A 72,089-nucleotide genomic window follows, 5' to 3' on the forward strand; every position below is an offset into this window, starting at 1 on the left:
ATCATGTAGTAGTTGAAGAGTCATTAGGGTAGGTGAAGAGTCATAAAGGGGAATGTCAAGGGTCACCCCACCATTTTCTATTTATGGAACCTCATAAATCATCCTACAAGATTTTGGGAGCCAAGCTTCCCATTGGTGTAACTTAGAGAAATCTTGGAGTGTATTGTAATGAGCCTTGGTTTCTCCACATTGCAGACCTAGTACATCTCTTTGTAGGAGTAAGCCATAATGACTTTAATGTTCTACTATTGGGGCTAGTGGAAATCATGGTTGTATGTACGATTGGATCTTTCACTCTTTTAATATAATAGAGCTAGCATGTTTCATAGATATGTTGTTATTGTAGTTCAGCTATCCTGGTTACTCTAGTGATATATGTAGTTGATATTTAGGCATGTATGTATGGATTATTCCATTTCTGTTTGTATAAATCTTATCAAAGTGTGTTATTGATATAATCCATCGCTTTAGATCGTCGGCTATCCTATATTCCATCTCATGATGTATTTCTTCTCATGTGTTCCCTTTTAAGATGTGTGCTATCACAAGTTTCTAAGGGGCACACTCTTCCCCCCTTCCGTGTGTTAGAGCCTTTCATGCGCCTTCCTTGACTTACTTCAAGGTCACACCTTTGCTACAAACAAAGAAATCTTACTTACCTCTGCGCGCAACCACAATTAAGGCAATATTGCATTACCCACTACTGGGACTCCTACTCCAAATGGTATGAGGTCTAGTTTGGACTTCTTACCCAGGAGATCCCCTCACATGTTGGTAGGTACAAAATCGTTAACAAGATTGTAGACCTCAGTGGCAGGATTCCTTGTGATCAATAGTGGGTCTACCTTATTGACTCTTGATCAATTGTGTCTGCTTGTGTTCGACATCGACTCATTTATTCACACTTATTGGATTGTGTTAGGTAAATTTTGGTCCATTTTCATTATTTGTGAGTCCCTTCATGTCAGTTAATGGTATACCTTAATGATCAGTAATCAAGAAGCTTTTAGAATGGTTGACATAAACACATCTATTTTCATACCATAGATTCAGAGCAACGAGTTGTATAAAATACCTTGGGTGAGGGACATTTCATTCTTATCTAGCACCTTTCCCAATTTGTGTTGGAGTTATGTACCATTCTATGTACTTTGAGGACTATGCTAGGGAACCTCTCTTTCATGTATCCATAGTCCTATTAATATATGTTGTAACATAGGTCCACATTCTACTTTTTTGTGTCTATGATCTTTTGATTTTTCACTTGGATCCACTATGTATTACTCATGTTCATGTCCTATCATTTCGTGTCACGAATCTACACCGTATAGTTAAAGTCCATGTTCAATTTCTCTTTATGACTCAACATGGGTATGCTCATGTTACAAGAAAAAGTGTCTATAGAGAACTGCCAATCCCACTGAGGCGGGTAGCTACCTTAGAAAAAAACAAAGTAAAACGACTTTCGTTTTCCTTTATGAAAGATAGATGAGAGAAGAATAAAGGAGACCAACCTCTGTCTTGCGCTTGGCTCCTTGCTCGATTCCTCTCTCTTCTGATAGCCCTTTGCTACTTGCTTTCTTGTATACCCAGCTTCACAGAGTACCTGTAGAATCAAAGCACCATAACACTATACAAGAACATGGATCTACTATCATAAACAATCTACGATCAGATGTAAGTTGACCATACAAATTCATAAAACATAAATGACAAAAGAGTATGGAGGAAAAATTGAATAGCTTTATTGATAATCAAGAAAGAGCCAAGAGAGTTACAACCCGTTGTTCTGACCCAGCATCATCCTCTCAGCAAGTAAGTCCTTCTTCACCTCATGCAAAGCTTAGATCACCCAACACTATGATGTTGCCTCAAGAAACCAACAGCAATTCCTTACAAGATGCAAAATTCTAGCCCCCAACCTCTTGGCTCTCTGGGATGAGAGATCTATAAATAGATGTTTGCAGAGGTGTGCTGACTACAGGCAGCAAAATTCTTGAATAGATCTGAAAATAATGAAAAAAAACCAAAATTCAGGAACAATGCCTAGTCTGATTAGCGCACCTGTAACACATTGAACTTGAAATGCAGTGCACCTACTACAATCGGGAAGTGCGCTGAATTTGAGATTCACAGAACAGACAGTGCGCTGGACCAGAAACGAGACTTTGCTTGGGTTCCGGGTCACAATTTGCAGTTTAGTTCAGGGATTTTGGCTGAGCAAGTGTTAATCAGTAAATCAACAACAGGGGTAGATCTAAGGAAGTTACTAGAGCCACCACAAGGGAAATTAGAGAGTTTGTACAAATCAGTTGTTTAATTCATAAAAAAAACCCGGAGATTGACTGAAGCGGCATTTATCTACTTTGCATTTGCATAGAAAATGCAGTTCGAAAGCTACCTGGCTCAACTTCAGGCTCCGTCTCTAAGTTTATAAAGTAAACAAACATAGATAGACAAACAACCTAGTCGTCCCCAGTGGAGTCGCCATTTTGTTATAGGGAAAAGTGTCTATACAGAACTGCTAATCCCCCTAAGGCGGGTAGCTACCTTAGAAACAAACAAAGTAAATCTAATTTCGTTTTCCTTTATGAAAGATAGATGAGAGAAGAATAAAGGAGACCAACCTCTGTCTTGCGCTTGGCTCCTTGTTCGATTCCTCTCTCTTTTGATAGTCCTTTGCTACTTGCTTTCTTGTATACCCAGCTTCACAAAGTACCTGTAGAATCAAAGCAGCATAACACTATACAAGAACATGGATCTACTATCATAAACAATCTAGGATTAGATGTAAATTGACCATACAAATGCATAAAACATAAATGACACAAGAGTATGGAGGAAAACTTGAATAGCTTTATTGATAATCAAGAAAGAGCCAAGAGAGTTACAACTAGTTGTCTAACCCAGCATCATCCTCTTAGCAAGTAAGCCCTTCTTCACCTCATGCAAAGCTTAGATCACCCAACACTATGATGTTGCCTCAAGAAACCAACACCAATTCCTTACAAGATGCAAAATTCGAGCCTCTGGATCTTTTGGATGAGGGATCCCATATAGATGTTTGTAAGGGAGATGAGTGAGCTTGTGATTTGATTAGTGTCTTCCCTCTGATAGTTCTTGCTTCCGCTTGGAGATTGATGATCTCTTACTCATCCTTGGTCGAATTCAGAGAGGCAAGTGTCACAGGAGAAGTTTCTGGAAGATTCCATGCTTCTCCACCTCGCAGATTGACACTGCCATTTGTCTCTTCTCGCCCATCGCACCCCATAGAAGGGCTTTTTGAAATGAAACGCACCCACTGAGTCTACTTAGGTGAGATGCAATGCACTTTGCCTATGGAGCAGGTGAAATGATCCTGTTTTGACCAGTTCTGAGTAGTTTTTCATGGAGAACTTCTGGGAGAAGCTGTAATCAGTTGACCTTGTTCCTTTAGGGGTTGGAAAAACAATTTTAGGGACTTAGGAGCCCTTGGTTTATGAAAATTTTATGATTGGGGTTGTAGTGCCCAAAAATGTCTATAACAGCTCAACTCAAGGATGATATCAATATGGTCGAGACTTCAACATTTGGGATACTCTGATTCAATCTTGCAGTCCTGGCTCCTTCCTCCCATTTTGAATTTTGTGTTTTTGTAATACTTTTCACCCATTAATTTCTCTTGTAACCTCATGCATTAGGGGGCCCCTATGTGTCCATATAAATTCACTCGAAGAGGAAAAAATGCATATATAAAATTATCATGTCAAGGGGATAAGAGAGCATAAAAAATAGTGTGAGAGCTCTGTTACATTGTTTCCTTAAGACTACCCTTGCTAGAGGAGAAGACCAAGATAATAGGTTAGAAAAGAGATATCTCATTTGGATGGTATATCATTGTATCATTTTTTCATTCTAATTAAATTCAATTCCCTTCCCATTATATTGATTTCCTTTTGTTATCATATTTTATTCATTAGTTTTAAATTATTATCAAGTTAATAGACCTTGCAAGAGATATGTCTGGTAGTATTTTCGGTTATTTATGTGTAGTTCTTTGGCATTTGGGAGCTATGAGTGAAGATATTTTTAGTTTATTCCCTCAATCATTTTCTACCAACTAATGGCCTCTTTAGTTAAGAGTTACAACCCATCCTCTTACCTTCGCAGGTTCTATTGTTGTTTTCATGTGATATGGATCTATCTAATTACAATTATTTACACACCTATTTGTTGAGTCATGGAAAAGACTCATGGAGAAATAACTTCTCGTGACTAAGTAATTTTGGTTGCAACAAACATTAAGGGTAAAGAAAATAAGGCAACTGATGCACTTAGCAAAAGATCAACCTAGATATTCGACCTTGTAGTAGTAGCACTTCGACCTAACAAATCCAAAGTTTTGACCTTCCAGTAGCAGAATCTTCAACCCAATAATTTCTAAACTTCCACCCTTCCAATAGTATAACTTTGATCCAACAACTAGCCCATTAACTTCACATAAGAGAAAGAAAGAGACAACCCAAAACTTCGACTTGTATTTTGTCCTTCTTCACCTTAAACTTCACACTTTTTTGCACTTCCATGAGATAGATTGAACTACTTGAGATGATGTCTCCAAATGAAATCACGCTTAATGTATATATAGTGTTTAGGTGAGGTCAAATTTCCTAGATTGAGGACAACTTGATCTTCTTGAGTCCGACTTGGTGTGGAGGTGTCAACTACCTAATTTGACTCAATAATAAACCTTTTTACATGATTCAAAAGCCCAAGAGGGGTCTCCTTAAATAGAAAATGACTCTAATGACTTAGAATAAATCCTAGAAGTCCTAAATGGGGACTTTCAATTAAAATGTGATGACCCAAGCATGAAACCCATGCTTTACTATATATATATATATACATACATATCATTCTTTGACTTGAATATAAATATGAAGACCAAACTTAGTTACATTATTCAACAAGATAAAGACAAGATAATGCAGAAAAAAATGGTAGTAGGTAGGGTCCTACCTAAAAGAGTATCATGATCATTGAAGTACAAGTTTTTCAACTACCAGTTTCAAATAAAGTTGTCATTACAAGTTACTCTACATTTTGTTAGAAATTATCAATGGGAAGGAATGGAAGTTATCAACTCAATTGATTCATGTGAAGAGGTAATATGCATATGTCTTGATCTCAAATAATGATTAATATGAAGTATAACTTGTTTCCAAAATAGTGCAAGTAGATATTTCGAATGGGGTGTTAAGGTAATTTTATTCAATGTATATCATGTTGGTTTTCTTTATTCCCTTTGATGATGTAGAAAAATACACTTCAACGATATTTTGTATGTGATGCCAACATAATATTTAAAAGTAGACATATAGTAGTCAAAATAATTGTAAATACAATATGGTTGCTTGACAACTCATTCCCACCATAACAAGTAAGAACAATGGGCTAAAAGTATGGTAAAAGGGAAGGTTTCCTCTGATAGAAAGCATTGCTCTTCATTTTGGTCTTTTTTTATTTTTAGATGTAATGTTTATGTGGATTGAATTCAGTTTTCATAAGTACATTTTTAATATCCATCATGTATAGTCAGTACTCATCCTTCAATTTTGATACAATACTACATTTACATATTTTGAAGACAACATATATTTTGGGACAACATCTTGTTTCAAATTTTAAGATATGTGGCATCCATTTTTTGAGGATATTAATACATGCTCGCTGCTAATATTTTTTTATATTTTATTTTACCTTTTGTGAAAGCGAGACCTAAGTAGTTTATCACAATTTTAGGAGGTACAAGTAGTAAGGTTTTTAGTGATTTGACTTCATTCATTTCATGGCATGTATTTTAGTTTAACGCGTTTTTGTCATATGCACATGTATATGGTTTACGACTACCTTCATGTTATTTATTTATTTAAAAAAATATTGATCGAGAAGTAAAGTAAAGAAATAAAGTGTTTCGGATTAAGGGGGACCCACTACAAAAATAAAAATATAAAACATAACAATGAAAAATTAAATTTATATTAACTTATTCCATCAAAAAGCTCCTTCCCGCATTTTAATCAACATTTCTTTGGAAATAGATCCTAATAAATTTCTTAAGTAGTTTAAATACCCAAACTAATTTGAAGATATTTAAAAGAAGATGGAGCCTATGAAGGAGAGAGAGAAGATTGTGAGGAGACGTATGCATTAAATAATTTCCATTTGTAATTTATTCCTTCTGATTTATTTTTTATATGAGTTTTAAGAAGCTGACCCAAAGGTGGTGGTGGACTATATTTGAAGGGTATATAGAGTTTGAAGGAAACTCCACTCAACCTTTGAGTACTTTTTATAGGTAACCTTAATTTCCTGCAATTTATTTCTTGGTGGTAGACTATATTCGAAGGGGATATAGAGTTTGAAGAAAACTCTAGTCAACCTTTGAGTACTTTTTTTAGGTCCTGCAATTTATTTGTTGATATAAGGTCTAGTTTGTCATTAACCAATGATAATAGTCATCAATATTGCAGAGAAACTAGAATGGATGAAGTTATATTAGATTGCTTTAGGGTGTTTGAAAGTTGTCTTATAATTTATGAATTTCCAAAATATTTGTATATGATATCTATTACATTGCAGATACTCCAAAATTTTGTTTTCCCAAAGATTCTTCGTAGTAGCTTGCCATGGTGATCTATTGTACTCATAGACATATTTATTAATAAAATTAGGAATTTTTCTACCCATTTTTCATGCATTTATCTCACAGAGTTTTTCATATTTATCCGCATTTTATTATCTTGATTTATATAAAATAAAATTATGGCTAAGGCTCTACAATTTTTTGGGTTGTAAGACATCAAAATACTGATCAATTTTCTACTAATTTTAAGTATAATTTTTAAATTTACTTAATGATATCGTTGTGTAGAATGTTTATTTCTATATATTTTACAAAGCTTTTATCATATTTATTTAGATGTTTTCTTTAGTTTTAATTTATGTTTCATATTCAGTGTAAATAAATATTCTTGTGTTATAAACACTTGTAAATTCTATTTCAATCCATTACCAATCCTTAGGGTGTAAAATGATGGGAAACTTGTCCCATTATCTTACCTTCCCTGTGAGATTCAAGGCGTTAGTTGACATAAGTATAATAACTTCTCTTCCATCAATAATTGGTGCCTCCAAGTGATGTGAAGCACATGTATTTAATGCATATCTTGAAGTTTAATTACCATACATGGATGATTCAACAATTTCATTATATGACATATAGAGAGAATTATCGCGTGTTGCATTTTATCTTCCTATGTGGAAAAGGTCAATGAGAACCTTGGCCATAAAGGTTACATTGTAAATTCAATTCATTATGCTGGATTAGCAAGAATAATATCCATGTGTATAACAAAAAGTTTAGGATAAAAATTGTCATTTCTATATAGTACGTCGATGAGGTGGAGGTCAATATTGATGTTGATGCTTGTAAATGATATGTGTGTGGGGTAATTTTCACCAACCATTATTATGGGATACAAAAGCAATTTATAAGTATTGCAAGTTTTAATACTAATTCAATCATAAAGGTTAATAAAGCTTACTAAAATTTTACCTTGTGACATGGTAAAAAGACACAACATCATTATTATTAGTTTTTATTTTAGAAATTAGAAGGTTGATTAGTATTATGAAATTAATTATTCTTGTTTTTTTCATAATGGAGTAAGAAAAGACTACCCTTACCTCAATTACTACTCATTATCTAATTTGAAATGAATTAAGTGACAGGTTTGGTTCCAAAATGGATAGGAAGAAGAAATTGGATGAGTATGTGAAGGGGTTAAAGCGTCAATAACACCTTCTACAACCTGTAGTGGTACAAGGGGGTAGGAGGGTGTGCTACAACTTGCTATCAAGGGTCATTTGTATTTGACTATTTTTTGGTTCTAAGCCATTGATTCTTGAATTCATCCTAAAAAATTTAATGACCACCTATTATTGTAACCACTCCTTGAGAAAATTGGTAGATTCTATAAAGAAAATTTCATGAAGGCCAACTATTATAGAAATTTTTGTGCCCTACAGCATTGAGCATGAAATGTCCATAATCTAAGGGATCCAAAGTCCCTAAACATGTTGTTCCTACCCCTAGAGGAACAAGGCTAACAAACCACAGCAATTCACAGAAGTTCTCCACCAGAAACTGCTCAAAAACAAGTCAATTCAGGATCATTTCAGTGGCTCCACTAGCTGTTTGCGCTGAATGTGAAAGCCAACACTGGCTACCTGCGCTGAATGTCAAAGGCAACACTGGCTACCTGCGCTGAGCGAGAGTGGACATGTGGCAAGTTCATTTCTCAAGGTGTCAGAACCCAGGAAGCTTCCAGAATGACACTTGCCTTAGGGAATTCGACTGGTGATGAGTAAGAGGTTCCAAATCTCCAAGTGGAAGCAAGAACCTCCAAGTGGAATCAAGAACTGACAGAGGGAGAGGACACTTGTCAGATCTCAAGCTGACTCATCCTCTCTCCAAACATCTATATATGGATCTCTCCTCCATGAGATCTAGGGGGCTGCAATTTTGTTATTACAAAGAATTGTTATTGGTTTGAGATTGGAATCATTGGGTGCTTAATGCTTCGAAGGGGGTGAAGTAGGAATTCCATTTGCTGGGAAGGAGATGCTGGATTGGAGCCCTCTGGGTTGTATCTCTTCCTGAACCTTGTTATTCATCAATAAAGCTATCTTGGTTTCTCCTATATACTGATGTATCTTTGATGTATGATTGCATTAGTATGTTTGGTTTATTTCTAATCCTGAACTAGTTATGAATATGAATCCATGTCTTGTGTAGTGTTCTCTTCTTGTGATCTTGCAGAAACCTCTTGAAGCTGGGCGAGCGAGAAGGCAAGTAGCTGGGAACTCTTCAAGAGAAGAGAAGCTGGATCGAGGGACAAACGGAAGACACCGGTTAGTCCATCCATCTCTCTCTTCATTCTTAATTCATAAAGGAAGAATACTAGAATAGTTGTCTCTATTTGTTGCGAAGGCACTGTCACACATTAGGTGGATAGGATCGTCCTGCATAGGCATTTTTCCCCACAACAAATTGGCGACTCCACTGGGGAGATTTGTTTAGTCATTTTATTTGTGTTTCTATCATTGTTTGTTTCATAGACTCGACAGCAACAATCGAACTGCATCTGCTATTCTCAGATGCAAAGTAGACAGTTGCTGCTTTGATCCAATCATTGGACTTGTCTATGATCTAAACAATGGACTCACAAATGATTTGATGATCCTTTGTGATAGTTCTTAGTACCCCCTCAAAGCATCCCTTTGATTGCACCTTGCTTGTTGCTTTTATTTGGCCTGAAACAGTAGATTAAATAGAAATCTGTGACCCAGAACCCAGTGAGAAACGAGAGTTTCTCCTTCAGCGCAGACCCAGTGAAGGGATTCTGCATTTCAATGCAGGTCCCGTGAAGGCTACCTGCGCTGAATGTCAAAACCCCTATGTTGAGGTTGCGCTGAACCAATTTGGCCTTGTGCAGCTGGGGTTCTCTGCTCTATTTTTCCTTGTTTTGATCTCTGATTATTGCAGCCTGTAACCAGCATAGGTACCAGTCTGATAACTCCTTTTCTCTGCTTAAATTCCACCTCCTTTTGTACAAAAAGACTGTGAGTGTTTTTATGTATTTGTGGCACCATTTACATTTTTCCTTTGCATGAGTGAAATAGTCATCCTGTAGCCCTTGATTCATATCTGTTGATTGTGATCTTAGGAGAGAGTTCATTGGCTGTTTGCAGTTGATTATACATTTACTTTTGCATTTGGTTTGAGTTTGTCTCTTTTAAGTGTCGAAACAAGTATTCATTTAGAAAATCGTTAAGTGTTGTAATCTCTTCTACCCTCTCTGATTTCGAAAAAGTAAACTTGTTTGTATTTGTCATTTAAAAGCAAATTCAAAGTTGTACAAAAAGCTTTCTTTGTAGGCATCAATACTAAGAAAGAGGAAAACAAACACCTGCATTGTGCATTTGCATCTTGATATTTTGCATGATTGATTTAGGAAAAGTGCATTAGAGTGTGCTGATTGCTCTTTGAGAAAAGATGGTGTCTTTCTTTTCCCTTAGTAGCTAGGATTTTCAAAGTTGAAAAGATATAAAGCTTGCTTATCATCTTTAGACTGCATTTAGGAATTGTATCATACATCTCGTGGTGAACCTTGAAAGGCAAACTTCTAAAAACGATCAACCTAAAATAAATTGAATGAACTTAACAACACTTTGCAACATAACGCACAACATAGAGTTCTAGGCTAGAGACGTGTTCCAGCGTCGTAAAGCCTGGTGACTGTCGATCTCGTGGATGGTGGGTGATTCCTCCTGAGGGACGATAGCGCCAGTACGGATTGTGCTCCCACATACCGTCGAGTATATATTGGGAGACCCCTATAGGCATAAAACCTTTATCCTTAGGAAGCCGTGTCGGCCGCCCTACTGATCGCAATGCACTGAACACAGCATTCAGGAAGATCGACTGCCCGTACCCTAAAACGTATTCTGCGGTTTTGCGAAAAGTTTTTCACACCCTCTGGCTAGAACTCCAGAGTAGTTCCTTTTGGCCTTTTTCAGACTCTATAACGGAAAAAGTCCATCCGAGAATTTGTCACTTCGGGCTCGTTAAAACATCGAAGGAGACTACAGTCATCTTTAGCTTTTTCTCGACTCTTTAAAACTAAAAAAGCAAGTTGTGTCTAAGCGTCGTTAAAAATTTATTTTAAACGGAACAATCACCCTTATTCCTGCGTTGATCTTTAGGTTGAAAAAATGGAGCACACCAACCAAGGAATTCCCCTTGGTGGAAATCCTAGTCCTTTCTCCTCTTGGGGAGATGTTGGTGCGCCCCATATGGCCACATTGTCGCTTCCAGGACTAACAATTGGCCTGCTGGTCTGGCTCTTTTCAACCAATGTCGTTCAGAACACCATTATTCCTGAACAGTCAAGTCAACAGTTAGACCAGACCAGAGTTGCCCACCAGCCTTCTAATTCATCTAATTCTTCCTCTCCTCCTTCCTCTTCGTTTGACGGAACTGGTAAAACAAAAAACCAAGTTCCTAAGGAGAAGAAGGAAAAGAAGAAGAAAGAGAAGAAGAAGAAGGAGCCAAAAGCGACTGGGGACAAACAAGTGTCGTCTGACAAGAATCCACACACAGCACTGACTAGGCCTAAATCGCCATGTGTCATATGCAAGGGAGACCACTTCCATAGAGATTGTCCCTGCATCCCTCGGATACTAAGGGACTGGTCTCCCCGTTTGCACAAATCGGTAGCATCAACCTCTGATAGCCATGTTGACTGCTCACCGTCAACTAGTGAAAGTGAAGCCACAGGATAGAGAGGGAAAGCTAGATTTCCCTGCAAACTGTGTGAAGGCGACCACGCCATCCACCGTTGTCCCTTCTTAGACGAGGCTAAAAGAGTTTTGGAAGATCGCCCGGTTTTCCAGTGTGACTTCCTCCTGGATATCAAAAACTCCTGCCAAGTCCTTCACTAGTTGAGAACCCGGCTGGCCCACCCAGGTGGTCAGCCGAAGCATCTATCATTGAAGATGAACTGTCTGGATCCATGCCTGACAAAAATCAAAAGGTTGAGGCGGCAGTTGACCCGGTTTTGCCTTTAGAGGCTCTATCTTCGAATGATACCATCACAGAGGAGAATAAAGACGACACCGTCCAAATTCTCTTCATCAACACAGACTCCGACGAACAAGGGGGCAATTTTCCCATTCCTTTATCGCAAGAAGGAACTTCGTCAGAGTCATACCCGACCGTCTATTCGGTTCCACCACCAAGCAACCTAGTTGTCTCGTTCGACTGGAACTCACTAGGCAGACCCCGGTTGCCAGCAAGCATACCATTCAGAATTATCGTTCAAATATACAGAATGGTAATGGTTGGCACTATCATTGATGAGGGGGCATCTGTGAGTATCCTTTCCTCTATTGCTTGGAAAGCGCTTGGTTCGCCAGCGCTTTTGCCTGAAATGAGAAATCTATTAGGCTTTGATAAAGGAACCAGTCGACCTTTAGGGATCCTCCCCAATGTGCCCATAACATTGAAAGGGAAGACCGTTCAAATGAACGCGATGGTCGTTCAAGGACCCTTGGATTATAACCTACTCCTTGGACGAGACTATATATATTGCATGGGGGCCCTCGTCTCCTCACTCTTTAGAGTAATGTGTTTTCTGCATGAAGGAAGAGTGGTCAAGCTCGTGGACCAACTTTCATTTCCCCGATCACGCATCGCAAATAGTCATGTACCATCCCTAAATGGTTTATTCACGCAAGAAGTGTCTCAACCCACGGTCCGTCCTCCTGATGAGCGCGAGTAATCCAGGAGGATATGACTGGAACCCAGGGGGCATGCGTCCTGGTCTGCTTCGGCAGGAAAACTTTGTGTATAGGGTAGGTTTCCGCAGGAGAATATGACTAGTCTGTACCCCGCCCATGCTGGAAGAGGGTTATTCTAGAATAAGATTCTTTTGTCAAAGTTATGTAAGTTGGCGGGCATCGTCGCTCACCTTTGTCTATTTCGGTAGACATTGCCGAAGAAGTGTTTTGTTTGAAAGATTAACGAGACAATCTTTGGGTAACCTGAAAGAGGTAAGCCTCTCTCGTTAAAACAATTGTTTTGACGGAAAAGAAGTAGAGGTAACCTTGAAATCGTACTTTATACCTGGGGGCATGCAAACCTTTTAGAGTGTAAGCAAAGAGCGGTTTTTTATCTGTGTTTTGGGTTAGCCGTTTCCTAACTTGCATAAAGAAAGGATGCAGGGCATAGCTTTGTGAGATGAAGCTCCATAAAAAATAGAATCTCAATGAGACACTCTTATCATATGAATGGGTAATCGAGCAGTTTTAGCACACAATTCATGCTCGTTAAAAAATAAACGCAAGATCCGAGCAGTTTTAACGCGGACTTCATGCTCGTTAAAAAATAAACATAAGCAATGAGCAAGTGTTTCCACCAGCGTTTAAGCTCATTTTAAAATAAAAAATGAACCAAATTCCCGGTAAATAACCACTGTGAATGTAATATCATCAGCCATTAAAGCCTTGGTCGTGTTTGCACTGTCACCTCCACTTTTCATTTGGCCGATCGTTCACCTCCATATGATTGTTTACCCATTTTGAGGAACAACTGCGAAGAGTGATCTCACCTAGCTATCCTTGTGACACATCCGTGATTGGAAAATTCCAACCTGTACCTGGAATCAGCTGCTAACCCTGTTTATCACTCGTTCCTCAAAAGACGAGTCTTCTTTAAGCTCTTTTCAACTGACTCGTAAAATATGAAAAGATTGCCGAGTCCTTGGCCTTCCAGCTCGTTAAAGGGATAGGAAGAGCTATCCCTCCTCTAGATTTTAATCTTTTTGGACCTGAGGGATTATTGCACAAAACGATCGAGTGCTTGTTTTATTCGGCTCGTTAAAACTATCGAAAACTCATCCCTTCTGTATTGTTTTATACTTTTTCGGACCTAAGGGATTAGATGACGAAAAAGGACTTTTGGAGTTAACTTTATGTACCTTTTCAGACTCTCTAAAAATGAAAAGGACCGAGTTATCCTTGTCGTTAGACTCGTTAAAATCATTAAATAGCGACAAACTTGTCTTTAGACGAGAACGAGTTTCACTATCGCTAGGCTCGTTAAAACATAGCGATGGGCTTGCCTGAAGGGCAGGTTATAGAACAAGCATATGTTATCCTCCTCAAGCTTGACAAAAATAAAGAGGTACTGGTCAGCAATGACTGGGGAAAAATTGGGAGAAACTCAAGAAAACTTTGATGGTAGCAAGTCGCTCTTGAACATGACACTTTTCCTTCGTACCACAATCGGGTTGGGTTGTTTCATTCACCGGTCACATCCATGGTCTCGCCATACCATCCATATTTGGGGTAATGCTACCAATCCATCGCATCAGTGTCGCCATATGTTCAAGAGAAGTCGTTCAGAAGAGTCAACCGTGTCCCATCCACTACCATACATTATCCTTCATCATTTCATGACCGCCACCCTGAATCATATGTCACAGATCGTCTTCACCTCCATCAAAATCATTAGCTCCGTTCCGTGTCACTGATGTGGGATTCATTAAGGCCCTCCTTTGACGGATCGCTTCTTGTCGACATCAGCTCATTATCCAAGAAGTTGATCTAGGAACAACCCCTTCAGTACTTTGAAGCTTGCATGCCTCAATGGCAAGTTTCTCACTTCCGGCGACAGGTACATCAATGACCTTCGACCGAAAGATTTTGCGTGGTGTTCGACGCCAAGTCCTTTATTCACATCACGTAAATTGTACTACAGTACCTTGAGGGTCATTATCATTATCGGTGATTCCTCTCACGCTTGTTAACGGTTTACATCATTGACCGGTAATCAAGCGATGTCTTTCCATGTTCGACTTCAGAACATTTCTCACATGGATCGACTTGTACTTAGAGTGAAGATTGAACGAGTTTGAAGACCCTAGATCTAGTTTCATCCATCCGGGCTGCGATATATATTCAGGAAAGATAAAGACATTGACATGTACATCATTGCAACAGATAATCATCCTAATCAAAGGATGATAATTTCATCAAAATTATCAGTCTACCATGAGACGATTGTCTGTTCTATGTACAGAAAAATGAATTTATAAAGCTGAGCATGGGAATGCCTGCCTCAGCTAGATCATGAAAGCAGTATGAAAAATAATGTATTGTATTGTATCTTATTACAGGTCTCCTCCCAGCATTGGATGAACTTCGGATCCCCCTGATAAAGCATTTCACCCGATAAACGGCCTCATACTTTAGGGGGCAACTTTTATAGATATTTTTTTGCCTTACAACATTGAGCATGAAATGTCCATAATCTAAGGGATCCAAAGTCCCTAAACATTTTGTTCCTACCCCTAGAGGAACAAGGCTAACAAACCACAACAATTCACAGAAGTTCTCCACCAGAAACTGCTCAAAAACAAGTCAATTTAGGATCATTTCAGTGGCTCCACTAGCTGTTTGCGCTGAATGTCAAAGCCAACACTGGCTACCTGTGCTGAATGTCAAAGGCAACACTGGCTACCTGCGCTGAGCGAGAGTGGACATGTGGCAAGTTCATTTCTCAAGGTGTCAGAACCCAGGAAGCTACCAAAATGACACTTGCCTCAGGGAATTCGACTGGTGATGAGTAAGAGGTTCCAAATCTCCAAGTGGAAGCAAGAACCTCCAAGTGGAATCAAGAACTGACAGAGGGAGAGGACACTAGTTAGATCTCAAGCTGACTCATCCTCTCTCCAAACATCTATATATGGATCTCTCCTCCATGAGATCTAGGGGGCTGGAATTTTGTTATTGCAAAGAATTGTTGTTGGTTGGAGATTGGAATCATTGGGTGCTTAATGCTTTGAAGGGGGTGAAGATAGGAATTCCATTTTCTGGGAAGGAGATGCTGGATTGGAGCCCTCTGGGTTGTATCTCTTCCTGAACCTTGTTATTCATCAATAAAGCTATCTTGGTTTCTCCTATATACTGATGTATCTTTGATGTATGATTGCATTAGTATGTTTGGTTTATTTCTAATCCTGAACTAGTTATGAATATGAATCCATGTCTTGTGTAGTGTTCTCTTATTGTGATCTTGCAGAAACCTCTTGAAGCTGGGCAAGCGAGCAGGCAAGTAGCTGGGAACTCTCCAAGAGAAGAGAAGTTGGATCGAGGGACAAACGGAAGACACCGGTTAGTCCATCCATCTCTCTCTTCATTCTTAATTCATAAAGGAAGAATACTAGAATAGCTATCTCTGTTTGTTGCTAAGGCACTGTCACACCTTAGGTGGATAGGGTCGTCCTGCATAGGCATTTTTCCCCACAACACCAACATACATATATATATATTTTTCCATCTTTTATTATGCACTGTTAAATTTATAGTTTCTTATCATGTGAATGAATCTTCCTTCTTTAAAACCTTGTCTTGTATCTCCTCATGCCCAATAGTTTCCACCTCATCACCTCATCCTTGATGAATATGAAAAATGTTAAGGCCTTGATAATGGAACTAGTTTCTAGCCTGGGGTTTAGACCCATGGTTCAAGCTCCTTGGCCAACACATGCCTTCTAGGCATCAACCTTTTTGAATATCCAAAGGATGGAGAATGTCTCATCTGAGATTCTTACGGGAATTATAGAACCGTTAGCTTGAGATATTATTAAAATATGAATAAATTGAAGATAATAGTAGGACCATAACATGTCTAGCATTCACATGAAAATTAATTAAAAATCCATTAAAATTATACTAAACACTTAAGAAACAAATTCATTATAATGCAAAAAACCATAAAAATCTACAACTTGATAGATCCTTCATTCATTCATCACATAAATAAGATATTTACATGAAAAAACCCTAGATACATCCTCCATTACAACACTTGTGAGCATTGTAGAGATAACTCAAAGATACTAGACTCTTCTCTCGGTTAGAGAATGTCTTAGATGCTCTCCCTCTCCCAAAGATATCTCTTTACACACTTTTATATGTTTCTCCCCATGGGAACCACGCTAACCCAACCATATATTGGTTGCAAAATTGTACATATTCATTATAAAATCTGAGCACCAACATTTATCATTGGGGAGTGCTTTGTGTAACAATATGCAAGAAATATCCCATGACAACTCAATTTTTTGGTTACTTATGTTACGATATTCCGTCACATAGGAAATAATTAAGTAAAATTTGATCTAGTGTATAGTTAGGTCAAGTGTGTTTCTTTACTATGTACATTTTGTAACTTACAATCTGACGATTCATTCTCTCCTTAGTATTATCGACACTTGATATGTGTCCTAACACCCAATTGGTCCATGATCTCTATTTAAATAGCACAGAGGGTAATATTTTAGGGGATCGGGGATGAGTGAAGCTTATGTAAATTTTCTTTCTTTTACATTAATAAATTTCCTAAAGTGGCCATGTTGCCTGAGGTCATGGACTGTTTTCGTATTTGAGGGTTTTAACCACATCAAGAATATTAGTGCATTGATCTATGTTTTTTTTGTGAGAGGTTTCCTTTGGTGTTCCATCTAAGGAACTTACCCTATAAATTCCTACATGGTATGAGAGCTATTCGAGGACCACATTCGTTGGTGATCTAGATCTAAAATCATTACAATTGCATCCAACTATTGTTTCGTAGATCTACTGTTTCTGACCAAGAAGAATTCTCTATTATGTTAGGAGTATTTTCTCTAGGGAGGAACCCATTTCATTTCATGCGAAAAGGATTTTGGTATCCCCAGCTACGTCATTTGTAAGATTTGGAGGTATACAATCTTTATTTGGAGTTATACTTATTTATCTCTCTGTTTATTTTCGGTTTATAGTCGTCTATATTTTTTTTATTACCAGATCTATACCTTTCATTTATGCTTATGTTCTTTGCCCCACGAATCTATGTGATCTAGGCAAATCAAAAACAAAAAGAAAGAATTTTTCTCATGCATATGTTAGTTGGAGGCCTTAGTGTGATCTCGGAAAACAAGAAACATGGAGGAAAATATATGGTTTCCGGCCAAATCTATGTTTAAGCCACAAGACTTGGATTTTAAGTTGTTTAAGTAAGCATGCACTCTAAAGCTTCAATGAGCAAAAAAAAATAAAACTTCCTCCCTTCCAAAAATGACCAACCTTTTTAATTAGCTCACTTGGTCCAAAGATACTTTATGAGAATAGAGGTTTTGGGTTCAAATATTTATTTTTGTTGAATTACTTTTTCAAAAAGCACATGTAACTTATGTTTTAAAACTACTTTATGTAAAAGTGTTCTCACGCATTATAAAAAGTGAGTCACTTGTAATTCTAAATTCACTTTATCTTTTATTTAAGTTACAATTTAGTGGATTGTTCATAAAGTACCATTGTAAAAGTGACTTTCACTTATTTATAAAAGTGGGTCACATAAAGTAATATTTTTTTTAAAGTGAGATAATTAGATTAAGTTTGGAAAAGGGTTTTTATATGTATATATATATATATATATATATATATATATATATATATATATATATATATATATATATATATATACAATATTATCATTCACTTCCCAACATTCACGTAGTTCGTCGAAATCTTCAACAACTTTTTGCAAAAAGCCTTAACTTCTTCATCTGGAAGTTTTTTTTTTAATTGACATAAATTTTTGAGATATTTTCATTAGAACTCTTAGTTTCGACATCTACAGCTTTAGTTTCTTTTAAAATGGAATGTCCATGTCTAGTTATTCTTGACAGCACCAACTACTTCCAATGGCTATCCTACACTGTGAATTTACTTAGAAGTAAAAGTATTTACAGAATAGCCTTAGTCCAAGAGTCTAAACCTAAACATGAACATAAGCAAGCCAAATGGGAAAATAAGCAAGATCAAGCACGTGGGTTGATAGGGATGTATATTTCTCTAGACTTTAGATTCGATATCGCAGAAATTGATACCCTTGATGAAGCAATGAAACGAATCAATACAGTTTTTGGAATTAAAAATGAAATTAGAGCCCATCAACTTGAAGATGAGTTGGTTACGTTGGAGCCCAATAATTTGTCTTCCATAGAAGATTTTTTGTCCAAGTTCAAGACTCTTAGACTTATCTTGGAAGGTGTTAAGGTTAAGAAAGAAGATGGTAGCCTTATCTATTCCATTCTTACTAAGTTAGGAACAACCTACTATATGTTTGTTTCCACCTTCCATTTTACTAGAGAAGCCTTTATTTCTCAAGGAAAAGACTACAAGCCCCCCTCTTTTGATGCCTTTTGTGATTATTTAATAAGAGAAAAAGAAAAACTCTTACATATTGCTCTTCTTAATACTGGAAACTCTTCTAAGAAAGCCTTAGCATCAAAATAGCAACCAAGTTCAAAGAATCCTAAGAAGCAACATCCTAAAAAGAATGGCCCTAAATCAAACAAGGGTCCTAAGCAATTTCAATCTTAGAATGAAAAATCAACTCAACAAAATGATAAGACAACTAAAAACAAAGGGAAGAAGACTGATAGACATTGAAAGTTTTGTAATCGTAATGGCCACTGAGAATCCAAATGCTTTAGGAAGATGGAAGCCTTGGAAGCAACAATGGAGAAGCACAACATCCGTTTGGAGCACTCTTCAACTTCAAGTTCATCTTCAGGAATAACACTTTCTGCATGTGGTTGTCAAGCATCTCGGTCTGGTTGTTCACTAAATTTATCTTCTTCTTCTCATTCTCATGAGTGGCTCATTGATTCTGGAGCTTCTTATCATACGACCAAAAACAAAGCCATGTCTTCTTCTTTAAATGATTGTAACACCAAAAATATATATGTTGGTGATGATAGATCTATTAGCATTGTAAGGACTAGAACTATTCATCTAGACAATGGCCAATTTAATGATGTATTATGTGTTCCTACTTTATCCTACAACCTTCTATCTGTATATCAGATAACTCATTTATGAGAAGGTAAAACCGTTGAATTTTCACCTCATGATGTTGTAATTAAGGACCTAAGAAATCCTAGATAGATTTTAGCTACCAGCATTGTTCATGATTCTACAAGGTTGTATAAGTTTAGCAATAGTAATTCTTCCATTTGAGAGGAGGATTAGCATCAATATTTTATGTTTTAGGTTTTCATGAAGATGAAGATTTACATGATTCTTCAAGAATTAGTGTTTTATGTTTTGGAGATGAACAGTTATAGGACTATTTTTGTGATTATGTCTTCATGTATTTGTGACTCTTCTTAAGATACAGATATTTACTAGTTTATCTAATTGGATTCAAAATTTAATTATCAGTTTGTACAAATTTCTTGTCTCGGACCATAGTTTTCTTTCAATTAAATTAATAATTTTTTCTTATTAAATCTGCCAAATATATACTATACTGTAACTACCATATTTCATAGATTCAACATCTAGAATTATGTTCTGATTTGTATTGTCTACTCAAGTCATTTATTTTAAGATGACTCTTATAATCAGTTTTATTATTTGTCATTCACTTGAAAGGTCAGGCTGCCCATCTTTTCAGATGTGTAAAGTTATTCCATGACAAATTATTAATAATGTCAAATCTAAATCATATGGGTTGTTTAAGTATTTTATCTATGTTTTCATTAAAACTGATATATAAATATGTATAAAAGGCTAATCGTGGTAATATGTTTATTATTGAGGAATAGTTATATACATAAATATTTAAAATAATTCAAAATAAAGTGGAAATTTGGAAAATAAGATTATATAATAATAATAAAACAAAAAATTATTATTTTAATCAAATAGGTCTCTAGACATATAAATCTAAGAGATGATTCAAAATAAAGTAGAAATTTAAAGAATAAAATTATATTATAACCATATTGATAATAATAAATATTTGATATTATATATTTTTTATTTCTTAATAAATTTTTTATTCTAAGGGATTTGATAAATGAGTTAGTTTTATTTTAGTTTAAGATGAGTTTGATTTAATTATTATCACAATAACTTTTTTTTTTCTACAATAATTATTATCATCATCAAGGGAGTCATGTGGAACAAGCAAAGTGGTGGCCCGTGTGGGCAAAGGAACCTGGTCATATTCCATATTGTGATGGAGTTTCTAACTAGCGTCAGGAGGTACTGATGGGACTCTTGAAGAGGCAATATGTTCCACAACAAGTGGTGAAGGGTGCTCACTAGCTTGATCAACTTCCATAGGAGCAGGAGGCACGACCCAAGGATTAGGAGGTTTATGGGGTCCACGGTTGCCAGAAAAGATCATATGGAAACAAGAAATGGTAGGAGTAGAAGGAGTGGTGGGCGGCGATAATTGAGGAACTACCCTGATAAGATATGAGCTTTTAAATAAGCCCACACAAACACTCTCATGCTGACTAGGGTGATTTTTGACAAGTGGGACTGATTTCCCTATAGCGGTAAGTTGGTTCGATGTCACACAATAGTCCAGTTGGTAAATGGTCATAAAATTTCCTTGGTAAATTACATGTAACATGGATGAGACACTTGGATTCATGGCATAAAACTAGCTACGACCAAGGAACAGGTTATAGTCTAAAGGGGCATTGAAGACTTCAACATCGACATAGACAATTTTCCCCCTAACTCAATGGAAAAATTTGGAAGAACCCCTTTAGGTACAAAGTTGTGACCTTCAAAGGCTTCAAGAGTGGTGTTGGGCATGGTGAGCGTCAAAAAACCAAGATCGTTCTAGCAAGATACTGACATAACACATGTGGAAGACCCTTCCTCCACCAAAGTGTGATGAATATTCTTGTGGAAAATCTGCAAAATGATTTGAAACGAAATTTGATGGGAAAGGATAGGAGCATATTTATTGACATTAAAGGTGCTTAGACTAGAGTCAGATAGATCGACTCGACCAATGGTAGACAACAAGGCCTTGCGCTACTGAGGACAACTTTGAGGGACCTCCAAGGTAGACATGGACCAAGGAGCGTGGAAAAGATCTTCAACAACATTGTAATGTTGAGTAGCCCTAGTAGAAGGATTATTTGTCATCTGAAAAGGGACACCCTTGGGGGGCCGATAGATAGGTTCCACAGGATTACCTAAAGTGAGATTTTCATTGGAGGTATGTGGAGCCGGTGAGTCCTTAGACAGAGAACTCCATTCAGGAACCTCATAGGATTTAGCTTGCGTAGTCACATTTACATATTCCTTTCACATAAATATAGAAGGGCTATGGGGGAGATGAGAAGATGAACCCTCATTACCCCCTTACGAAGGAAGAGGAGGTTGAGCAACCATCTATTACTGAGGTTGTGCAGGGAACAAATGAGTTAAAACAATAGGTTGTTGAGTAGATGTTGGTGAAACAAGCCTATGGACTCCATCCATTCAGGGAAACTCATGAGTGAGGTGGTCACCTTGAAAAATTTTACAAGGGAAGTTGACTTTAGGACGACGTTCACTAGTGCGACCCCAGCTTGATTTTGAGGGTTGGTTTGGGATTCTTAAGCATTTTGACTTTTTTTTTTATTCTTCTTATTTTGCTTTTTAGCACCAGATTGTTGGTTGTTCTTCAGTTTAGTGGAATTCACCATTAGAAAATCAATGAGATGCTCAGGAGTGGGTGCTTTAGCAGACCTAAACACACTTGTTGGAGCTTGAGATGTTACAATCAATTTCCCAAGATGGGCAGTAAGTTGGCTCATGGAATTGAAAACAGACTTGATCATGCCATCAGCATGTGCGCTAGGAACAGGATTGGGAGAGTCAATAAAAGGCTCAGGGGTATTAGGCAACACTTCGTAGAGCATATACGATTGTGAATAGATAGGATCCAACTGTTGGGTAGATCAAATGGATTGTTCCTCAGTAACACCCTGAAACATGGACACATCTTTGGAAATTTGGGGTCGGAGTGAACGAATGAACTATTTACGTAATATTTCATCAGGTAACTTGGTTCTCACTAAACTCTTGCAAGGACACCACTAATGAATGTAATTAGAAATTAACATGGCATCATCTTATTTGAAGTTGGACAAGAGGTCAGAGTCAATATCATATCAAGTAAACAACTAGAAGTGTGTCAAGAATGTTTGAGCTAGGGAGGAAAAGTCATCGTAGGATGTAATATCTAACTTGATATACCACTTTGCGATATCCCCAGTTAACGTATGCTAGAATAAGAGAATTTTAATGGGAACTTGCACCAAAGAACTAGATGAGCACCATAAGTGATATGTGGTAATGTGAGTGGATGGATTCTCCTAAGGCTTCCCTTCAAACTTGGGAATATCCGACGGAAAATTGGTGGGCATGGGTGGCCACTAGGGATCATGATGGATTAGGTCATTAGTCAATTTTTCCAAGTCCAATAAATCAAGAGAGGATAGGAATGGATTATGGAGTTGACTAAATGGATCATAGCCAAGAGAATCCCCTGACAAACCTTGCATCCCCCCCATATAAGGAGTAGAATGATGCATTTGTTGGTTAAAGAAAGGGTTCGCCCCAGAATAAGACTGTTGCGGGCTAGAATGACTAGTAAATGGATGTCGCCCCTCTGGTTATGTACCTCCAGAGAGAAAAGGTCCCCCAAGAGCATGATTACTTATGGGGTTGTACCCAGGAGTAAGAGAAGGACCACTATATGCAGTAGGACCGACATAAGGAGAATAACCTGTGTGAGAGACAACACTCACAACGGGGTTGTCCCAAGGTAAAATAGCCCCTCCAGAGAAAGTACTAGTAGGTGGTGGCCCTCCCAAGAGTGAACTATACCAATCTTGTGACATACTAGAAGTAACGTTTCCCCTAGGCTGACCAAGAACAACTGATGATCCCCCCCACATATTTCCAGAAGTAACCATGGCTAAGTGAGGAACAGGAACCATTGGTTGAGAAACGTTGGGTGAAAAGACTCCTAATCCTACCGACTGACTAAGATGAGGCACCATGGTCAGCATAGAAGATGGTGTAGGCATGGAAACATTTGAGAAATTTGCAGGAGTTATAGATGAGACTTGTGGAATGCCCCAAGAATAAGCGAGAGGTGTGGAGAGGAGTAGGTATATCCATGCTAAGAGGTGAAAATGATGACAAGGCAACTAACACTACCGATGCAGAAGGTAAAGAGGTATCGAACTCCGCCATAGGATAGATAACTGACAAAGGTATGAAATTGTAGGTTGTTGTAGAATCATCAGGGTTCAGCCGCAACAACTCAGGTCCTAATGTATCATTCAGTGGTGGGTTGGTAGGAGAAGTAGAATCATCTGCGAAATTCTCAATAGAAATCAGATCAGTGCTAGAAGTTCCATGTATAGACTCCAATATTATGTGTTGGCCTAAGTCTTTAGCACCGATAGGTAGTCTCCGTGCAGGAGTAATAATTCCACCTCATTCAAGAGGCAAACTATGAAGCCAACGTGATTTTCACTGAACAAATTCATCGAGGGTGATAAATTATAAATGAAACATGATTATGTTAGTGAAAATACCCTAAGACAAAAGTTACTGACTCTGACGAAACACCACAAAAAAGCACACACAAACTAGAATACAAAGAAGTTGGTGAAGGAACAATTATACTAGTGACTGGCTTCCTAGCCCTTTTAACTGTGAACTCGATACAAGTGCCCTCACAATATGTGGAACACCCCCTTAGAGGATTGAGAGAGTATGACTAATATCAGTCCCAGGAATAGAGAAGATGACCCCAACCCTGCACTTGTGTATGATCCCTAATACAATAGGCCACAATGGTCACCATCGACAATAACACAACCTGGGGGGACAGTCCCAGGAAAAATCCACATGCAAAGGTGGGACACTTAACTCCAAAAAGGAGCTAATACTGAAACCCCTTTGGGAGTTCCCTCCCAAGTAGTCCCCAAGTGCTACCACAAATGCTAATAACATTGTTTGTATGCATGAAAATTATTCTATATCATGCCACCCGAAACTAAGTGAAATGGGTCATGTCACCCCACCTAACCTATGTGTGACCTTGTGTTTGACCCTTTTGTGAGGAGGGATTCCCAGACCGCACTACTACAAATGGATTTAACTCCCTACCAAAAACTGCTAACTTGATTTTGTAGTCTTGCAGAAGTTAACTCACACTCTTATCTTAAAGACCCTAGCCTAAGCTAGTGTTCGTGTATTACGAGTAAAAATAAAAGATGAATTTGGTTAATTTTATTATCGTGTTGATTTTAAGTGGTTTTTATTTACACAATTGGGTTGCAACATGAACTGAAATGGTGTGAATGACTCTTTATCAGTAACCCTAATGCAGCTATATGAAAATTCTCCTTTTTGCTTCGATGAATGATAAATATAAGAGGGTAAGAGTTTTCATAACACGCCAATGCCTATTATGATGCACCTCTCACTAAATCTTCTTAAATGGAAGGTATCCCAAATTTTGTGAATTAATGACCCAAAAAAATCATAAGGAAAATCAAAGTAACCGAGAAAAGACCAAAGAAAATTTCCCAAGCAAGAACATAAAGCACTCCAAAAGCATCACATCTAGGAAAACAAAGCCCAGTAAAACAAACACATTCAAATAAATCAAACCAAAAGCCAAAAGTGAAAGAAGCAGGACAATGTCAACAAGCTAGGGTTGTAGCACAATGGCTCAACTAAGGCCAATTTTCTACAAAGGACAAAACCAGACCCTAGATGTAGGAAGGCCTAACCAAGAACAAATGAGGGTGATACAAAGCAGTGAAAACACACTTGAAAGAAATTTTCTAGATGACAACTACACAACCAATCACAACAGCACAAATTATGACAGAAATGACTAAAAGAGGAAAGAGATCACTTAGAAACAAGTGAAAAAATCCAAACAAAGGAAAAAATGAAATAAAAATTACATCTTAGTTGTTACTTAATCAACTAAACATATCTAAAATTTTGGATCCAAAGATTAGGGAAATAGCCCCAACCAAAGCACACCAAACCTGCAAGGAAAACTTTAGAGTAACACCAAAGGAAGGATCAAAAAAAAAATAAAAAACTAATTCAGTATGTTCAGATCTAATATGTTTCAAAATTGAAAGAAATAGTAAGAAATGAATTCAACAAATAGTAGAAAGTTATGAAGAAAAACACCTGAAAAATCAAGCAAATAAAATGAAAGAAAACCCTAAATTGGGAAAAACGGATAGAAAATAGGTTGATTTTTCAATCATCTATATCTTCCTCATACGGACTTCATTTCAAGTGGTTTTTTTAAGGTAAAATTGAAACAGGATAACATATCTATAGTTATTTTAACTCAGTTATATATAGAAATAACAAAAATGAATAGAAAAATCGCTGCCTATGAGGGGAGAAGCAAAGCAAACTGGTCGATCTTCAATTGGCCATAATTGTGTCATACGAAGTCTGTTTTTAGTGATTTTTTTTTTGGGGGTATAAATCTAGTAGGAATCGATATATGTGGTTATTGTTATCAAATTTTGTTCAAAAAAGAGTAGAATTTGATCAAATACTTGTGGCCTATAATTCTCTCATTGAAAAAAAATAAAAATAAAAATCTTCAGATCTAAGATTTTCTCAGATCTAAAGCAAGTAATACCAATGGAGATAAAAAATAATCCAGAAAGCCATAAATAACTGAATGAGATACCAAAAAATAACCAGATCCAAAGAAAAAGAGAAGAGATATAGATATAAAGAGGGACAAAGAAAATGTTGTCATTGAGTGCACCAATTTTGTTGCATTTAATTATGCAAGGCTTTATTTCTCTGCGATCTCATGCCTGATTGGGATCACCATACCGCAAAAAGAAATCCCAATAGAGACATAATATTTTACTAACCCAAAGGACCAAACATGCATCGAGAAGTCAGTTCTATATACTACAAGGAAATATGTGTGCACCTGGCCTCCTCGTAAGTTGGGGAATGATTTTGTGTCTGATGCAGATTCATGTGCTTCACTCACGCAATCTACCTCATCCACACTTGATCTTGATCCCTACACACAACCACAAACAAACAAAGACAATAAGTGACCTCCTTGGAAGATCGTTAGATCAAAATATCATAGAAACAACTATAAAGAATGCTAAATAAAAATAGATACACGGAAGGAACATATGTTTCTATTAATCATATAAGTGAAATTACATCAATATACCTTCAACAAATAAGATCCTCTCCTCCATCTTGCTGTATGGTCTCCTCTACCAATAAAGCAGATCTCTTGCACTATATTTTGGATACTTTCCTCCTACCCCTTTCCTCTTGCTGAGATTATATAGGCTCATTTATCCTCCAAGAGAATGTATATAGACACGTAGGGGCTTGAGAAGTTAGGAAAATTCTATAATAATGGACGCCTAGACAATTCATACATAATTAGGTTAGTTGATCCCATTGGGAATGGAAAACTCTAGAAATATTTTCACAATTATGATTTTTTTCTCAATTATCTCAAATATGAAATAATTATTATCTCATAATTATAATATTTTGGAAAATTAATTTTGAGAAATAACTCAATTATTTAATTCCACCCTTTTATCATGGGATAAATGTCACATAAGTCAAAGAAAAGGTGAAAAGGGATGCATTTTATCCAAACAACTAATGTAAGTTGATATTGGGTTTCTCTCACTATAATGGAGTGGAAAATAGGGTTATAACATCGAACATAGGGTTTACGCTATAGATGTGGGTCATTTGAAGTGATTAGCGTCCTCCACAAGCACTTATTTGTATTTTCCTCCCTAATAAGTTAAACATATATGAAATATGTTCAAGAAACAATTTTCATAATTGGATCTAGGTGAGAATGCCTCTTGAAATAGTTATCACAACCACACACAACCTTGTGAATTATGGTTTCAACATTAGGGAAAAGAGACCAAAGAAATTCCTTTAGGTTTTCAACATGTGTAAACAAACATAGGAAACCTCGTCATGACATCAAAGATTTGTAGGGAGCATGCATAGAACTAGGCATTTCATGCAACATAGAGGGAAATTGTAATGCTAGTTCAATAAAAATAAAATATAATGTAATAAGAAATTTGATAAATGATGCAATGTTGCAGCAAAACCAAATGCAAAGAAATTCAATATAGGGTCATGCAAGAAAAATCATCTAACTGCAAACGAGCCATCCAATGCTTATGTAGATATCAAATATGAAGATGCAATGCAATGAAGAGAAATGCAGGAAGACAAATGCATTATGTCATGCATCATACTAAACTACCTACAATAAGGAAAATATGACAAAAATATATCTAAACCATAACTGGACTAAACATCAAACCTTAAAAATAAAATCTTGATGAGTAAACCCTAATTAGAAAACCCTAAACTAGTCTAAAATTAAAACGTTAACATAGCTAGAGAGGAGATCACGTAAAGTAAAATCAAACTTCCAACGTAGAAACCGCGATAGATCTTGACATGAAAAAACAAAGAGATCAAGGATTAGAACTAGGTAACATATTGTGCAAAAACAAATATACTTACGTAGAAAATATGCACAAGATTAACAAGGTCACATTTATTGATGACAAAGCATGCTAGAAAATATTTTCTAACTACGCTACAATTCTACCCTAGTATATAGAATGATAAACTTAAAATTTTTTAGCATTTATCTGTAGAAAAAATTCATTTATTCTTAACCCTAAATCAAGTGCAAGAGAAATGATATGTTCTCTACTTGTAGAGAAATTTTCCAGATAAGATTCTTCAAGGCAGTTAGGGACCTTGTCATGATATTCAACATAATCAGCTTGGAAACCATAAGAATTTCTCAAAAGTGAGCATTCATCAGAAAACCTAATTTTGGAAACCCTAATTTGAGTCGATTCATGGATTTTGTCAAGGACGTGAGGACTTGAAATAACCGTCAACTGGAACAGAAGTACCTCACCAGACTGACAAATATCTGAAACCTAGAAAGGTAAATCAACAAATTCTATTGGTTTCGTGAGATAAATAGATGAATGCACATGGTCATCATCAACTGCGATGAAAAAGTTATCACTAAAGATACCACTAGTTTGATTAGATGCTTTAGTATGGATGGCCTAGTTGTTCAATAGGTAAGATTGTTCTGATTTCCAAGATGGGGTTGAATCATCCCAATGAGTCACATTAAAGAGATGTGTTATGTGATTTATTTCCTCACATTCAATCGATTGTAAGACAACACCAACTTGTACCTAATCACAATATGCGCTAACTAGGAAAGAATCTAAAATATTTGAAACAATGGACGATGCACTCTCTTCAGCAAACAAAAAAATAGTACGAGTGAGGCATCTTAGAATATTTCAAAAATGAGCTTTCATCTCACGAGATCATGTTGAAAAGAGAATGTGAGGAAAACCTAAACTAACATAGTTCAAGGGTCTCATTAGGATCATGAGAACCTGATATCACCATCAACAGAAGATTTAGTGCCTCCACTTCGTGACAAGAACCTAAACTTCCAAAATGTGAATCATCAGATTTCGGTGGCTTAGTAAGATTAGCAAGTGAACATGGAAAACTATCCTTAGCCACATCAGTGAAGATATTATTAATAGGGTGACAAGCATCAAAGCTAGTAATTTAATCAAATTATGCATTTGACATATGAGACTCTCCAAGGATTGAGGATGAGGATGAACCAATTGGAGGACCATCTTGAATTTTCTGAAATGTAGGATCCTCCTCTTCACATGTTGAAGACTTTAGATTGAAAGAATCATGAAAATGGGATTCAATATTTTCATCTTCTGATTGTGTGACAACACTATTATGCATTTGATCAAAATTAGCATGAAGATCTGATGAATTTGGAGAAATTGTTGGTGTAGAAAATATATTAAACAAATTTGGGCAGATGAAGTGGCATCAAGTCCAACCAAATTTGGTTCAGGACTAATATTATGCATGTTAGAGTCATCTGGAGGAAGCAATGAATCAACATGCATGTTAATAACTATGGAATTGATAGGAATTTCAATTTTATCTAAGACAACACCTAAGTCATTGCAAACAATGGATTTATGCATATTCTTAACAGTTTCAAGTTGGGTCCTATCATCAAGAGGGGGTGTTTAATAAGCTCCATCTTCAGGTTGTCCAATAAGGATGTATGAGAGCTTTGGAATTCAAACAACTTGGTTCTTTACCTCATGAATAGTCTTCCTCACCTAAATTATTAATGATAAAAGATTCATCAAGTAATGAGGCTAAAGGAGGATGTGGAATTTCACAAGTGGTAATTTCCTCCATAGAGGTTTGAGGCTTTTCCCGAATCACAAAAATGGGCAAGAAAAAATCAAGGATAAGATTTGGTTGATTTAAAAATTGTAGATTGCTAAAATTGTCACCAAAATCAAGATTCATATCAAATTGAAAATGTTGTAGAGAATGGAAAAGCAATCAATGGAATTTCTTACTCAAATACATCAAATCCACATATATTTCAGGAAATTCATAACAAAGATGAAAAGTCCTATCACCAAAATCTTCTAATGATTATTTGGGTTTCATTCTAAGTTGATTTATCCTTTGTTAGATGATTGAAAATAAAATATTATCATAGGTTATAAAGTTAGAATAAAATAATTATTGACTTGAGATATTAAATTAATAATTATTAATCTACAATATTTAACTATTAAATGTAGACATTTAGAATTAGAATATTGTTGTAAAATATATGACTCTACAAATGTGTTGTATCTTAGGATTTAATTTAGGAGAATTGTTAGAAACTTGTTTGAATAGCTTTTATTGTAAATGGACACTTGTTATTCTATAAGTGATCCATAATTAGAGGTAATTAGGACATTGAGCTTATAAATAGTTCATTGCAAGAGTGTTTGTTTGTTCGAGTGTAAGCTCTTGCAAAATTATTATGTAATTTCTTTTCTGATTAATAAAATTGTGTCTGAGGACACTTCTACCATTATTGTGGTATCGGAGCTCCTGTAATGCAATTGATGTGAGGAGGAGATTCCATATCTATAAGTTTTTGGAAAACTTCATTGAATTGAGTAGCAAATAATTGGTATGATAATTGTCCAGTTTTTGTTCAAAAGGAAAAAAAATATTATTTTATTGATTTTAGATTTGAAAATCTTTTTTTTATTATTATCCAAATTTTCTCTCGTGTCTTGAATTTATGTTATCTTCTCTGCTTTAACATGCTTTTTGGCCATGATAAGAATATCCTCACCCAACAGAACTGAGCCCGCAATTGTTGTTGCTACAAAAGTAATCGCATTGGTGACCGACATTGCAAGGGAGATTGGGGTGTCCCCCGACATGAAAAAAAACCCAACTAAAGCCGACAAATTAATGATGAAGGGAATAGAGTGTTGCCATACACATAGGAGACCGATCCAATGTTCTATATAATCAATTAACCATCCAAATCCAAACCTTTGTTTGATTATCACAAATTTATTTTCCATCCCCGCAAGCCCCTTCCTGGTAGACTAGTGAATATCTCTCTCACCTTAACCATTCTTCGTGCATCCCGGCCTCGACAATGCCTCTACGAATCTGCTAGATCTCCCTCGCCAGAGTTCTTCATTTCGATTCTCATCATCCCTTTCCCTCAGAGGTCCACAGAACCAGCAAGCTCCACTACTTTACGACCTTCTGTATGCTAAAATATCTAGGAAACATGTCGTAGAAGCGTGGATTTGACAGTGAATTTGGCATAGAAGATCTGAGAAGGATGGCCATGAAGCAACATGAGCTAGCTAGCATGTACCCAGCAAAGCACGCAAACTGAAGCGTCTCTATTGAGTTCTGAAAATCTTTCACATCGCATAATCCTCCAACAATTGCCATGGTCGTTGCCCCTTGCTCCTACGGATACCAATTGCAATCAAACACAACAAAAATACCGAAAATAATTTGGGGATTTGGAGTTCGAATCTTCCAAAACTGGTGGCTTCATCTCGGGAGAGAGTGCATGAAGAATAAGGACCAAAGGCCCTGTACAGAGTAGAAGAGGTCTAGGATTTGAACCGCTACCTCGCCATGAATGGCCTTCTTGCATACAACCTCATGTTTAAAATGTTGGGAAACTAAAATGTTTTTACTTGAAAAGTTGGTAAAGTAAAGTTTCTTTTGTAATGGAGAAATAAGGTGAGTTGGGATTTTTTATTTAAAATCTATAAATCTAGGTTCATCACATTGTAACTCAAAGTAATTTTACTTTGAGGGGGGGCTGACATTTTTTTTACCAGAATTTGCAAGAGCATTGTAAAAGTCAAGTTTCGAAAGTTACTTTGTAAATATTTAAGAAATTGACTAGAGCCAATTGAAAATCTCAGTCATCTCTCTCTTGTTTCAACGACTATACGAGGGTCAAGGCCAAGCCCTGATAGATCGTTTTTGCGTAGCGTGTTGCATGTTGTGTTGGCCATCTGGATATTTTTTTTTTTTTTTTTTTTGAGCCTAATTCTTGGTGTGAAGCTTCAACACTACAATGTCAAAGTTGATTAATTTGTTTTCTGATTCTCACAAACTTGAAGGCACAAAATCTTACAAAACATGGCAACACCTCATCGAAAGCACTCTCATTTCTAATGAACTTTGGCATGATATATGTGATGGTGATATTAATCCAAATAAACCCACAAATGCAGCTGCACTAGCAAAATTTTAAGTTAAGAATGCCAAATCATTAACCCTCATTAAATCTTCTATTAATGATGAAATGTATGTCCATATAGAAAATGATACGGATGCATGGTCTACTTTGCGAAATGTTAAATACTTCTTTGATACTCAGCGTGAATCAAAGAAAGTTGATCTACAATTAAAATTGTTGCGACAAAAATTGACCGAGGGAGGTGATGTCCTTGAATACATCTCCAAACTTAAGAATATTAAGCAGGAAATCATTAACGCTGGTTTTCAAGTAGTAGATGATAGTTTTGTGGTCACAATTTTAATTGGTGGACTTCCTTCTTCCTACACACATTTTCTGGAAACTCTATAATTAACTTGAAAGTTAGAGAAGCTAAAGTTCGATGAGCTCTGTTAAATGTTGACCCAACATGATAAAACCTTTGGGAAGAAGAAGAAAGTTGGTGAAGATATTTTTTTACAGAGGCTAGCACTAGTAAGTCATCAACTGATAGTTATAGAAGCAGAGACAGAGGGAATTTCAATCAAAATCAAGCAGCACATGATGTACAAAGTCATGGTCGAAGCCAAAGCTGAGGAAACAACTTTAATAGTGGCAATAGTTCAGGCAGGAGTAATTTTCAAGGCAGAGGAAACAATCAAGGAAGAGGTTTTTTTCAAGGAAGAGGCTACTTTCAAGGAAGAGGAAATAATAATCAAGGTAGAGTACAACATCAAAACAGAAGTCAAAGCAAAGGCAAAGGACAGTATCCAGGAAGAGGAAGAGACTTAAGTCAAATTCCGTGTTGAATATGTAACAAAGTTGGATATTATGCTAAAGATTGTCGAACTTCTATTGATAAAATCCCCAAGTTTCATCAGCACTCAGTACAATTTGCAAATGATCAAGAGGATGATAGTTCAGAATATGTCTTTACTTCTTCACTGACATTACAACTTTCCTCCCATCTTAAAAGTTATTATGAAGATGATTCGATCTTGGATTCAAGGGCAACTCAGCATATGACTTGTCGACGTGACTTCTTTTGGAATTTTCAAGATTGCCAACTTAATTCCATCTTTCTTACAAATGATAGAAAACATACTCCTTATGGAAAAGGTGTTGTTAAAGTTTCTCTCCCTAGCATTGGAGAAAAAATGATTTCAAATGTATGGTATATACCAACCTTTAAGAAACAATTGTTATCTTTAGTCACGATCGACAAGCAGGACATCAGGTAATTATAGAATATGGCTTAGTTAAGATTAATTCAGTCAAACATAGCTTGCAAACTGTGATGATAGGTTATGAATATGGAAAATTGTTAAGGATGAAAGGGACAGTTATTCCAAGGCATTCTGACTTTACAGGGGCAATGACTATGGGAATTTCACCTATAAGACTCTGGCATGTAAGATATGGACATTTAAATTTTGATAGTCTTTCTCAATTGCAAAAACAATGGATGGTTAAGGGACTTCCAACTTTCAGAAAGGAAAATGAAAAATGTGAAGCTTGGATTTATGGAAAAAAAAGTCGAGAAAATTTTCCAACAAGTTCATGTCGTGAAAACAGGCTGCTACAACTAGTTCACAGTGATGTTTGTGGACCACTACAAACTTCATTCGATGATCACAAATATTTCTTACTATTCATTGATGATTTCAGTAGAATGACTTGGGTTTATTTCTTGAAGCAAAAGTCAGAAGCATTTGAAAGGTTTAAAATTTTTCACCAACTTGTTGAAAATGAAGTCAAAGAAAAGATAGGAACTCTCATGATAGAAAATGGGTGTGAATTCACATCAAATGAATTCAAAACTTATTGTAGTGATAATGGCATAAGAAGAAATCTTACAAATGTTTACACTCCACAGCAAAATGGAGTATTAGAAAGAATGAATCGCACCTTGTTAGGAATGGTGAGATCTATGTTAACTTTCAAAAAGTTAAGTCCAACATATTGGGAAGAAGCAATTCACAGTTGTCTACTTAAGAAATAGATATCCAACTACTTTAGATGGAATCACACCTTATGAATCTTGATTTGGTTTCAAACCTCTTGTTAAACATATTAGGGTTTTTCGATTAGTATGTTATGCCTTAGTTTTGAAAGAAAAAAGAACTAAGTTTGACTCAAGAAGTTTGAAATGCACCATGATTGGATATTTTGATGAGAAGTAAGGGTATTGTCTTTTGACCAATGGAAAATTTATTGTGAGCAGGGATGTAATTTTTGATGAAGCAGAGAGTAAGAGTGCTGAAGAAATAGAAAATCTTCTTGAAAAGTTAGAAACTAAAGGTAGTCAAAGAGAAGGAAATATGCAAAGTCAACCAAATTCACCAAATTGGTATGAACTTGATTTTCCTTCATCTAAAGATGATTCATCCAGTCCATTTACTTCAACAACACCATCTAGATCTTCTAGCCGTTCATCCGCATCGCCCAGCAGCAACAGTTCTTCAGATAGTGATTCTCTACCTCCAGAACCTTCAACTGATTGATGCACATTAGTTTACATTAATCCTCTTTACAATGATGGTGAATTTTCAGAATCTCAAAGAAGTGAGCATCAACTACCAAAATGGGCAGTTCAGCTTTTGAAAGACGTAAGGCCTGATGAGCAACATAAAATAAGAAAAAGGAAGTCACACAGAAGTGAAGGAAATTTTTCCTTGATTGCCAATGATTTTACTGAACCTTCCACATACAACGAAGCAGTAAAACATAAAGAATGGCAACATGCTATGATTGAAGAATATCAAGCAATAATTGATAACAATACTTGGAAACTTGTTGATTTTCCTCAAAATGTTAAACCCATGGGATGCAAATGGATTTACAGAATTAAGTACAACCGAAAGGGAGAACTTGAAAAGTATAAAGCAAGACTTGTGGCTAAAGGTTTTGCATAGCAGGAAGGCATTGATTATGAGGAAACTTTTGCTCCTACAACTAAATGGAACACCATCCAATTAACACTTTCATTGGCCGCCCAAAAAGGATGGAAAGTTAATCAAGTGGATGTAAAAAGTGCTTTTCTCAATGGGGATTTAGAGGAAGAAGTATATATGACAAAACCACCAGGTTTTGAAATTGAAGGGTAGAAACATAAAGGATGTAAATTGATCAAGGCTTTATGTGGGTTAAAACAAGCTCCCCAAGCTTGGTATGAAAACATGGATGAATACCTTAGGAAAGTTGGTTTTCAATGAAGTGAATATGATGATACTTTGTATGTGGGACAACAGGGTAAATATATGGTGATTATTGTTATGTATGTAGATGATTTGATCATTACTGGAAACAATGATGATCATACTGTAAAGGTGAAAATGAAGTTACATGTGGGTTTTAAGATGACAAATTTGAGATTACTTCACTAATATCTTGGAGTTGAAGTCTTCCAACGTCCACATGATATTTTAATATCTCAGAGTAAGTATGCAGTAGAGGTTCTTCAGCGATTTGGAATGCAGGATTGCAAGCCCGTTTTTACCCCCATGGAGAAAAAGTTGAAACTTTCAAAATTTGAAGGGGGAGAAATAGTGGACAACACTACTTATAGACAGTTGATTGGTAGCTTGATTTATTTGAAAAACACTCGCCCTGATCTATCTTATGCAGTCAGTATTCCTTCACGTTTTATGCAGGATCCATGAGACAGCCACTGGAATGCAGCCAAAAGAGTTCTGCGATATAGCCAAGGAACATAATATTTTGGTCTTCTTTACACAAAGACTAAAAACTTTGTACTTGATGGATTTTTAGATGCTGACTTTTCCAGAATTATTGGTGATCGAGCATCAACATCAGGTTATTTAATGAGCATGGGGTCAGCAGCAGTGTCTTGGAGTTGTAATAAATAAGCTGCAATGGCCACTTCTTCAGCAAAAGCAGAGTACATTTCAACATGGGAAGAAACATGTGAAATTGTTTGCTTGTGCAGAATTTTGCAAGACTTGGGCATTTCTCAGGTAGAAGCTACGTCATTATTCATTGACAGCCAGCCAGCCATTAAGCTTTCCAAGAACCCAATTTTTCATTCAAATAAAAAGCATGTGGACACCAAGTATCATCATATGAGATCTCTCATTGCCAAGGATGTCCTCAAGCCAATTTATTGTCCTCTAGAAGATCAAATCTCTAACATTTTCACAAAACGTCTTGGCAAAATAAAATTTACTAAGTTCACGGATGAAATTGGTATCCGTTGTAATGTATCTTTGGATCATAGGGGGAATGTTAGATGATCGAAAATAAAATATTATTGTAGGTTATAAAGTTAGAACAAAACAATTATTAATTTAAGATATTAAATTAATAATTATTAATCTAGAATATTTAATTATTAAATGTAGACATTTAGAATTAGAATATTGTTGTAAAAGATATGACTCTACAAATGTGTCGTATCTTAGGCTCTAATTTAGGAGAATTATTAGTAAATTGTTTGAATAGCTTTTATCTTAAATGGACACTTGTTATTTTATAAGTGATCCATAATTAGAGGTAGTTAGGAGATTGAGCTTATAAATAGCTTATTGCAAGAGTGTTTGGTTGTTTGGGTCAAAATTATTATGTAATTTCTTTTTTGATTAATAAAATTGTGTGTCTAAGGACACTTCTACCATTATCCTTTTAAACTCATCTTGATGATTATACTTGTCAAAATATTGATGGATCTTGCTAATTAATTTGCTCGAACGAATGAATTGAAGTAAGTGGTAACATGTGGTACCATTGCTTGACACAACCTTCAAGTGTGAGGGTTAACAATATGACCATCATATCTTTACAATTATTTCCATTAGAGTGGTAGAAATGGATAACCTGAAACATATGTCCAAATAATGTCCAAACATAGTTGTTTAACCCTCGTCATTAAAATTAAACCATGGCAAGTTATAAATTATTTCTACGGGCACCAAAATATTAAGGATTTTAGAAAAACAACTCGGAATAGATATTTTGTAAGGAGCCATTTCGAGATATGTTATTAAAATGAAGGCTCCATGGGATCAGGTTTTCATCTGGCCCTTGTTGGAGCATAGGATTTTTTTGCTAAATTTTGTAAGTATAGGACCGCATTGGTATAGTGAATGTAGTTTTGGGAACAACACCTCTTTCATTAATGTTAGTATAATCTAGTGGGTGGATAAGTTGTGCCATTTCTTTCATGCATTTGTCTAAATGTTATATCTTGTTTAGATGCATCAGTTTCTTGTATGATTTATGATAGTTAGAATATTCATGATAATGATGTGGTATGGATCATCATATGTAGAGTTGAAATTTTATGTTTTGAACATTTATTAATTTCTGTGAACGGTCGAATAGCCATTAGAGTGTTAAAGTAATAACTAATTTTTCTTTTTGGTAGTAGACTAATCAGGGTCTAGTGTCAACTTAAGCTTTAGTGAGTGATCTGACCACCTATTATCATATACTAGACATATTTGTCTCGTACTTTCACACTTTTTGATGAGCCAAGGACCTTAGCACTCTATGTACTATGTGGTAATGGTTATAAAGTGAAGTATGTGTCAGGTAGAAGTTGTGCATTGTGAATCCTAAGATAGTCTTGTCACCTTTGGAAACCTTGTTCCAATATTCACCAACTGGCATCTTAGGAGATACTTCACTCACTTCGTGGGTGTTTGCGAAAGCGTTGATGTTAAGAAGGTATATTTTTTCCATTACGTAGCAAATCATAGGTCTGTCAAAATCTCACACACCAATAGTCATCCTTCTAGCACCAAAATTCTATTGATGGGTTTTGATATACCACTAACAATTAGGGGGGTCCCCACAAGATGAAGTCCCAATTATAACTCACACCATTTGTGATAGGAACCACATATGGTATGCATACTTGATAACCATCATGTTCCTTTACTCCTAGATATCTAATGGGGAGAAGTTAGAGCGAGAGAAAGAATGAAATTCTAGGAAAATGGGAAGAAGATCAAACCAGGATTAACAAAATACAGAATGAGATACAAGAAAGTAACAACAAAAAAACAAGAAGTATTCCATTAGAAGGATTATTGAGAAAAAACAAACTCAGACATACATGAACATGAACATGTTAGAGGCTAATTGCAAATTAGTTTGCAATAAGTTAATGACATGGCATGGAAAAAGTAAGCACAGATTCAAAGTAGACATCAAATCCATAAGATATGAATGAGTTCATTAATATATTCCCACATGAAACCACAAATACAAACATAATAGAAATAAAAGAAACAAATTACAACCATCATAAAGATAGACGAGAATCCATAATGAAAGAAAATAACTTCTTATTAGTGTTCCTACGACTACAAGTCCTGCAGACCTATTGAAAGTGCTTGGAAAATATGAGTGAATAAAATTTCCTCTAAAAGAACAACCCACCATATTCAGTTGATTACTAGTAGGTGTGAGATATATGTTTAATAATTGGTTGAGCCTGTTCATCCATATAATTACTAAACTAGAATAACCAAACATCTCCATTTTTTAACCTTATGATCCAGGTCACTCTCTCAAAGGCACTTAAGTGCCATAAAGACAACATAATTATTTGTGCTTTCCCCTAAACCAAATTTTAACTTTAGGAAATGATCATCAAAGGAGAAAAGTTCCCTTAACATGACTCCTATTTGAAAAACCATGACTAGCTCCATCAAAAAATCCATAGACTTTAGATTTTTCGATCTCCAAGTTCTTTATCTGTCTAGGATTTTTTGAATTTGATCTCACTTGTGATATAATTTTGATATGATAGAATTAACTCTCTTCAAATGTCATAGAGTTTTAGGATAGCCCGATACCCCAAGTCATGGGACAGGGAAAAACCCTAAAGTCTTTTAGTTCTTTTCGATGATACCACATTTTGAAACATGTAAATTGATTAGCGTTGACCAAACTTGTTTAGTGCACAAGAATTTTATAAGCAACTGGTAAATTATTTTGTCATCCCTTATACATAGCAACATATCCCTAAGTCATCTGTGTTCCTTTTTTGTAAAACTTTCCAAGTCAGAGACTTATTCTTAATGGCAAGGAACAAAAATATTCAAGTCATATTTATGTTCCTTACCTTCTAGATGAGCTTCCACCATTGTCCTACTTCTTGTGTATTGATGGAGAACATTTTTTTATATATCCAACATATAATATACTCCTCCAAAAATTCATTTTGGACCATCCAAGAGTGTTATTTTCGTTCATGTGTCTTAAATGACTCTTCTGGAAAATTTCAACATAGAATTACAAGGGATCACCTATCTTCCCTTTTATTCTCAATGAATATTCATTTTTCCATTCATGTTGCCATAGACTAGTAGCACCTTTGCCTACCACCTGATTGAGAGTGTAATAGCCTTTTCCCTTAAGTAACTTTATCATCTCCATTAGGAGTCTTATCATGTTTTTGCATCTTGTTCAAGGATTTGAGTTGATTCTTACTTGTTAACTACTCTTCACTTTCCAAACCAAGCAGTCTCCATTCATAGGGAAGGTTTGTATTAGAGCCTTCTGGTGAGTTGAAGCATTTGTTACAATCTTTCTAGATTTCTTCATCCCCTCAATTAAGAATTCTGAATTGATGTATTTCTGCCATATTATATTGTTTGACAAACCCTCAGACTTTATCACTCCTCAAACTCTTATCTACTAGAAAATTCCCAAAGAAATGAAACTCTTATTCCCTAGTCTCCATCCTCTTTAGGATTGCAATATTTTTCCACTTAATTAAAGGAATCCCCTGATTTTCTTTTTTTTGTACCACATAAATTTGAAACACTTCTTCCTTATAGTCTTTGAGACACCTTTTCAAATGAAACCCAAAGCATTCTAAAAAATAGGGGTTGTTTCTAAGATGATTATGTGAAAATAAACCTTCCCTGAATTGACAGCTGCCTATTACACCAAATATTTGTCTTGACCTCAATCTTATCCAATAGCCAAGGCTTCTCTATGTTTCTATGCCCCTTTGGTTTTGGGAGGAAATCAATATTTTTAAATCCAGCTTGAAAATTAATTTATTTAAAAGAGAATATTTGCATCAACTGATTTTCAAGATCTATGTCTACTCCATTAAAGGTTTTGGCATATTTTTGAACATTTACCTTCATACCTAAAGTAGTGTTATACAACTATCATATCTTCTACATCTTTTTATATTCTTGTGTGGATCCAATAAAAAATAGAAGAACATTGTTTACAAATAAAAGGCATGTTAAGGATAAATTTATCAAATATTTACCCCTAACATAGCACCAACCCTCCTAGCTTCCCAAATGGTCATACCAAGACCTACAACAATAATTTATAATAACAGAGGAGAGGGAATTCTTGCTTCATCTTATTTAAAAAATGGATGAAAATCTATTTATTATGATTGCATAGGATACTGAAGTTATGCATTCCATAATCCATTTGGATTTTATAATTACGAGATTGAATCCAACATTGATAAGCATGAGTCTAATGGAAATCCAGCTAGCTCTGTCATAAGATTTTGACAGTCTAGCTTCATAACCATGGCTGGGAGATTTTTTTTATTTTATGGTATGAAAATATTCTTGATTTTCTGCTATAGCCTACGAATTTTTCTTCTAGCTAGCTAAGCAAACTACTCCTAAGAAATTTCTTCCAAGGAAATTATTTAACCCTAACGTCTAGTATCTTTGCCAAGATTTTGTAAGTGCAGTTACATAAGGATATTAGTTTGAAGTCATTAAAATAATTTAGCTTATCCTCCTCCAAAAGTGCTAGAAAAGTAAATTCAAAGGAACTTGATACTTTTCTGATACTTCTCACTTCTTCAGTCACCTTAAGTAAATTTTCATCCAAGAGTTCATAGAAACCAATAATGGATTCTATTCGCTACCCATCTATGCCCGTGCTTATTTCCTTATTGAAAGAGGTTTTAATTCCTCCTTTGAGACTACCTTCGTTTGCTACTGATTTTCCTCCTCAGTCGAAAATCTTGGGTAGAAAGAGGATATATTCATTATCTTTTCAATATTTTCTCTGCCTTGGCCTTGATATATGGATTGGAAATGTGTAACTTCATTGTCAGCTAGTTTATGAACTTCCGAAGTTTTATTTCCATCCTGCTTCTTTCTTTCTCATATTGTGTTTATTTTCTTCCTATGTTTTGCACAATTACGGAAGAAATTTGTATTTTCATTACCTTTCTCCAGCCAAATTGCCTTTCTCTTCATTCTCCAATATGTTTCCTTCAAGTTCACGTTTTTGTTTCTTAAGATTTACCTTGATTTCTCCTTTGCATTAAAAAATCCATTCTCATCCCCCTCTGTGCTATCTTTTCCGTCACTATTTTTAGTTATTTGTGCTTACTCTTGTGTTTAGCATTTTCCCAAACAACCACTGCTACCTTTACTATTTTGCAGAGTTGTTGCAAATTTGAAGCTTGTTGTATCCCTTGATCTTCCATCATATGAAACCAAAATTTCTTTGACCAAATTAATACATTACTCATCTTCAATCCAAATAGGGTTAAATTTGAATTTCTATATTTTTAGAAAAATTGCCAAATGATGTGAACCCCCTCCAATCTCTACCCAAGATATAATCCTATTTGGTTCACTTATTATATCTCTACTACTAAGAATATTTATAATATTTTGGAAACCCTATCTTTCCTTCTTCTCCTATTTCTCTAGGTAGGCACAATTTGAATAGGTTCCACATGTTAAACACACACATGGCAGAAAGAGTATGAAAGATAAAACATGAGAGTGCAATTTTTATTAACAAAACATATACATTTATATTACATGGTTTGACTGTTGGGTTCGACATCCCAATGTCTCTTGGACTTCCTTAGTCTATTCCGCTTCCACACTAACCAATAGAGAATTAGGTGTCCAACATTCCCCCCTTAATCCGAAGGGTTATGTATGAGTCCAAGAAGAGAGTTGTAATACAGAAAGTGCAAAAATGCATGGCAGCACTAGGCTGAATGTGCTCTCTGAAATGTTGGTATAAAGGGAAATGGTTTAAGGAGGACCACCAACACTGGAACACTTAATTCAGTTCCTAAAACTCTTCCAATTCTGGCATGAAGCTCCAGTCTTCTGCTAGAGGAAGTGTTCCTGATGTTTTGAAGAGGGAAACCTTCAACCTTGAAAGGAAGGTCTCACCTCGCATAAAAGGGAGAACTTCAACCTCAAAAGGAAAGTCTCAACCTATGACGGTTTAAGGATGACCAACAACTCTGGAATGCTTAATGCAATTCCGGGAACTCTTCCAAGTTTGGTAAGAAGATGAAGTCTTCTGCTAGAGGAAGTGTCCCTACTAGAATTCTTCCGAAACTGGAAAGAAGCTTAAGTCTTCTGCTAGAGGAAGTGTCCTAGCTTCTTTGAAGAGGCATTACCAATTGAAGGCATGCTCAGGGGCATCTTTGTCTCTAGCTACAACTCTGAATCTAGTATGGCAGGTTGTGGCTCAGGCTCACTTGTTGTGGCTTTGAAGCTTGTAGATGACCATAATTTCCCCCCCTGTCAGATACAAGGTGAGATGATGGAGAAAACTCACCTGCAAGACTATTCAATACTCTTGAACAAGTTCTAACATGTGATTGAAATATCTTCTCGGTTGTTGATGCCCATTGCCAAGAAGTGATCCATCCAAGATGAATCTTTGTTATTGCAAGAGGCTTGTTTCTGAAGCATCTGTGTGAATAATGGATGGTTTTATGATAGTGCTTCCGTGGATGAAGTTCAAAATAGTGATCTTTCATATGGTTAACTCGATCACAGTGTTGGAATTTCACAATCTGTTGCTATGGAAGGGGGTCAGAAGCTAGAGGTGAACTGTCATGAGGAGCAAGTGAACTGTCATGAATGAATCCAACACTTTGAATTTGGACTGGTTTGGAGTAGTCTGGAATATGAAAGGACACATCCTTGTCATATCCAAGACTAGTTCTATGCTTGTTGTGGACAAGCTATTCCCAAGGTCTGATGATGGGCTTGGGAAGTGCAAGATGAACTTCTGCATTTGCATGTACAATTGCTTCTTTATTGGGCACTAGATTTGAATCAACTGTAACATTATTGTCTTGTTGTTTATGGGAGTTTGTTTCAATCTTCTGAACAAAAATAGGTTCAGAAAGATGACTCCTCTACTGTAATTCTTCTTGCTGTAGCTGAGATTCAAGCTACAAAAACTCAATATTCTCTTGTAAATTTTGTAGACACATTTTAATATTGGAAAGAGAGGTTTTTTTGATCTTAACCATCTCATCAATAGTGGAACATGTCATATTATTTAGTAGTTTTAATACATCATCCATTCAGTCCATTTCAAAACAATAAAATCAGAGGAACCGTGTTGTCTTCAACTACAAATGCACCTACAAAATGATAAATAGCTGCGACTATTATATGAGTAGAAAATTGTGTCAAAAGTTAACTGTTCCACACCACTTCAAACCCAATTTTATTTTAGCTCACGATACAAAATCATATTTTGTTCATAATCGAGACACCATGCTCCAAAACTTGCTTGGTAAGCTCAATTGTCCTTTACAGAATCATGCGATTGTGAGACAGATAACACTAGCAAAAACTAAAACCAATAGCTAAAATCAAATTTCCATCACCAAAGGAGGGATTGTCTCATCTGGTAGCTCACCAACCTTTCCAAGGACTTGCCCCACAAGCCTGTCAGCACGTGTTAGCATGGGATCTATTGTGGTACCCACACCAATAAGGCCGCCAAGAACAACAAACTATAACTCATTTTGCTCAGCATAAAGTGAAATTATTCTTGAAAAGATGGGCGTACACTTGATGTTGTCACCCTCATCCTTGACAACGATGGTTGGACGAACTTCAATTTTTTTTTTTGATTCACCTTTAAAACGCCATTCAGTTTACCACTTCTTGACTATCGCTACCAATGTTCCGAACTGTTGCATTCGCCAACTGATACATGTATTGTTCACAATAGTTTTAAACATTCAGCTCCAGTATGTGTTTGTTGGACTAAATATTAATTTTTCCCAATCTTTTGTTTCAAACCGAAGCCTCTATTTTTTTGCATCCAGTTTCAAGCATAGACACACTAAATGGGACTCACACTGAATATATAACATAGATGTGTTGTCTTTAATTCAAGGAAACTAATATATGATATATATGCCCATCATATACCACAACCTTAATAAAAGGATTCTAAACGCATAATGCAGTGCTTAAAAAATTAAATGGAATGCTTCAATCAACCTCTTAACGAGTATTGAAAGACCAACACATACATGACAATTCATCTTCCTTTTAAACTATTCCAAACCACATAATTAACATAAAGCTTTGACAAACATACGCCAGCTTGCAAATACACTAACTCATTACTCATGCATTGGAGTCTTCAATGAACATTTCAATGCATAGAACTCATCGCAGAGACCAAAACATACCACAGTCAATGCAGTATTAACAACTATTGGCAGGATTTCAATTTTCAAGATAGATATTCCACGCTAGACTCTAAAATATCACAGAACTCAATCGTTCCAGAATATGTCAACTAATCAACTTCAAATTTGGCTTCGGCTTCAACTTCAAAGTCCTCCTCATTATGTCAATCCTGAACAAGCTTTGAGTGGCATGCATTCCTTCAACCACATCTAAAACATTTGAAACCTCCAAAATTTCAGGTAGAAATATAGGCCAAATTGAAAACCTTCATATATCAAACCCGAGAGAGCATAGATCGAATTTTCTTTTGATATTTCCTTCTCTTAGATAGAATTCTGATGATCCAACGATCTAATTTCCACAAAGGATGTAGCGCGTCAACAACATATGAGAGGAGGCGAGGACTGTGAATCTTCAAGCGTAGACAAAGGAGCAGTGTGCAAACAACACATTGGCTCGCATAACAGTCTCAATGCAAACAACACAGTGGCTCATATAACTTCTTTTTGATAATGGTAAGAAATGTATGGTGGTTGGTAAGCCTTATTTTGGAGGAGGTTACAATACGTATGACTTGCGTAGTAAAGACGGAAAGCCGAAGTGGTGGTGTAACCAACGCATTCTTCAAAAGATCTCAACTCATAAATAATGGAGCAAGAAAAGAAAAGAGTGGTGGTACTGTGGTTGGTTTTGTAGAGGAACGTCGAAGAAGGAGGCAAGGTACAGATGGATAACCTGTTTGACGCCACTCAGAGGTTCGACAGGGAATCCATTCTCCAAAACCACGATTTCGATTGCGATTTCAAGCATCAATGGGAAAATATGTACCATACCCAACATTTAAAAAGCCATCCATAGGCAACACTTTCTGAGTCTTTAACACCTGTATATGGTCAGTTGGTGGGCTCTAGTATTGCAGTAATAATGTTGCAACTCCTGGGACTCCCTTCTTTACTTTTACCAACCCGGTAGTTCGTAACAAACTTGGAAGTGACGGTGCTGTATGCACAAGTACTAGCTCTTGCCGCAGTTGTCACTTGGTCATCTGGCACAAGTCCACTAGGGGCTTAAGCCAATTTCTATGAGCTCTTAGAAGAAGCTTTTTAACTGATGGCTGGAAGCTAATTCAAAGGAAACTGATCTACTTGCAGAAAGAAACTGAAAGCCAAAAAGTAACATAAACCCTAGCAAACCCTAATTCTACCAGTTAGTCCTACTGATGCAGGGGAGAGAATGAAAACTACTGAAAGAGATGCCATTACTCCTATGAAGGTAAAATACATGTGTCTAGACTACCTCTATCTGAAGAAAGCATCTTTTTGTATTTTTGAATAAGTTATTAGAATTATCATGCATGTTCTTTTTAACTGGATTTTTACTGTGCAGGGGTGGATCAAAGAAGAGAAATTCTTAGAAAAAGTTGGGAAGGTTCAAGGAGGTCCTAAGGAGTCCCTAACACCCTTCTGGAGAGTTTCACAGAGTTTGAATATCTAGCAACCTCATTTGCGAGCTTCTATAGGAAGTCTGTAGGGGTTCTACAGGATGTTTCAGGGATTTCTACAGGATGTTCAGAAATTTCTACAAGATGTTCTAAAATTGGATTTTGGAGAATGGGTGAGTGAAAGAGGATGCATGAATGGATAGGGAGGTAGGGTAGGGGTCTGAAATGACCCAGTGACTGATGGATGAAGTGATGAGATGGTGTGGAAAGCTAACTTGACTTAAAGAAGGCTAAGCCAATGGAAGAGCAAGAAGGTAAGGTTACGTGGGTAGAAGAGTAGTTGTGAGATGAGGAACCTAACTAGGGGATGGAGTAGCTGGCCTGGACGAAAATTAGGTGGACGAGAGAGTGATAGAGATGCCCTGCATGGTGCACGCTTAACCGAATCAACCAAGTCCTGCACACAATCAAAATCTTAGCTAATCTATCCTAACTGTCAACGAAGCAAATGAACAACAGCTTTATTTCTAAAGAGAACCATGTACATCACTTAATCAAAGAAACATCTCAAAAGGTCTGAACGCATGACTAACTTCTACAAATGAAGACATTACACCAAAGAATGCATGGTCAAGCAAACTAGTGTTTTTGTTGGGCAGCACTGTTTCTGCAATTCCAGCCCCTGATCCAATAAGGGAGAGGTGAAACTGAGAGTGTAGACAACCCCTTTTTCTGGAGCTTTATCGATTATTATCCTATCAATATATTCTACACATCTGAAGCAATTCTATTCCTCAACAGTGACCTATTTAACCAACACAACTAAATCTTGCTCAACAAAACCACATTTCAAATGCATAAAAGGAAAATCACACCGCATAAAGGAAATTAACAATACAAAGAAGGAGGGCCTAGGCTCTCAGGTTGGGCCCAACCCCGAGAGCTATGGCTCCTATAGAAAACTCAGAGCTGATATCAAATCTGACTGCTTCTCATTATCAAAAAATAATCATAAGTCAAGAGTTATGCCAACAATGGCTACAAGAGAACAAAACAGACCTAGCAACACTGTAGTGCAAAATATGCAAGAGTTTTTAAAAATTCCCTCACGAATGCTGAGGCCTTAACATTTATACACCATGAGGCCCTGGCTGGCCTCCTAAATCCATGGGAATTGGCTGCCCAAACTGTGAGTGAATAGCTCCTTCCAAAAAATCTATTTGGCTGCCTTCTAGATCTCGTTTTGGTGGCCTTTGGAGCGCGGAGTTGGGGGTGAAGATCCCAAGGGAGGCTATTTAATGCCATAGACAACCCCCCTACGAATCATCAACCCAAGCTTGGCTGTCTCCTAGCCCATGTCTTCTTGGTTTTGCTCCAACATGTGTCAAAAAATCCTGAAATGAGCACATGTTAGCCACCTAGGAAGAGTGACTACCCTTATTCCTACAAATGACATAAACATACTAAAAAATAATGCATAAGTTATGAAAAATGAAGGATTGAACAAGGATAATTAGGCCAAATGAGCCCAAAATGTTACCAAATTTGGGGCTCATCATCACCCCCCTGCCAAAATGATTGCTCATCCTTGAGCAACTAGTCCAACTCCTCGTCTTTCATTGCTTTAATCGCCACTCTCACATCCCAGGCTTCTGAAGTAGTATCCTCCTCACTGTCATGGAATCCAGCCTTCTTCTCCACCTCTTCCCACTGCTTATGCTCTTCTTTTTCTGTGCTTCCTTCTACCAATCCCAAAAGCAAAGGTGCGCTTAGCTTGAGGCTGATCCAGCTGGCCTGGAGGTTCTGCATGGACTTCTTGTAGAGAGGCACCCGTACTAGGGCGTCCCTCATTCTAGTTGGAGTGTGATACTCCCTGATTTTGAGGTTGTGGGACAATGTGTTCCACCTTTGGGTGCAAGCATGAACACAATTGTCCCCTAATAATCGTTCCATATCCTCGAAATGTGCTATAGCCTGAGCCTGCTGATCCATGTATTTTAAAAAATCCTGAGAGTTGGTTGCTAGGTGTTGGTGGGCTGATATCAATGCAGTGGGGTCCCCTGGCTCTGCTCTAATCAGTAGTGGTTCATGTAACTCTCGGTTCATAACATCTTTGACCTCTATCGCTCTCTTTTCTTCGTGGTTTAACCATGAGGTAAATGCCATCAGCTGCATATCTCCCACGACTATGTTGGGGTCCCATGAAGTTATGTTTGGAAGGGCCAAATTATGGAGGTAGAACTCTGATAGCTTGGACTTGTTCTCTGTTGAGCTGCTGTTGCATAAATCTGTGAACTGCTGGGGGTTTTGGATTTGAGAGATAGCCCTTTGTGCCAATGCATTAATTTGGAATTGCAGCCATTGGTCCCGCAGGTATAAGCCATAAGATTTGGTCGGCCGCCTACATTGTAGAGCATCCATAGCCCAACTATCCATGCAGGCCAATTGTGCCTCATTTTCTTGCACCTACTATTTGAGAGCTTATATCTCTATGTTTGCTTGCAATTCCCTTTCCTGTAGTTGCTGGTTTAGTTCCTCAAGACCAGCTTTCATTCCTTCTTTGCCTTGAGGTTCTGCTGTAGTGTCCTCTGATGTTGTGCCCCTTTCTTTCCTCTGTTCCTGTAGCTGCAGTTTGAGCTTCTCATTCTCTTCCTGTAGAAATACTCACTTGCAGTTTCCCACGTGTTCTGCAATAGCTAATTCTCTTCTTGCCTCCTTGAGTTTTTCCTTCAAGGGGCCTATATCTACTACTCCTTTAGATTTAGCTATCCTCATCCATGTGTGGGTCCTCACTCTTTCTTCCTCCAGTGCAAAGAAAAGCAACACTGTGAATTTCTGTGGAATAATTTTCCCAGCCTCCAAAAAGTTATAACAAGAGCTCAAGCTGGGCTGGGGGCTAGGTTCCATAATGTGCTCTACCTCTTCTTCCCTTTGTGGTGATGTGGCTGCCTCCCCCTCCATCCTTTCGGTCTCTTTGAGCCTGGCCAATGTTTCCTGTAGAACGGCTTCAACATCTTGTAGAGGGGTTTTTGAAGCTAACCTTTCCATTATCTCCCTCTAGGTAGTTGTCTTCGGGCTCCCCCGCTCATAAGTGACTAATACATTGGAGGGGGACTTCTCCTTTGGTGAGGTAGGGGTGTATTCAATGGTAATTGGGTCCTTGGATGGAGGTTGGGGCCTGCCGGTTTTAATTATTACACTTCTCCTCGCTTTGAAATATAGAGGAGTCTTCCTCTTTCGTTTTTCCTTTGGCTTGGGAGAGGTACTTAGGGTGGCCAGCACAACTGCTGCCTTCCTAGCAAGACTTTCGGTCGTTTTCTCCTTCTGCTTTCCTTTCTCAGGACTTCCTGTAGAAAGCCCTGTAGTGGCTTATTTCTGGCTTCCTGTAGAAGTCGTTTTTAACCTTCCTGTAGAAACAGACGGCACCATTTTAGCCTTCTTGGCTGAGGGTGCTTTTTCTTTTAACTTTGCTGAGGCTGCCTTAGAGGTGCCCTCACTGACGTGGACTTTTTTAGTCCTTTCCACCTTGCTCTGTAGTCTTTTCTCCCTGGGTGTTAGTGTGGTTTTGTCACCCTCTGTTTTGGCAGCTTGGTTTTTCTCTTATTTTCCCTTCTGTTCTTTCTTTGGTGTTTTGGCCACGGTTTCTTGGCCTTTACCTCTCTTCTCTACTTGAATGTGGTCCTTCTCCTCGCTGCTGTAGGAGGTGAGCTCCTTAGCCAAAATTCGGATGTCATCATCCTTAGTCAAATTTCAAAAGGTTTCCCAGGAGAGAGGGATGGTGTACGTGTGGATTGCATCTTCCACAAGGAGCTTAATGAGCCCATGATGGGCTATCTGGTCTGGCATTCCCTCTCTCAATTTGGTGGCACACTCAGTCATGGACTGCAGGAGGAAGCAAGGAAGGCTCAACATTTTCTCTAAGGTTACGTCCATTTGGTGTCTAAGTTCTGTGAGCAATCGGAAATGATATCCATACACGATGCTAAATCACCCCTCGCACGTGATATACTTCATAATCTGGTGGTTGACCTCACTCCAAAACGGTTGTAGGATGGTTCTTCGAACTCCATTCTTGTCTTCTGAGAATTGTTCCTCTGGAAAAAAGAACTCCTTCTTAGCTTTCTGACCGAGTTTTCTCTCCTCCTTATCCCAAGGTACCCCCATCGTTAGATCAGTTACTCTGCTAATGAACTGTGGGGTGAGTCTGAGGGTCAATCCTCTGAAGTTGACAATGGCCAATGTCTTTGACTTTGGCTTCAAGGATCACAGAAATTCTTCTGCAACCTCATCATCGTGACCTTGAAGCTTGTCACAGAATGACATCCATCGTGCACGAGAAAACAGGTACACCACCTCAGGGGTTTCCCGTAACTTCTTTGAGTCTGTAGGCTCTTTTTTAATGAACCCTCCCGACATGGTAAAAACTTGCTGTGTTGGCCTGAGCTTGCCTGCTCGTATACATAAGTGGATCTTTTGGATTTCCTTAGACAGAGCGCAAAGCTATGTCTCTGTTATGCACACAATTTATAAAATTCATGACTTTCTACGAGTGAGCCTTAATAGTGGCTCAATTATAAATCAAACCCGGGAGAAAATCTCGCATACACACTACGACGACAATTCTCATGCAGCAATAAGAAAACGCTTGTAAATTCATGCACAGACTGTAATTCACGGTTTCCTACCCCTTCAGCACGTCGACTTCACCACCTTTCGAACCAATTGCATGGGATAACTATGTTCAGGCTTACCTCATTCCAAAATTTTCACCTTCGACGTGAACAATCCAAATTCCTCCATAAGGTTGAGCTTCCTGTAGCGCAGCTTCCTGTAGAAGTCGTGCACGGATTCTAGGTAGTGCTTCAGTGGTTTTGGGCCTTCTGTGCAGCAGTAGGACATTGGAACAGGCCGAGAAATCGAAGTAACAGCCTTCAGAAAATTTAGGATGCATACTCTGCTAGAAAACGGTTGAGAATAAATGAGTGCAGTGCACCATAAGTGATCTAGCTGGCGGATTTAAATTTCTACGGAATTCGTGACGCGGGGGTGAGCTGTCCTCGTCGGCCTGTTGGCCAACGTCACCTGCTATCATTCCACTACATGTATGCCTGACCGCCGAATCCTTCCCTATATATCTACCGCCGCCACTCCTGTTAGATCCCTGCTTCTCTCCGACAGGATGCTTCCCACGTGTCCATTTCCTGTCTTGTCGACACAACCAAATCTTTTCGGATCCGACGAGGCCGTCGGGTTGGTTGTGGTGGCCAGTTGAATAGCTACCCGACTTCTTCAATTCATTCATTTCCATAGTTACACAAATTTTAGAGCATCGCTTATATAATTTGACGAAACAGGGTGAGGCACTTACCTGTGTGGCCGTGGACGTGATTTTTCTTATGCTTCAGGACGAGGGGTGATGGATCCACTTGCTACTGCTTCGTGCATAGGCATGGGAGCTCCCTTTTATTGACTGTTGCTAGTTGCGAGACCAATTTCCTGGCTGTGGATGGTGCAGGCGCCAGCTTCATGAGTTGCAGGTTCCTTCATGGCGTGTGCTCTAGCCGGATCAACTGCTACAGGATTCTTGTAGGACATCCTGTAGCTGTTTCTCCTCCTAGGGTGCATGCCGAAATAGTGGAGTCACATTCACAGGTGCAAGGTCCTCAGATTGCCTCGATAGGTAGCACATTGGGCCTTTGCATGCTTTATTTCCTACTTAAAATTATTTCTTCTGAGAGTCAAACATTCTGGTATGACTATGCAGGTATTTCAATCATATGGCATCAATGGTGGTGAAAGGAGGCGACAACAGTGGGGGATGCAGAAAAAAATTGGTTGCATGCCTCCTTATTGGACTTTGAGCTACTAAATTCTTCTACACATTTGGTCCTAGCCCGTCCAAAGATTCTACAGGATGTTTCATGTAGAAATACAGAACTTCCTGTAGAAAGTCCTGTAGTTTCCTGTAGAAGGCTAAACTATGACCAGATTGTGCCCAAACCTTGGAAGAGATGAGTGTTTATGGAGGGAATGCTGGTGAGGTCACCCAGTAGCATGGTAGGGACCCTTGTCCTTCAGTTGAGAGGCCTCCTTTTTCGCATGGAATACCTGCAACCTGCATTAATTTCCAAATATTGAGCCTGTTTTTCTGTTTCTGCCTCCTTCTTTTTCTTTTTTTTCTCTTCGTTTTTTCTTCCGTTTTTTTTTTTTTTTAGGAGACAGCAGGGGTGCCTCAATGAGGTTTTCACCCTACCATCTACCTTGGGAGCCTCAGAAAGGTTTTCACCCAAGGATCTTTTATTATTATTATTATTATTATTATTATTATTTTATGATGCTCAGGGTATGCCCAAGACAGAGGCAGAGCCCTTCTCTATGACCAGCACTGATTTTTCCACAGTTTTGATGAACTCTTGCCTCAAAAGAGGTTTCCTATAGATCTTTAGTCAATGCCCATTGACGAGCATGGGGATGCTTCCTCATCAATGGTCTGAATAAGAACAGACCCATTGTCATTACATTTCTCCACTTCATATGGTCCTAGCCATCTTGTCCTCCGCTTCCCATTGAAATCCTTATGTCTGGAATCATACAGCAGCGCCCAATCTCCCGGTTGGAATTGCTTGTTGTTGAGGTGTTGGTCATGCCATATCTTCCTCTGAAGTTGATCCACTTCTGAGTGGAGAAGGGCCTGCATTTAGTGTTCATCTAGCCCATTCAGCTGCAATAACCTTTCTTGTTGGGCATGGCTGAGATCTAGGTCCAGCTGGGCTGCCATCCTCAATGTGTTGTACTCGAACTCAATTGACATCAAAGCTCTCTTCCCATAGACCAATTCATAAGGTGTGAAACCGATTGTGGTCTTCCAAGTGGTGTTGTAAGCCCAAGTGGCCTCAACCAGGCAATCTACCCAATCCTTTCTGCTACTGCTCACCACCTTAGTCAAAATCCCTTCTAATGCTCTATTGGTGACTTCCACCTGCCCATTTTCTTGAGGATGATAGGGGGTGGAAGTCCTATGCTTGATCTTGTGATGAGCGAGCAAGTCTTCAATTAAGTTGGAGGTGAACTGGCTCCCTTGATCGGTGACTAACTCTCTTGGATAGCCAAATTTGTAGAAGATGTTTTCTCTTAAAAACTCATCCACCTTTTCTTTTGTCGCTACTTTGATTGCCTTGGTTTCCACCCACTTTGTCAGATAGTCTGTGCACACAATGATGTAAGACATTTGCCTTGAAGGAGGATTGATAGGACCCACAAAATCCATACCCCACTTCTCAAATGGTTCAAGAGTCACTTGAGGTTGGAGAGGCATTTCGTCCCTTGGCATCGGCTTCCCCATCCTTTGGCATCGGTCACATTGGCTCATATATCTCTTGACATCTTGATGAAGCATGGGCCAATAGTAGCCTGCCTGTAGGATTTTGAAGGCAGTCCTCTTGGCTGCAAAATGTCCTCCACTAGTCCCATCATGACAGGTTAGGAGGATGTTAAAGACTTCCTCCTCCCTTACACAATGCCTTAAGATATGATCGGGGCCAAGTTTGAATAGGTTGCCCCCGATCCAAGTGAATGAGGCACTCTTCCTCATAATTCTGCTTTTCTCTTTTGAGGATAGATGCAGAGGGAACTGTGCTAAGACCAGATAATTTTCTATATCAGCAAACCATGGAGAGAGTACTGAGATAGCAAACAGATGTTCATCTGGCATCTGGTCGTCCACTATTCCATCTTCACCTGCAGGTAAATCCAATCTAGACAAGAAGTCAACAACAACATTTTCTTTACCTGGTTTGTCAACGATAGTCAAATCAAACTACTACAACAGAAGTAACCATCTAGTAATACGAGAATTCACATCTGGTTTATTCATTAAATATCTAGTTGCAGCATGATTAGTATGTACAAATGTTTGATATCCAGTGATGTAGTGTCGGAACTTGTTCAGGGCATCGACCACGGCCAAGAACTCTTTCTCAGTTACAGTATAATATTCATTTCTGCCTTGGATAAGTTTTTGCTGACAAAGTATATGGCATATGGGAGTTTTTGTTCAACCTGTCCTAAGGCTGCCCCTATGGCTTTGTTCGAGGTATCAGTGTGGATGTGGAAAGGTAGGGCCCAGTTTGGACCTCTCAATATCGGGGCGGATACCAACTTATCCTTTAATTCATTCAGAGCCCTTTGATAGTCGTTCGTCCATTTGAAATCGACATCTTTTTCTAAGAGGCCAAACAGTGGTGAGGCTAGCTTACTAAAGTCTTTAATAAATCTTCTATAATATCTTGCTAAGCCTAAGAAACTCCAAACATCTCCTACCTTTTAAGGAGGTGGAACCTTTTTTATGAGAGCAATTTTATTAGGATCCACCTGCAATCCTTGGCGAGAAATGGTATGTCCTACCACGGTTCCTTCAGTCATCAAGAATTCACATGTTTCAGGACTAAGGGACAGGTTCATTTCAATGCACTTGGTTAGAACTTTTCCCAGATTGGACAATGCTTCCTGGAAGTTGGACCCATAAGGAGTGAAGTCATCCATATAGATTTCCACCAAATCATGGACCAGCTCAGAGAAGATGCTCAATACTACTCTTTGGAAAGTGGCAGGAGTGTTGCATAGCCCAAAGGGAAGGACTCGGTAAGCAAAGGTACCCCAAGGACAAGTGAAGGCAGTCTTATCTTGGTCTTCCGGGCTGATTTGGATCTGGTTATACCCAGTGAACCCATCTAGGAAAGAGAAAAAATTCTTCCCCGCCAGTCCATCCAACACTTGATCTATGAAAGGTAGAGGAAAGTGGTCTTTCTTGGTGGCTTTGTTCAGTTCTTGGTAGTCCACACAGATTATCCACTTTCCATTTTTCTTGGGTACCAACACCAGAGGGGACACCCACTCGCTATCTGAGATGGGGTAGATGAATCCTGCATCCAACAGTTTTTGCAATTCTTCTTTGACAATGTCCTTAAGGGCTGGATTCATTCTCCTCTAAGGTTGCCTGACCGGTTTACAATCTTCTTTGATGTAGATGTGATGGGTATAGACCGAAGGATGGACTCCTTTCATTTCTTTATAGCTCCAAGCAAAAGCATCTAGATGACTGGCCAACAGACTATTCAGCTCATTTTCCTAGGAAGGAGATAGGGGGGAGCTGAGCTTTAACGTTCTCTTGGGGCCAAACTCCATATTTTTGACTCTGGGAGAGATTGGGTCGGTCACACAAAGGTCCACTAAGGTGATGGCTTGAGTGTCCTCCACCAATTTCTCTAAGGACAATGCACTGGGAGGCGGATTCTGAATCAAGGTCTCAATCAAATCATCCTCGGTTTGAGGACCTCCCCTGGTGGTTTCTAAGGTGCACAAGGGTGCAGAGTACACCTCATCCTCTTCTCCTTCTTCCAACCAAAGTGGTAATTCATTCTCTAATAGAGGTTGGGCAGGAGGGTATAGGACTAGTTGCTTGGACATAGGACCATTTTTGATGGTCAGGTTTCCTGCTCAGCAGCTTATGTAAGCATCCGCAGTGGTTAACCAAGGTCTTCCCAAAATAAGGGGGTATCCAGTAAGCTTTGCCTTTGGTTGAAGAACCAAGAAGTCCGCAGGATACTCCCAAGAGTCAACAGAGACCAAGACATCCTCCACAATCCCTTCGGGAGTCACGGTGGAGCGATCTGCCAACTGTAGGACCGTCGAGGTCTTCCTTAAGGAATCCTGAAGGTTGAGTTTGAGCATGGTATCCCTGGTCATCACATTAATGGCAGCCCCTAAATCAATCAAAGTGTGGGGTATGATGGTGCCATGGATGTGGACATCAACTACAGGACTCCCAGGATCTAAATACTTTGGACAGATTACTTGCCCCAACAAAAGATTAGATAGTTGTCCTATGGCATTGATGGTTGAGGCATCTATTTTTCGCCTGCCTGGGTGTCTGAAACACTTTTCCTTAACCAATTTTTTGTATATCGGTACATCTTTGATGGCTTGGAGAAGTGGTATTCTCACACACAACCGTTTGAGTTCTCCCAGAAGCTCATTCTCCTCTGGGTCAGGTTGTGTGGTTACTGTTAGTCTCTCAGGAAAGGGTGGAGTGGCCTTGGGTTCACTTTCCTGTTTATCTTCCTCGTCCTCTGGGGGAGGATGTTGGCGATCTGGAAGAGTCTTCCCAGATCACAGGTTGATCTCCTGGATCTCCACAGCATAGGTAGGGCATGTTGTTTCCCCGGTCTATACCTGCTGGGCGAGTCAGTTGTTAGGATTCAGGTTGGTTGAGAAGGCATTTGCGGTTGTCTTGGAGGAGTAGGAGGTAATGGTTGTGGTTGAGCTGGTGGTGGAGGCAAAATGGTGGGAGGTGTGTTGTACTGGGGCCTCCACCCCGGTTGAGGTGCATTCCACTGAGGCTATGGATGGACATGTGAGTGAAACGAATGAGTAGTGGGCTGAGTATGGTATTGAGGTGGGTAAGACCATGGAGGAGTCACAGACCAGGAAGGATGAGTAGGGGGACCCCAAGAAGGCATAGGAGGAGATTGGTTGGGGCTATAATAAGCTTGGGATGTCCCTTGCATCCCCTGCTAGTAAGGTCTAGGTCCGTGCGGCCTCCTTTGGTTGAGGAAGTAGAGAGGTTCAGTGGGTGCCTCAGTTCCCTGGTACATGGCCTTAAACCCAGGTAAGGTTGGGCATTGGTTTGTGGGGTGGTCCTCCTCACAAACGAAACATACCTCTACCGAGTGTAATGGACACTCGTTCTTAGGGTGATTCCTTGTGGACCTAGGACAGAAGATGGCCAAAGCCCTCTCAGCCTCCTCTTTTTTTTGCTGGATTCAGAATGTATCAAGTTGCATGGAAATGGTCTATCTCACCTCACTTTTGAGGTCCTCCAGCTGATTAACAAACTCATGCTTGGAGAAAGTAGTACTAGCTGAAAGGGGGTTTCCCCTACCTCTTTTCTGGGCTGCCCTAGAGTGGTTTCTAAACACAGTCTTTATATCCTCATAAGGTAGTTGGTAAATATCTCATCCAGCTAGCATGTGAAGGGTATCTAGAATGTCTTCAGGGACTCCTCGGAGCAAGACCAACTTGAGAGATTCAGGGTCAAGTGTGCACCTAGCCCGTTTATAGCTAAGTTGGAACCTTTCCTTATAATCTTCTAAAGACTCATCATTTCCCATGGTCATCCAAAAGATTTCTCCCTTGGCTTCCTTGGACTTATAATAGTCCTGGTATTTGGTATTGAAACCTTGCTGCATCTAAGCCCAAGTGGTGATATTGTTTCCAGGTAAGCCCATGAACCAGCGTAATGCTGCATCCTTGAGGGTAGAGGGAAAGAGTTTCAATTTTTTCTCATCTTCTGTATAATCATAGGTTCGACAAAGGACAACAAACTCAAACAGGAAGGTATCAGGGTCTTCAGTAGTCAATCCATGGAAGTGAGGCAAAGCGGAGGGGCTTATGTTTTCCATTTTCATGTCTCCATTGGTCTCTCGGATGGGAAAGTCACCTTCTATTCTCTCATCTTCTCTTCTATCCTCAGCCATGGCTTCAGGTGGAGTGTTCTCTAACTCTTCTTCTGTTATAGGATCTTCGTATATCTCAGGAGGCTCGCCTATAGGTTCTTCTAGATCACTGTCACCAAACAAGAGAGAAGGGTGACTCAGTGAAGTGGTGGGGGTGTTGGGTAAGAATTTGCTGGTTTTATCTCTGTTCCTACGAGGCATGAAATGGAAAGGCTTTTGATTGCTTTTTGCTTTGTTTCTGGCACCTGCAAAACTGAAAATAGATTGAACTACAACTAATTATCTTGCTGAAATGAAAATGCGGAATTGAAATGAAAGCAGGAAATGACTAATCTATTTTGCTCAAATGAAATTGCAGGAATGAAATGTTAGTCTACGCTTTCGGAATTGAAATGCTAATCTACGCTTGCAGAAATGAAATTGCTAATCTATGCTTGCAGAATTGAAATCGCAGAATTGAAATGCTAATCTATGAAAGTAAGAAATATCTATTTTACTTTTGCGGAAATGAAATTGCAGAATGGAAATGAAATAAACTATTTGGCAGAACGCGAGTGTAGGAAAATAGAAGAAAATCAACAATCACCAATACTCTGACGCTTCCCTGGCAACGACGCCAAAAAGATGGTGGGCTCCAGTATTGCAACAATAATGCTGCAACTCTTGGGACTCCCTTCTTTACTTTTATCAACCTGGTAGTTCGTAACAAACTTGGAAGCGACGGTGCTGTATGCACAAGTACTAGCTCTTGCCACAACTGTCACTTGGTCAGCTCGCACAAGTCTGCTAGGGGCTTAAGCCACCTTCTATGAGCTCTTAGAAGAAGCTTTTTAAATGATGGCTAGAAGCTAATTCAAAGGAAACTGATCTACTTGCAGAAAGAAACTGAAAGCCAAAAAGTAACATAAACCCTAGCAAACCCTAATTCTACCAGCTAGTCCTACTGATGCAGGGGAGAGAACAAAAACTACTGAAAGGGATGCCATTACTCCTATGAAGGTAAAATACATGTGTCTAGACTACCTCTATCTGAAGAAAGCATCTTTTTGTATTTTTGAATAAGTTATTAGAATTATCATGCATGTGCTTTTTAACTAGCTTTTTACTGTGCAGGGGTGGATCAAGGAAGAGAAATGCTTGGAAAAAGTTGAGAAGGTTCAGGGACGGCCTAAGGAGTCCCTAACACCCTTCCAGAGATTTTCACAAAGTTTGGATATCTAGCAACCTCATTTGTGAGCTTCTATAGGAATTCTACAGGGGTTCTACAGGATGTTTCTGGGATTTCTACAGGATGTTCAAAAATTTCTACAGGATGTTCTAAAATTGGATTTTGGAGGATGGGTGAGTGAAAGAGGATGCATGAATGGATAGGGAGGTAGGGTAGAGGTCTGAAAACCCAGTGACTGATGGATGAAGTGATGAGAGGGTGTGGAAAGCTAACTTGACTTAAAGAAGGCTAAGCCAATGGAAGAGCAAGAAGGTAAGGTTACGTGGGTAGAAGAGTAGTTGCGAGATGAGGAACCTAACTAGGGGATGGATCAGCTGACCTGGACGAAGCTTAGGTGGATGAGAGAGTGATGGAGATGCCCTGCACGGTGCACACTTAACCGAATCAACCAAGTCCTGCACACAATCAAAATCTTAGCTAATCTATCCTAACTGTCAACGAAGCAAATGAAAAACAGCTTTATTTATAAAGAGAACCATGTACAAAACTTAATCAAAGAAACATCTCAAAAGTTCTGAATGCATGACTAACTTCTACAAATGAAGACATTACACCAAAGATTGCATGGTCACGAAAACTAGTGTTTTTGTTGGGCAGCACTTTTTCTGCAATTCGAGCCCCTAATCCAATAAGGGAGAGGTGAAACTGAGAGTGTAGACAACCCCTTTTTCTGGAGCTTTATCGATTATTATCCTATCAATCTATTATACACATATGAAGCAATTATATTCCTCAACAATGACCTATTTAACCAACACAACTAAATCTTGCTCAACAAAACCACATTTCAAATGCATAAAAGGAAAATCACAATGCATAAAGGAAAGATAACAATACAAAGAAGGAGGCCCTAGGCTCTCAGGTTGGGCCCAACCCCGAGAGCTATGGCTCCTATAAAAACTTAGAGCTGATATCAAATCTGACTGCTTCTCATTATCAAAAAATAATCATAAGTCAAGAGTTATGCCAACAATGGCTACAATAGAACAAAACAGAGATAGCAGCACTGTAGTGCAAAATATGCAAGAGTTTTTCAAAAGTCCCTCACGAAGGCTAAGGCCTTAACATTTATACACCACGCGGCCCTAGCTGGCCTCCTAAATCCATGGGACTTGGCTGCCCAAACTGTGAGTCAACAGCTCCTTCCAAAAAATCTGTTTGGCTGCCTTCTAGATCCGGTTTTGGTGGTCTTTGGAGCTCGTAGTTGGGGGTGAAGATCCCGAGGGAGGCTATTTAATGCCATAGACAACACCCATACGAATCCTCAACCCAAGCTTGGTTGTCTCCTAGCCCATGTCTGCTCGGTTTTGCTCCAACATGTGTCAAAAAACCCTGAAATGAGCACGTGTCAGCCACCTAGGAAGAGTGAATACCCTTATTCATACAAATGACATAAACATACTAAAAAATAATGCATAAGTTATGAAAAATGAAGGATTGAACAAGGATAATTAGGCCAAATGAGCCCAAAATGTTACCAAATTTGGGGCTCATCATCAGTGCTGAAACATCAAATGGCTCTATGCATTCTTAGATGGGTATTCTCGAACTGTAAATGTTATAATCCAAATCACCATGTTGTAGCAGAATAAGAAGTACAAGCCAGACACAATGAAAGAGGTCATTGGTTTCCCATCAACAATTTCAAAAGATGGAGCAAGAGAAATCAATATTTGATGATGAACCTAGGCACGTTATGGTAGGGTAGGAGCTACAAATATATGAGTATTGCATATGAGTAGTGATAAATGCAGTCAAGGGAGGCTGATCATTGTGTGTATAGGAGAGAGCAGCATATGGAGCATTTCAAGAATTGCAACAAGATATATATGAGTGTTGCATATGGAGCGTTTCAAGAACTGGAATTTCAACAACGTATGGGAGAGAGCAACGTTTTATATGCAGGTGTAGCAGCGACAGGAGAAACGTAGCAGAAGTAATAGGCCACTTGAATAATAGTGAGTCGCAGGGGAATAATGATGTGTTCAGGTCAATGGAAGTGTCAGAGCTGCCAGGGGTTTCTATTTGGGTTAGTGTGCGCAGACAATGCAGCTAAAATATGGCTGATAGGATTTCAAAATAGAGAAATTAAGTCGTAGAGGGCTAGGACTGCTCATAGCAGAGGAATGGTAGCACTGATAGAGGTAAAAACCTCTATTCTAAGAAATGATAAGAAAAGTATAATCAGAAGGAGAGCATTGGTTTACAAAGTCCAAAGAAATAGGTGGCTCACACTTGAGCAGGGCAAGAGATCGCCCGCTTTGATACCATGTTAAACACACACATGGCAAAAAGAGTATGAAATATAAAACATGGGAGTGCATTTTTTATTAACAAAACATATAAATTTATAGTACATGGTTTGACCATTGGGTTCCACATCCAAAGTCTCTTGGAATTCATTAGTCTATTCTACTTCCACACTAACCCATAGAGGATTAGGTGTACAACACCACATAACTAATTAGAGGTTTTAGTGACAAAACTTTTAATATTCTTTAGGTGCGTAGATTTGTAAGCAAAAAGCTACTGGAAATAATGTTGGTTGAAATGTAAGTTGTCGTCATCCTTACATCTTACATGAAGATGGAGCCAATGCAATCATGAATAACATTCTAGTCAACTTCATTATGCCAATTGTATCATAGTTTTTCAAAATAGCCAGTGTTTATAACCTTACATACTTGATGGGAGTTAAGTCATTGCATGTTGTTAGAGAAAGTATTTCCATGGTATGTATGCTCATTTTTCCTTTCCATATTCATATTACATTAGAGTTCGAACCAACTAATTAGGGTTGGTTTTGGTGTCTCTGATCTTAGCAATTGGTTCTCATTATAATTTTTCTTTGGGAGTTCCAGAATTTGGATATTGGATTGACCTTTTTAGTAAATTCATACGATACATTAGGATGTATGATATTTTTTATTTTAAAGTACATTGCTAGGAAGGTAAACGATCTACTAAATTCATAAGTTCTTGGCCTAATAGAATAGTTTGAAATTGTGGGTGTTGATATGAAGGAGATTAATGTTCTAGTGGTTTTTGGGCCTTTGGAATGGATGTTTTAATGAATGAGTTGTGATTGCCTACAATTATGACCAAATCATTTAACAATATTTGGTTGGAAACATATTGTTGGTTGGCAACAAGCCTCCACATTTTTTTTATTCACCTCTTCTACAATTCGGATTTGTAAGAAAGATTAGGTGGCCTTGTGAATTTATTACACAATTATGTGACATGGCGAGATTGAGTGATGTGTGTGTGAGAGGGCATTATTTAATTGAGGGAGGCTCACTATAATGGATTTTCAGTGTATCTCATAAAAAATTGCATTTTATTAAGTGGTGTAGAGATGGGTTTAGGTGATTGAATTCCAAAACGGGCTTAAAATATTGGACTATAAATGGATTCAAGGACGTTCATGGATTGAAGGATATGGGAAATCGGGGAATGGGTAGGGCGTGTATGCATTCTAGGAGTAGTGGGATTGAAGAGGGAGATGGAAGATGCTTGAAAACCTTAACCTTCATTGTGAAGAAGCTGAAAATGGAAAGTTAATGGTGAATTTCTTCAAGTAGGGTGGAACTTATGATATTATGTTAATGGACAAAGGAAGCTGAAAATGGAAGGTGAGTTTCTTCAAAGCTTTCTTGTTTATGTTGGAGTCTCTAATATACTTACCCAACATTTTCCATGTACAAATTAAAAAAAGGGAAGGTCTCAATCTCTTTTATTGCCAACCAATTCCCAAGAATTCCATACAACCATAGACTTCCATGCTTTAGGGTGATGTGTCGAATTGGAAAGCATTGTGGGCATGATCATAATACAAACCAAACTAGGGATTGTTGCACATGATACTACATGGTTTTATAAATATATTTTCCACCAAAATATGCCATGTAATTTCCTAACTTAATTGTATAACCCAAACACTATAGTTTTTATTGTTGAGACTCACATACCCCTTTTCCCTCTATTTCAAATTTATTATATATATTTGAAAATAAAAAAACTAGAAAACACCATGAGCATGCCTTTTGCACCTTTTAATGTAAATACTAATTTTATGTTTCTTACATAAATTAATGATAAAAACCACAATCCCAACATAAATAAAATACTAAATATAACTAAAATATATTTCCCAATATAACTAAAATATAACTAAATATATTTCACTATAATATATTGATGCATATTAATTATTTGGGCCACAATTCCATCTGAAACAAACTCTAAATATAATTGAAATATAATTAGCCATTAATCATATTCACAATAAAATTTTAAATACAAATGAATTATTTTGGGTTTTTCATTTTTTTCACTATAATCTAGCTTTCCAAGAAACTTGATCCAAAGTATACAGCGAAAACCTAGAACGTTTAAACTACGCTAAATTTTGGTCCGACACGTCACGCGATGTGAATGCCAATTGTCTACACTTCGATGGCACCTGTCGAAATGGCCTTTCTATATTTATTGCGACCATGGAAAGTAATTTTCACAGCGGGGAAATTCGGGCGGGGACAGCTACCCGCTTACCAGACAGCCTGTCATAGTCTGCTCCCGAGAAAGCATGTACATTGTATGGGAAGTTGTCAAAGACAGTTAAGCAAGACATGGATTGTGCAATTCCCTGAGGTACACATTCTAGGGCAAATACTAAAACCAAGTTACTAAGTTAATAAATGATTGTCTAGTTACTGACTATGCTCATCATACATGCATGTATGTTACTCCCAAAAAATCAGGCAATACCGATAAGCTTCCTAGAAGCAACATATGGTGATGATTAATGTAACTGGCCATCTGGTACAATTTTAGTGTCTTGTTTTTAAGAGTTGTCACAGATCGGCTCCAACGTTTCCATCATTCAATGTGACATACATACATTAAATTTATCTCCGCGTATATAGCATTTCAAAATTGGATTTCAAACAGGATTGAAATTTTTGAATTCAAACTTTTATTCCCGCCCAATGTTGTTTTAAAATGAATTGAAATTGTGTAATTCCAGATTATGTTATGTGTCTCCGAGGTTTCCGATAAATTCCAATTCCACTGCTTGCTACGAATCTGGAATGTTCATCAATTGCCATGGACGCTCTTCTGAAGCAATTTGAAAGACTTCAGAGACCAATTGATCTCGTGCAGACGCTACATGAAACCCAAGTGAAGCAAGTCCCTGCACGCTACATCCTTCCTTCGAAACGGAGACCATCTCGTCCTAGAAGACACTAATCAATGCTTCAAGATTGTTAGTCGAATAGCCCAAGCATCTCAGGAATGGGGTTTCTTTCAGGTTTGTCTTTGCTATCACAATTTTTTCTTTTCTTTTCTTTATCCAACCAATTTCCTGGTCACTTGCGATTCTGATGTTGGGAATTTTTCTGGTAAAATTCCAAAAACAAATAAACTGAACACAGAGATAATGCTCTGTTTCTCTCCAGGATCTTAGCACAGGGAAGCTATAACTGATTTCTGAGAACGGAGTATTACATACACCCACAAAATCTTTGTATTCATTAAAATATAATGCCTGATACAAAACGTTGGCATTATGATTCTGATATGGCTCTATGTTATAGATGTTGTACTTGATGGCAACACCCTCAAGTGGCAATTCTCTGATCAGGCTCTCAAAATGTTGAAAATTAAGAAGTACGTAGCAGAACAGTTCAGAAGATGCGTACACGCAGGTACACCGTGAAGGGACCGCGCCTAGACACGCAGGTCGCCCGTTTAGAAGGTGCGTACCCCTAGTTTCACTTAATTCAAGGCAGAGAAGCGCATTCACGTGGGGTTTCCTATGTTTGGCCCGTGGTATTTAGCCCGCCGATCTTGATTCTATGGTTTTGGCCCGTGCTATTGTTTTATACTATTATTATTATTGAGCCCCATGTTTTTGGGCCCCTTGTATTGGTTATCTATGGTATTGATCCATGATTTTAGGAGGAGATTTCCTATATAAAGCAAAAAAGATCACTTGGCTAAGTATCTTTTGTAATTGAATATCGTAAGATCTGAAATATTGGGTTATGGTCTTAAAAGCTTGATCTATATGTAAGTGAAATTAAAAGCAAATTTGTGAAGGGTGATCTCTCGAGCGCATGATCAGATCTGGGCATTTGACTAACTGTGCCACACTGGTGGACTGCCAATTCGGCCCTAATCAGAAGTACGCAGGTGATTAACAGTATAGGTGCGTGGATACCCAGAGCAGAAACATGAGAGTTGCGTGGGTATGCAGAGCAGAAGAAGGGGTACTGCGTGGGTACGCAGAACCGAAGAAGGAGAACTGCGTGGGTACGCAGTGCGACGAAGGTTCAGGTGCGTACGCAGAGCAAAAGTACGCGGTGCGATAGTATCTTTGAGTGCATGGCTTCAGTAACAGTACGCGGCGCGATAGTGTCTCTGGCTGCGTACCTACAGTAACAGTACGCGGCGCGATAGTGTCTCTGGGCGCGTACCTACAGTAACAGGTACGCGGCGCGATAGTGCCTCTGGGTGCATACCTACAGTAACAGTACGCAACGCGATTGAAGAACCAATGCATGGGTACGCGGTGCAGCAGAAGGCTCTCTGCGGGTATACGCAAGGAAGCAGAAGGTGAAGTGCGTAGTGACGCAGGCTAGAGAAAGAAATACTGCGTATCTGTCTTAAGATCTTCTGTTTACTGAATTTTTCTGTTGATAAGGTGTTCTGGGTTAGTTCTGTTGCTGTTGATCTGGTTACTGCAGTTGACTGTGTAATTTACATGTACTTGATGATCATTTGATGCTTATGGATCCAGTTTGAAAATTTATGAAAAGTGGTCCTTGTAAGAAAAGAAGTAGGGGGTTGTAGCTCCCTTCCAGGAAAGACTGGAAAACGAGAGAGAGTTGTAGCTCTCTGCAGGTTTTAGCCTGTGTACTGGTAAAGGACTGCACCAGTACAAAATCATTGTAAAAGGAGTTTCTAATTTGAAAGAAGATAGAGACATATTGCAGCAGGTGGTTTTCACCCACATTGGGTTTCCACCTTACATCTGGTGTTCTTTGGTGTGACTATCTGTTTTTCTTGTTCATGATCATTGTTTTATGGTACTGATATGCAAAAATAATTCAAAGTATAAATAAGGAAGATTTGTTAAAAGAACTTGATAATACTGATTCACCCCCCCTCTCAGTATTATTTCCAACAATTGGTATCAGATCAGGTCCTTCAGAGAAGCTTGATCGCTTGAAGGAAGATCATTCATCATGAGCAACTACGAGAGGAAAGCATCAATCAGGCCACCAATTTTTGATGGGACAAACTTCAATTATTGGAATTTAAGAGTTACTGCCTATCTTCAATCTCTTGGTACAGAAGTTTGGGATATCATAGATAAAGGCTACACTTTTCCTTCAGCTACTCCTATAGATGCAGCCGAAAAGATGAAATATGAAACAAATGCTAAAGCAGTCAATACTTTGCTGGGATGCTTATCTCAAAATGAATTCGTAAAGGTTATGCAATATAAATCTGCAAAAGAAATGTGGGACAAGAGTCTTGAGCTACGAAGGAGATGAACAGGTAAAGCGTGCTAAACTTCAAACTCTCAGGATTCAATATGAGAATCTCAGGATGTATAATGATGAAAGTGTGGCTAACTATTTTCTTCGGGTAGATGAGATTGTTAATTGCATGAAAAATTTGGGTGAAGAAATAAAAGAGGCTATTGTGGTTGAAAAAGTTCTAAGATCATTGTCCCCCAAGTTTGAATCTAAAGTGTCTGCAATAGAAGAAAAGGAAGATCTACGAATTCTTACTATGTCTCAGCGTCACGGAATTCTAACTGCTTATGAAATGAGAAAGGGAGGTCCTTCAGACAGAAGAGAACCTGCTTTCAAGGCTTCAGGCAAAAGAGATTATTATCACATGCCAGAAGAAGAAGAAGAAGAATCAAATTTTGTAAGAAATCTTCAAAGGGGTTCTGGAAGGTTCAGAGGTAAGTTACCTTTTAAATGCTTTGCTTGTGGAAGAGTAGGTCATTATGTTGCAAAATGTCCTTATAAGGATAAAGGAAAGGAACCTGCTAGATGGAACAAGAAACAGAGTGCAAATAAGAAAAGCTACTACACTCATGAAGATAGTGATGGTCTATCAAACAATGATGAAGATGAACGAGGTAATGAATATAAATTGTTAATGGCATTTGAAGATGATGATTATATGGATGCTATAGATGTGGATAACCTTTATGAAGAAATTACTAGACTCAAGAGATGTATAGAAGAAAAGAATATGATCATTGATACTCTACAATTTCAAATTGATGAAAAGGAAAAACATCTTGAAAAATTAGAAGGTGAAATTGTTGGTCTTAGAAAAGAGATTGAGAAAAAAAAAGCTATTAATCTTAAGTTTGTCAAAGGATCTGAAACCTTGGATGAGATTATCAATGTACAGCGGTCTCCACTAAACAAGACAGGTCTGGGCTATAATGGAGAAACTTCTCAAGCATCCACCTCAAAAAGTTATCTTGATGCAGCAAGAAGATATGAGCAAAAGTACAATGGAGACCATCAGGTAAAGTAGGGACGAATTGCAAACAGAGACTATCAAGGGCAATCCGTCTTAAGGGTGAACAAAAGCTACAACCGGCCACATGTAAAATCTTCTCAATTTGGTTCAAGAATGGATGACAATAGAAATTACAATCATTTGGCTGGTATATTTGATAACCGCAGAAGTTTCTTCAATGGACAATGCTTTTATTGCCATAACTTTGGTCACAAAGCAGCTCAATGTGTTGCATATAAAACGATCATGACTAGAGAAGCTCAAAAACAAAGAAGTATGACCGGGATTACAAAAAGGACCTATAACAACTTTTCGGTTCTTGAAAATGAAGTTGAATGTTCTATTTGCAATAACTTTGGTCATGAAGATTCTGAATGCAGGAACAGGTTTTAGCAAACAAAGGAACAAGCCTCAAGCACCAAAACATGGAGAATAAAGGAACCACAGCCAGAAAGATGTGGGATAGCATTTTATGCAGAGGGAAAGGAAAATCTATGGTACATTGATAGTGGATGTTCGAAGAATATGACAGGTGATAAAGAAAAACTTGAATCATATTCTACTCTAGAAAAAGGAAAGAAAGTTTCTTTTGGAAATGATACTCCTAAAACTATAAAAGGAAAAGGCATTGCTCAGTTAAAAGAAAAGGTCAAAGCTGGAAATGTTTTGTATGTTGATGGATTGAAACATAATCTTCTAAGTGTCAGCCAGATGTGTGATCAAAGAACCGAGGTGATATTCAGATCAAATGGATGTCTTGTTCGTGATCTTGATACAGGTAAAATAGTTATCAAAGGTAAAAGAACTCCAAATAATCTATACATATTTGAAGAAGGACAACAATAATGCTATATGAGCAAGGATGATGAACACTGGTTATGGCATTGGAGGTTGGGGCATCTAAGCTTTTCACAAATAAGGAAAGCATGCAGATATCAGGCAGTTCGCGATCTTCCAGATATCAAAATTCCAGACAACACCATATGCAAATCATGTCAGTTTGGAAAGCAAACCAGAACTAACTTTCCGGAGAAGGAAGGATCAGCTAGCATGCCTCTTGAGCTAGTTCATACAGATACATGTGGTCCATTCAGGAAAAGGACACCTCGAGGAGAAGAATACTTGATATTATTCATTGACGACTTCACCAGGTTTGTTTGGTTAGGACTTATGAAGCACAAAGATGAAGCATTCGAAAAATTCAAATCCTTCAAAGCCTTGGTTGAAAATGAATCAGGACACAAAATTAAGTGCCTCAGATCCGACAGAGGTGGGGAGTTTACCTCAAATGAATTTTTTGATTTCTGTGAAGAACATGGGATAAGAAGAGAATTCTCTACAGCTAGAACTCCTCAGCAAAATGGAGTTGTGGAAAGAATGAACAGAAGAATCAAACAAATGGCTCGTGTTATGCTTGATGAATCGTGAACTCCCGCAACTTTCTGGGGTGAAGCTGCACATGCTGCGATTGTTATTCTCAAAAAAACAAATGTCCGGGTGAACAACACTCAAACCCCTCATGAGCTCTGGTGTGGTGAGACTCCTTCGGTAAAGCACTTCAAAATCTTTGGGAGCAAATGTTATATTAAGAATACTGATGAGCAACTTGGCAAACTTGAACCTAGAGCAGATGAAGGCATTCTTCTTGGTTATTCTCCACATAGCAAAGCATACAAATGCTACAATAAAAGACTTTGCAGAATTGTTGACAGCATTGATGTAGTGGTTGATGAGAAGGGATACATTCCTAGGCAAGTACATCATGAAGACATCGAAGAAGATGAAGGCTACCCTCAAAGACAGAATGATGAAGAAGAAGAACCTCAAGAAGAACCAGAGGAGCAGACAAGAATAGAAGAAAAGACTCCATCTAGATATGTTCAGAAGAATCATCCAGAATCTCAGATTATGGGGTAGAAAGAAGCAGGTGTACAAACAAGAAGAACAGTTGCAAAAGCTTCAAGCTATTTGGCATTACTCTCCTCCACTGAACCACAAAATGTGAAAGAGGCATGCAAAGATGAATGTTGGGTGAAAGAAATGGATGAAGAACTTGAGCAGATCGAAAAGAACAACAATTGGGAGCTGGTCCCTAGACCAAAGGATAAGAATGTTATCGGAACAAAATGGGTCTTTAAAGATAAATTGAATGAAAATGGAGAAGTAATTAGAAACAAGGCCAAACTGGTTTGTAAAGGGTATGCACAGCTGTTGTGGGGAAAAATGCCTATGCAGTACGATCCTATCCACCTAAGGTGTGACAGTGCCTTAGCAACAAACAGAGACAGCTATTCTAGTATTCTTCCTTTATGAATTAAGAATGAAGAGAGATGGATGGACTAACCGGTGTCTTTCATTTGTCCCTCGATCCGGTTTCTCTTCTCTTGGAGAGTTACCAGTTACTTTCCTTCTCGCTCGCCCAGCTTCAAGAGGTTTCTGCAAGATCACAAGAAGAGAACGCTACACAAGACATGGATTCATATTCATATCTAGTTCAGGATTAGAAATAAACTAAACATACTAATGCAATCATACATCAAAAATACATCAGTATATAGGAGAAACCAAGATAGCTTTATTGATGAATAACAAGGTTCAGGAAGAGATACAACCCAGAGGGCTCCAATCCAGCATCTCCTTCCCAGCAAATGGAATTCCTATCTTCACCCCCTTCAAAGCATTAAGCACCCAATGATTCCAATCTCAAACCAACAACAATTCTTTGCAATAACAAAATTCCAGCCTCTAGATCTCATGGAAGAGAGATCCATATATAGATGTTTGGAGAGAGGATGAGTCAGCTTGAGATCTGACTAGTTTCCTCTCCCTCTGTCAGTTCTTGATTCCACTTGGAGGTTCTTGCTTCCACTTGGAGATTTGGAACCTCTTACTCATCACTAGTCGAATTCACTGAGGCAAGTGTCATTGAGGAAGATTTTGGAAGCTTCCTGGGTCTTGACACCTCTTGGAATGAACTTGCCACATGTCAACTCTCGCTCAGCGCAGGTGGCCAGTGTTGCCTTTGACATTCAGCGCAGGTAGCCAGTGTTGGCTTTGACATTCAGCGCTGACAGCTAGTGGAGCCACTGAATTGATCCTGAATTGACTTTTTTTTGAGCAGTTTCTGGTGGAGAACTTCTGTGAATTGCTGTGGTTTGTTAGCCTTGTTCTTCTAGGGGTAGGAACAACATGTTTAGGGCTTTGTATCCCTTAGATTATGGACATTTCATGCTCAATGCTGTAAGGCACAAAAATGTCTATAACAGTTGCCCCCTAAAGTATGAGGCCGTTTATCGGGTGAAATACTTTATCAGGGGGATCCGAAGTTCATCCAATGCTGGGAGGAGACCTGTAATAAGATACAATACAATACATTATTTTTCATACTGCTTTCATGATCTAGCTAAGGCGGGCATTCCCATGCTCAGCTTTATAAATTCATTTTTCTGTACATAGAACAGACAATCGTCTGGTGGTAGACTGATAATTTTGATGAAATTATCATCCTTTGGGGTAGGATGATTATCTGCTGCAATGATGTACATGTCAATGTCTTTATCTTTCCTGAATATATATCGCAGCCCGGATGGATGAAACTAGATCCGGGGTCTTCAAACTCGTTCGATCTTCACTCTAAGTACAAGTCGATCCATGTGAGAAATGTTCTGAAGTCGAACATGGACTGACATCGCTTGATTACCGGTCAATGAGGTAAACCGTTAACAAGCGCGAGAGGAATCACTGATAATGATAATGACCCTCAAGGTACTGCAGTACAATTCACGTGGTGTGAATAAAGGACTTGGCGTCGAACACCACGCAAAATCTTTCGATCGAAGATCATTGATGTATACCTGTCGCCAGAAGTGAGAAACTTGCCATTGAGGCATGCAAGATTCAAAGTATGAAGGGGTTGTTCCTAGATCAACTTCTTGGATAATGAGCTGATGTCGACAAGAAGCGATCCGTCAAACGAGGGCCTTAATGAATCCCACATCAGTGAAACGGAACGGATCTAATGATTTTGATGGAGGTGAAAACGATTTGTGACATATGATTCAGGGTGGCGGTCATGAAAGGATGAAGGATAATGTATGGCAGTGGATGGGACACGGTTGACTTTTCTAAACGACTTCTCTTGAACATATGGCGACACTGATGCGATGGATCAGTAGCATTACCCCAAATATGGATGGTGTGGCGAGACCATGGATGTGACCGGTGAATGAAACAACCCAACCCGATTGTGGTATGGAGAAAAAGTGTCATGTTCAAGAGCGACTTGCTACCATCAAAGTTTTCTTGAGTTTCTCCCAATTTTTCCCCAGTCATTGCTGACCAGTACCTCTTTATTTTTGTCAAGCTTGAGGAGGATAACATATCCTTGTTCAATAACCTGCCCTTCGGGCAAGCCCATCGCTATGTTTTAATGAGCCTGGCGATAGTGAAACTCGTTCTCGTCTAAAGACAAGTTTGTCGCTATTTAATGATTTTAACGAGTCTAACGACAAAGATAACTCGATCCTTTTCATTTTTAGAGAGTCTGAAAAGGTACATAAAGTTAACTCCAAAAGTCCTTTTTCGTCATCTAATCCCTTAAGTCCAAAAAAGTATAAAACAATATAGAAGGGATGGGTTTTCGATAGTTTTAACGAGCCAAATAAAACAAGCGCTCGATCTTTTTGTGCAATAATCCCTCAAGTCCAAAAATATT

Source organism: Pinus tabuliformis, chromosome Q (assembly GCF_031772625.1).
Source record: "Pinus tabuliformis cultivar Carrire ecotype Pingquan chromosome Q, CPIR1, whole genome shotgun sequence".
Classification (NCBI taxonomy): Eukaryota; Viridiplantae; Streptophyta; class Pinopsida; order Pinales; family Pinaceae; genus Pinus; species Pinus tabuliformis.